Source organism: Cupressus sempervirens, chromosome 3 (assembly GCF_028749045.1).
Source record: "Cupressus sempervirens isolate cs-2001-9-10 chromosome 3, ASM2874904v1, whole genome shotgun sequence".
Taxonomy (NCBI): domain Eukaryota; kingdom Viridiplantae; phylum Streptophyta; class Pinopsida; order Cupressales; family Cupressaceae; genus Cupressus; species Cupressus sempervirens.
The window spans coordinates 89,842,425-89,914,513 of NC_143120.1; the positions used below are offsets into that span (position 1 = coordinate 89,842,425).

The 72,089-nt window shown below is 34.5% G+C and overlaps 1 protein-coding gene and 1 long non-coding RNA gene across 3 annotated transcripts; both read right to left on the reverse strand.

Annotated features, from left to right (window-relative positions):
* Positions 1 to 29,407: 29,407 nt before the first annotated feature.
* Positions 29,408 to 56,627, reverse strand: LOC149564916 (uncharacterized). 2 transcript variants are annotated; one of them, XR_016361975.1, is made up of 3 exons: positions 56,456 to 56,627; positions 31,078 to 31,240; positions 29,408 to 30,773 (listed from the first exon to the last, which is right to left on the reverse strand). It is a non-coding gene; the product is annotated as an uncharacterized LOC149564916 (long non-coding RNA). The 2 variants fall into 2 exon arrangements; XR_016361976.1 differs by having other exon boundaries at positions 56,409 to 56,627.
* Positions 29,688 to 30,723, reverse strand: LOC149564917 (RING/U-box superfamily protein). Its single transcript, XM_089818452.1, has one exon. It carries the CDS (start codon positions 30,581 to 30,583, stop codon positions 29,795 to 29,797), a length of 789 nt encoding a protein of 262 aa, XP_089674578.1. The 5' UTR covers positions 30,584 to 30,723; the 3' UTR covers positions 29,688 to 29,794.
* Positions 56,628 to 72,089: the final 15,462 nt, after the last annotated feature.

Genomic DNA, 72,089 nt, shown 5'->3' on the forward strand with positions numbered 1-72,089 from the left:
GTATAGATGTCTTAGCCATGCCACTCTAGGTATTACAGTCTAAACATATCTATAATCAGTATCCACAAGAAAGAATATGTGATCATAATATTGGTCCACAACTAACTTAGGGATTCTAAATATGTTCCACATCTTCTTTTTTAAACCCTGAAAGTAACCATCCATTATGGTCTCAAAAGTATCTCCTATCTAATTGATAAACTCATTTATCTTCTTGGTAATTGGCCTCTTTCTATCCCATACTATATCTCCAATAGTAGAAAACAAATTTTGTACATAGAAGAATATACATACAATAAGAGAACTGAACTTACATGAAGTGTTTTTTTTCCTTCCTTATTGCTCTTGGTTCTCTACCAGTTGATTTCGTTATATCTTGGCCAAATCATAACTATGATCTTTCTTAACAAGTTTATATCCCATATCAACAACAACACATGACATGTTGTTCAATCGACTCAACTAATAAAACTTGTGTGCAATAACTCGAATAGAAAACTCAGTCATAAATGATGTTGATCGACATGCCTTTTCCATTCTATTTTGCCTTCATGTTACTTTCAGTTGTATCCCTTACTTGACATCGAACACTCTTCACTTTGTCTAAAATAGGGTATCCAGTCACATGATGGATGACTAATATTTTGAATCTCACTAGTTCGTTCTCCAACCACAATTTTATGTCATGTATACTACTTAGGACAATATTTACCCATCCAATCTTAAATACCTTTGGAAACTCTAGGGAAAGCATTAACCCTTTCTCAACTACAATTTTATGTTCATCTTTCAATCTATCATTATCACAAAGCTTTTCATACGCACTTCTCATCTCAAAATCACCAATCTATCCAATTTCGCACATATAGCATGACCTAACATCGTGTACCATGATAAACCTAGGTGGAATCATAGAAAATGCCCCTAAAGAATCTCATGTCAACACAATATATGTGTATGCCTTAAACCTTGGTGGAGGACATGCATCATTTCAAATAATTTGTGCATTGATATCCTTTAATGACTCCTTTTCTCACTAGAAGATGTGGTGGATTTCATCTTCATAATCTAGGGTTTGAAAATCAAACAACTTCACAACTCAGCTCAAATACAACTTCATGCAACTTACTTGTTCAGCTAATGAAATGCACTTGAATCTTTAGAAACTTTCCACCAATTCTCTTTGTAATCACCTAAACAAATTCTTGAAAACCTAGTGAGTTGAAATGAGCTTCAAAATCCACTATATAGGTTCAAATGGTCGAATTGAGTCTTCATTAAATTCTTTGTATGATTATGAGGTGCATAAAAGTTGTCTCATCTTATTCAATAAAACTCAGCACATACACATCCTTCAACTTGACGTAGAGGGTAGGGTGATGACCCAAGTAACAACCCAAAATGAGCAAATTTGTAACAATGTGCCAAGTGACCCTTCTAGGTCCTAATGGTCAAATCCCACAAATGGTCAACTCTGGGAGGTTTTAAGGCTTGAAAGATTTATTTTGAAAATATTCACCATGTTCCAACCCTTACCCTTGAGTTTCAATACCTTTCAAGCCAAAATGCACAACATGCCAAAATGTTGTCAATGCAATTTTACAATTCTGTGACAGCAGCAAGACAAATAGGTGGATAACTTTTGTTTTTCCCAAAAGAATCCTTGAATAAATGGATTTTTAGATACCCTTTATCCTTATACAAAACATATGTAAAACTAAGATACACTTCCTTTGGCAAATATCAAAGTTTCTTCACAATGACCCTATCTTTAACAATGGAACAACTAGTGCATTTACAAAGAAACATATAGAAATACTTAATGTATGGACTTCAAACTTTGTATAGGATCATCAAATGCCTTCAATTAGATGATTACACAATCAATTTCATTCTATGGCTTCATTAGCCCCAAAAGCCCCAAATTTGCCCTCTTGAAACCCTTGTTCCTAGGGCTTTCTAGATCTCCCACGTGCCAAAACTTCCAGACCCAATTGGAAGTGCAAACATCATTCTTTAAATATTTCAAACATTTAACCATGCCCTCCTTAAGGCCAAACTCCTGCTGCTTGAGCCTACTAGGCCCTTTTTCACAAAATTTTCACCATGTTAGTGGATAGCTATCCTTCAAATCTTGTTAACTGCAAATGTTAGTGCATATCTGTAATGTACATGTTATATTTGAGCCATCCCATGAAAAATAACAGAAATATCTCATGGAATGACCATGATTATTATTAAAAATCCTCAAAATTGCTTGAAAATGTGAGTTTCCATCCAATCAGTGAATAATAGGTTAACAAAATGCAATGAAAAGTTAGTAGATCTTCATGGAACAATGTTAAAAATCAATGGAAATGATCATACCACTTACTCCTATCAGATTGGAACTCAAAAACACCAAGAAATCTTTAAAATGCACTAAAAAACAAGGCTTTTACATTCAATTTATGGAGCAGTCCGTACAATGATAAGGTACAGGCCATACCAACACATATTTATATGTTTGGGAGATAGTTATTAAACCCCTTAACTGACTCCAACTCATTTCACTTCTTATTCCTTCATAAAATTTAAACTTGGAGTTTCCCTCCAAAATGGCCATGTAGCTGTTACATTGAAGATTTGAATTTTCTAAAGCAATAAGCTAAGTTTTAAGCGACTTATTGAATGTTTAAACTTATGAAATGACTTGAGATTATTATGAGACTTTATTAGGACCTATATAATGACTCACTTACCCTATGCAAACCTAGACATTAGTATAATTCAAATCTCATGGTCCTTTACAACTTTTCAATATGAAAGTCTTTCAAAACATTATACAATATTATGACTCTTTATGCTTTCAAAGGCCATGATTTCTTGTAAAATGGACCAATTGATACCATGAGATCCTCCATGACCTCTGTGATGACCTAGATCTCCGAGGTAGCTATGATGAGCACATGATGCCCCTGCATCACAACTTCACTTGGTTAGTATCATGACTCAATCCATACTGATATTCAAAGATGACACTCAGTCTCTGCCAAATCTTGGTACCACAATTCATCTTAGCTCAAACATTAACTTTTTTCCGCATGCATTTTTCATTATGCTAATTTGGACTTTTATGCATATAGTATTATGAACTAGTGTATGATTTATCAATTTGAAACATAGTTCCATACATACCTCATCATCTAGTTTGAGGTGGGGGATCATCTAATCCATTGGATTTAGTGATCATAAATTCACCATTTGCACTATTGCTTCCATCTAACTTCTTTCTCCATATTTGGTTCATTTCATTCTTTACTTATTTAGCATTGACCTTTGTCTTTCCATTGTTCACTTCAACTTCGGGTGTTGGAGCTCATTCCATATAGTCCTTTCTTAGGTGGTCTTCCTTTGAGATGTATCCTAACACAATTTGTTGCAATGTTTCCATGCTTTCCACAATATTGGCAATTTACCCAAGTATTGCAATCCCAATTTATGGTGTTACCTAGCTTAGGTGCTTTTCCTTGACCCTTCAGAATCCAATTGTTCTTTGTTTTAGATCTGCAATCTTGTGCCTTATGACCATACTTTTGACATGTATAACAATAATATTCAAATCTAAAAGTATTTGGTGTCTTATTGACCTTTGATCTACACTCATGTGCTTGATGACTTTGTTTGTTTTATGTGAAGCAATAACCATTGAATTTGGGTCGAGGGTTTGACTTACCAATCTTTCTCCTACAAACATTTTTTGTATAGCTTGGTTTTCCATAGTGATAGCATGTGGACTTCTTGTTCTTTGACTTTTGTATTTGCATTCCTTTTTAATCCTTTCTTTGATGATTCTCCTTGCTCAGCACCTAATAAGAACTCAGCATAGCCTAGTCTAGAGGTGTCATGATGTCTCCTTGATGCATTCATATGTTCATTAAGAAATATCGAATCCTCTTTAGATTTTTTCAACCTCTCAAAAAATTCTTGTTCATCTTTCAACTCATTCACCTATCTGTCATTCTCAGATTTTAGATTTGCAATCTCATGATTTGCACTTAGTAATTGATTGATCATGTCAAACTCATTATGGGTCAGCTTTTGTACTTCATTGATCCTTTCATCAAGTCTTTTAACCAACTATCTTTTGTCTTCACCAATCATTTCCTTGTCATCTTCATCCTTTGTTTTATCTTCCTTATCCTTTTTCTTTTGTTCAATTACTTCACATAGCCTTATTGCTTGAATTTCATGTTCTCTTTTCAATGCTCTGACTTCCTCATTCAAGGTATTGTTCCTCTCCAATAGATCTACTATTTTTGAATCAGATTCACTGTAACTTCATTCATCAAATTTTTCTTCAGTGGTCTCTTCTTTATATTGGGTGTAATTTTATTGTATTGCCATCTCCTTCCTTTTTTTTAGGGATTACCTTAATATCTCTTTTGCAACCTTGACTTGTCCATATGCAAGTTGAACATCAATCTTATGGTTCTCAATGATCTTTTCCATTTTTTAGGCTTCCATCTTCAATATCTTTGACTGCCAAGTGATTAGACTTATGCCAAGAGTACACTTCTCTAATACCAATTTTTTGAAATCTAATAGGGAAAGTGAGATATTGAAAGGGGGGTTGAATCAGGATCTATAAAACTTCTCACACTTCAAACATGAAATATTTTTGATATCACCACATAAAATCTCATCTCAATATTACCATAAATCACATCAACATAATATCATATCTACCTACTAACTACATGAATGTAAACTCATAAACACATAACACATTAACACACAGATGTACCTTGTTAAAGGCTAAAATAACTTCTAGGTTCTACATTGGTTAAAGGATTTTACATCACAATTAAGTGAGTACCTTGTTAGGAGATTTACAAAAGCATGTTAAAGTTAATCTGTTAAGATGTTTAAACCCTAAAATACTTGTTAGAATGTTCAGTATTTGATCCTTTGGTTAGAACTTCAATGCTTGATAACAGATCTCCTCTATGCAATATAATATCACCATATTGTTAGATATATTCTCTATCTTTTCTTAATACTATTCACTTCACTACTCGATCTCTATTGTCTTAACACTTTGATTCACCTCCTAAACTTCACATAAAAATAAGCTCTTCATTCATACATACTCACATAGGCTTATCATTACGAACTAGGTCATAGAGCCTCCTTAAATATATGTTTGGATGAACCTTCTAGATCCAAATCAATGATCTAGAATTAATCATTTTGCCACATAGTCCTTGCATTTTTCTAATGAGTAGATTATGTCACATAGGGATTAATTATCTTCCCTTGAATGTGTAATCACCTTCTTGATAACCTCCTTGATCTTCAAAATACACTTCCATCTCAATAAGAATAGTTTACATAAGATTTAGTGTCATTACAAATAAAAATGTGAAACTATGTTACTCAACACTAACACCATACTAACACTTGGCATAAACTATTTCATCATGATGTCCCTCAACCTTAATCATTCTTGGCATGAACTAAATGACTCGACCTCTATATCACTCATCGTCAACTACCACTGTGACAAACTCAGCAATGCCTGGAGTACTCAGTGACCATTATCTCACTTGGTAGTAACTACTACTTGACACATAACTTGAAATATATACAAGTCTTCAATATTTTTCTTGGCCTATATAGGGTGGCTTGGTCACAATGATGACTGAATAACCATGCCTTGTGAGTGACTAAGTGTTTGATACTAATAGACAACATGACTTAGGGATCAATAGCTTGTAGGACTTAGGAATAATGTACCCATGAGGTATAAGAAACAAGATGCCAGCACCAACACCATTCTAAGTGTGGGATCCATCAAAGAACATTATCCAAGTCCTTTTAGTGAAATACATGATAGATGAATCCAAAAATCTATTTTCATAGGAACATTGTTTTGAAGTGGGAAATCAACAAGTTGGTCAATGATAGCTTCTCCTTTTATAGCCTCATGTTCAACATATTGAATGTCAAATTTAGAAAGAACCGTCATTCATTTAGCAATTTGACTGGTGAGTGCATCTTTACTTAGGTGGTACTTGAGAGGATCTATTTTGGAAGCCAAGTGTGTAGTATGATGGTATGTGTAGGATCATGTTGGGCCAAAAACTAGCAATGTCTAAAAAAACTAGTCTAAAAATGTCCAAAAGAGACTTAAATTTTTCTTTGACTTTTTACCCCTAATCCTAATAACAATGCAAAACAAAAACTACCAAGGATTATCGAGTATCGGATATATCAAGTACTTGATATATCGAGTATCTAAAATGTTTTTTAAAATTTGAACATTATTTTCCATATTCCTTTTCAAACCAATACCTCCACCATGAGGTATAGGAATTAATTTCAAATACACGATAACCCCAAGCCAAATTTCCACCCCATTTTGCATCCAACCATGAGTAAGTTAGATTTTTATTGTTTTCTAGTTGATTTAATTCATTTTATTTTTAAATTTAGATTTTTGTAATGATAATATATGTTTTTAAGTTTAATTTATAAATTGCTCATTCAAATTATATTGCTACATTTATTTGCATTATAAATAGGCATGGAAGACCCTAACCAACCTCCAAACAATCTCTTGCCAAACAATGATCCTCAAAATAATCCACAACCAACATTACCCCCTCAAAACCCTTCTTGAGTTCAAGATTTAATTCAATAAGATATAAATTAATTGAGGATTGTGCAATAGACATACAACACTATCCCTACCTTATCTCACATGCTAGACACCCTTAATACTATTGTGGCTAATATTGAGACCCTTATCAATTAGCATGATGCAGTGCTTTGTTGGTGTGATGAGATGCACTGCTAGTTTGATGATAACTTAGATTATGGTGGGGTTGGGACCCTTATTATTACTAAAAATGAATTATCGAACCTATTTTCCAACCCCAAAACTAGTATACTAGTTGACCCTAGAAAACCCAAATTGTTAATCAAATGGTGCACTAATGAGGCCATTAGAACTCATTTTTTGGATCGCTATTGGATAGTTTTTGACAAATCACTACACAAAAATTTGGAGGTGTCCTTCTATTTCCTGAGAAAATTAATGTTGATTTTGTCAAAGGGATTAAAGTTAATTATTGGAGCATGAGGCCTAACATGGGCCCAGTAGGTGGAGCTCTACATGATAGACCCAGGGCCAAGTGGAAGAAAGCCACCACATTTGTCTCTCCCTCCCTTATATCCCCCCTCCTCTAAAACAGCACCCTAATTTCATTACCAAAACTAGTACAAAGTCTATTTGATCCATTCATCATTTGAGTAGTCTACTAGTCACCTATACTACGTCATTGTTGCATCCTCATGTTGATGATGTTGGTGCTAGTACACATACCAGTTTCTCACATGTCTATGTATCGCATACTTGCATTATGTCCATGAATCTTTGTTTGGTTCCCATTACCAAAAATTTAGTTTCACTTTGTGGTTGGGGACGATGGTACAAAATACATGGTTACAAAGACATACACAACTCCTACAAGAGATAAGGAGGGTGGGAAGAGACATGGACTCCTTATACTATGGTAAGTCTATACATTTTAATTGTCACAAAATTATTAATTTAAAATCAAAATTTATATTTTAAAAAAATTGACAACTTCGTACTTATGTCCATTATGTGATTCATTTATGTCCAGCTGATGATAGAGGAGTAGATGAGAGATTTGGATGTTGTCACACTTTCACCCATTTCATTTGGCCTTGAGACCTCTATGGTGTGTATTTTTTATTACTCATTATTTTCCTATTTGATATTGTATTTTACAAGATTTCTTATCTTCTTTTTCTCTCACAAGTTTCACCTATCAATGGGGGACAGTGTGACAGGGTTGCACCAATGACCATTGACAAGGGAAAGGTAATTATATGTTTTAAAATTATTATATGTATATATAGATATATATACTTGTCACTTGTTCATACTAGTTATTGCATTATTTATTTTATAGGTAGTGACCACTGATGATGCATTGGCCTAGATTTGCCATCGCAAATCCTCAGGCATTTTTGTTAGCAGTGAAAGCCCTATAGTATGTATATTTATTGTTTATTTGTTACTTATCTTAACTTATTTATATTATAAATAAATAATTGTCATGATTGTACCAACTATTTTGTAACTCTCATAGGAAACACCTAATGCGATGGATGAGGAACGATTTGGCTTTGTATCTTTACTCACTCAGCCAAAATTTGTTGATGAGAGACCACCTGAGGCAAATTATAATTTGAATTATTGATTATGTTATTAATTTATTATGTTATCATTAATAACATAACACCTTAAGTAGTAGATCAATTGGACGACCATACAAACATGTTTAGGTCAAAGGTGGTGAGGTGTCTGCTATGTTGAGGACATGTGTGAGGACTCATGACCAGTAAAGGAAGGAAAGGAGAGATATAAATGAAGTTTCCTTTATTATTGATCAATATGCATTTGAATACATTTATATTTGAAATGTATAAATAATTTAAACTAACTAGTATAACTTTGATTATGTCTTTTTTGTTCATACAGGATCTGGCAAGTTTAAAAAGTGCATCGAAGAGGCTATATTTGACAATCCTCCAACAACCTAGGATATAGTAGCTTTTTAGGGATTCCTTAGGGTACATTTTGAGATGGCATATGCCCCATTTTATATATAAACTTTAATTTCATAGACATATTTTGATGGTATGCACCATATTTTGTAAATGGATGTACCTTTCGACATACATTTGCATCATATTTGTATATGATTATATATTTTAACATATTATACTATTGTAAATTGTTGTGCATGTGTATTTGTATGTTGTATAGCATCTTGTTTATTTTAATCATGTTTATTGGAATCTTGTTCATTAGAATCTTGTACATGGTTTATAAAATCTCATTCATTTTAATTGTGTTCATGGTTTATGAAATTGATGTCACAATAAGAGAAAGGAACTAAAATCCTCCAAATATTTAAGCAGCCCCAAAACCAAAATCCCTCCTTAAGAAAAATAGTCATAAGCGAAGACAAGCCCTTCGAATTTTTCAACATTCAACTGATCACGAGCACAATGAACAAACAAAACAATAAGGGTTCTAAGTTATGACCCTCAAAAGATTGTTGCTCAAATGTGCTTAGTGCACCTTGGGGACGCTTCTATGCATGGGGCTTGTGAATCTTATAATGACTTCATGGTCAAACCAAGGGTGCCACTAGGGTTCACCTGCCCATCTAGAGATAATGACACTAATGAATCGATGCCATAATGAATAGTTTCAAAGTTACGCAATGGTGCATAATCCACTAAGGAACACTACAAGATTTGTCATCAAGCAAGATCGATGTGCCAATTTCAAACTAAATTAATATTCCTAGAACTAAGATAGGTAATTATAGAAATTGATATTGCACTCTTGTAACATATGAAATTTCACTGATATCCCTCATGAGCTCTGAGTTATGACCCTCAAAATATTGCTTCTATAATGTTTTTAGTGCACCTTGGAGACATTGTAGTTCAGGATGGTTGAAAACATTCTAGGCTCTCTATAGATGAAATAGTGATGTTAGTAGGGTCCACTTGCCCATTCAGAGCTAACAACACTAACAAAATAATGCCATGATGAATGGTTTTAAATTTTCATAGTAGGGCACCAATTCACAGAGGACCATTGTAAGATTTGGCATCAATAGAGATTATTGTGCCAATTTCAAATGAAATTAAACCTCCCAACTGAGAGAGGTTATTGTAGAAATAAATATCATGGTCCTCTATCATCTTATAATTTTTTGATAGCCCTCATGAGCTCCAAGTTACAACCCTCAAAATATCACTTTCAAACATGCTTAGGGCACCTTGGAGACGTTTCGGTCTGGGGTGGTCATGATTTTCTATGCTCTCCATAGAAAAAATAGTGGTTTCACTAGGGTTCACCTTCTCATTCAAGGCTAACAGTGCTTACAAAATGATGTCATGACGAACAATTCAAAAGTTGTGCAGTGGTACACCAATTCACTGAGGAACACTACAAGATTTAGCATCAACCAAGATTGTTGTTCCAATTTAAAATGGCATCAATTATCCTATAACTAAGAGAGAAAATTGTAGACATCAATATCATGGTCCTATAGCATCTAACATTTTTTTGATAGCCCTCATGAGCTCTACATTATGACCCTCAGAATATAGCTTCCAAAATGTGCTTAGTTCACATTGGAGACGCTTTGGTTTGGGGTGGTCGCAAATGTTCTAGGCTCTCTGTGGATGAAATAAAGATATCACTTGGGTTCACCTACCCATAACAATACTGACAAAATGATGCCATGATAAATGGCTTGAAAGTTGTGCAATGGTGCACCAATTCACTAAGGAACACTACAAGATTTGGCATCAAGCAAGATCGTTGTGCCTATTTCAAACAAAATTAATTCTCAAAACTGAGAGAGGTAATAATGGACATCAATATTATATTCATGTAGCATGTAACAATTTTCCAATATCTATCATGAGATCTGAGTTATGACCCTCAAAAGATTGTTTCCAAAATGTGCTTAGTGCACCTTGGAGATGCTTTGGTTTGGGATGGTCATGAACATTCTAGGCTCTTTATGGATAATTTAGTAATGTAAATAAAGTTCACCTACCCTTCTATAGCTAATGACACTAATGAAATGATGCCATGACAAACGGTTTGAAATTTGTGTAGTGGTGCACCAATTCATTGAGTAACACTGCAAGATTTGGCATCAACCAAGATCATTGTGCCAATTTCAAATTAAATTGATTCTTCCCAAATTGAGAGAGGTCATCATAGATATTGATATCGTGGTCCTATAAAATCTCATAATTTTTTGATATCCCTCACGATCTCTATGTTATGACCCTCAGAAGATCATTTCCAAAACATACTTATGGCACCTTGAAGACACTTTGGTTCAAAGTCGTGGCAAATGTTCTAGGATATATGTAGATGAAATAGTGGTTTCACTATGGTTCACTCACACATCTAGGGTTCATAGCACTGACAAAATGATGCCATGATGAACGGTTCAAAAGTTGCACAGTTGACCACCAATTCACTGAGGATCGCCGCAAGATTTGGCATCAACCAAGATTGTTGTGCCAATTTCAAATGAAATTGAATCTCTTATAATTGATAAAGGCTATTGTAGAAATCAATATCACATTCATATAGCATGTCATAATTCATCAATAGCCCTCATGAGATTTGATTACGAAAATCAAAATATCGTTGCCCAAATGTGCGTATGGCACCTTAGAGATGCTTTTGTTTGGGGTGACTGCAAACCTTCTAGGCTCTTTGTAGATGAAATAGTGGTGTTACTAGTGGTCACCCACTCATTCTAAGGTAATGCCGCTAATGAAATGATGCAATGATGAACAGTTCAAAAGCTGTGTAGTGGTGCACCAATTCACTGAGGAACACTACAAGATTTGGCATCAGCCAAGATTGGTGTGCCAATTTCAAATGAGATTGATTTTTCCATAATTTAGAGAGGTTATTATAGACATCAATATCACAGTCCTATAATGTCTCATAATTTTTTGATAGCCCTCACAAGCTCTAAGTTTTAATCCTCGAAAGATCAGTTCCCAGACGTGCATAGGGCACCTTAGAGAGGCTTTGGTTTGAGGTGGTCGTGAATGTTCTAGGTTCTCCATGGATGATATAGTGGTGTCACTAAGATTTTCTTATCCATCTAGTGATAAAGGAACTGACGAAACAATACCATAGTGAATGGTTCAAAAGTTGCATTGTAACATCTCATGATTTGTCGATACCCTTCATGAGGTCTGAGTTATGACCCTTGGAAGATTGTTTCCCAAACGTACTTAGGGCACATTGGAGATGGTTTAGTTCAGGGTGGTCATGAATGTTCTAGGTCTTTCATGGATAAAGCAATGGTGTCACTAGGGTTCATCGACCCATTTGAAGCTAACGATGTTAATGAAATGATGTCATAACAATCCTTTAGGGTCAATTGAAAAAAAAATTACAATAATTGTGATTTGTGGCACTATTACATAAATTCCAATTTGAACATTGTTAACATGACCAATATTAATTATATGAACTAAACATATAATTGTTACACTCCCTCCATGTTATTTGATGACTTTGACTACTTTGACCACTTTGATCAACCTTTGACCAATATAAAATAATAGGCTAAATGGTTACATAGATGACCATAAGAATTTACAGTTGAAATCTATTATATGAAAACACAAATTAGAGAATCTTATGAAAAACTATAATAAATAAATGAGTTCATATTTACAAGATTTCAAGTGTTTCATCATAATTATAGCTGAATGATAGAAATATGAATATATCTTTACCATACAAAGTAATATGTATATGGAACAAAAGGTATGCAATGTATATCATTTTACATACTAAAGTCCTTGTGCATATCATTGATACAAGCATATTATATACACAACTATCAAAAATCTTAGAGTCTAAACAATCATAAAATTGTCTTTGTTCCACTCCTTAAAATGTTTCTGTCTTCATGCAATGTTACTGTTGAAGACACCTACAACTCAATATCATACTAAATGTTAGTATTATAGACATTTAATATTAAGTATGAGTGCAGGCATATAATGAACATATGAAACTAAATTTTAAGCATATAATGAACATATGAAACCTTTTTGTGAGTTAATATTACCTAGTGAAGTGTTCCTAAAGGATCATCTCTCTGCTTGAGGGTCTCTAATAGGGCTTCGTGGTCAGCGTTACCAACAATAAAAAAATTCTTTAATATTTGGTCTTTCTTGATGCTTCACCAACTTTACATTTTTTTTTATAATAAGGTGTGAATATATGAGAGTGGTTTTGTGCTCCTCGGTCTGTGAATGTGGAAATTTCATTATTTCTAAGCATGTATGGTCATAGCCATGTTCTAGCAACAACTGAACCAATAGGATATGTGAATCCATCATCGTCTATAATTGGTTGTGCAAGATTTTTTTTACCTCCTACACAATGTGCTAACCAATAATTTTATTTTTCATCATTCTCCTATGGTGCAACCAATGCAAAGATGTGTCTTGGTTGAAGAAGATCTAATAGATGGTAATACTCAATTGAACTTTCCATTTCATTATTTTTATAAAGGCCGGCATGAGGGACAATGGAGTAAGATAATGTGGATCCCATGTATCCACTCACTCCCTTTACTCAATGATCCCAAACACACTGAAAATAACTAGGATAAAAGCAAGCTAGTTATCATGTCCAAATGGTCCATGTACTATAATCAGAGCAGTGGAATGACTACATCTTTGAAGAATCTCTCACTATAGCACAATCCAATCTATCACCTAAGGAGCCCTCCTCAACCAACCAAAAGAACTTGTACAGTACTGAATCAAGATCCCCTCCCTATGATAATGTAGATGTATACCAATCAACTATGGTACAAGCATCAAGAATTTTTGTTGATGAAATCTTCATTTTCTCCTTGACTAGAACTCTCTTCACACATGCCCCCGCTCCATCATGCTCCCCTTTTCTATGCCTGGACTCAAAAAAAAAAACTCCAAATATGAGGTACACCTCTCTCTACATGCATTGTCACAACCAATAAAATATGGGAGCATTCTTGAATTAACATGCGTAATTATCTAACCAAATGATATGTCTATCCATAGCAATATCGTGTTCTCGCAAGAACTCAAAATAATTCTCGAAATGATATTGAGCAAACTCATGAGAGTGAGATCTATCATCGCTCATATAAAAGTAGTACTCTCTAATTATCTTCTAGTTATCTTTTGCACTATCAAGGGCATGTCTATATGTTATGTGGACAAAAATAGCAATCTCAATGGAGTTTTAATATTGAGATTGTGTCTCATTTTGGGGTTGTAATGTGTAGTTCTCTACAAAATCAACAACAGATATAATTGTATCATTATGGAAAGTGTCCTTACACATTCTAAATTGTTGATCCAACCACTAAGACCTATGACTGTGCCTTGCATACTTGTAAAAAAGATTTTCCTTAAAATTCGAAATAAAATCAGCCACACACATTTGTTTTGCATCCAACTCACATCTAGAACCTTCACCGCCACCCTTCAACATGTATTTCATTATTTCATAAATATTTTTTGAAACTGTTGTCTTTCCAAGATATTTTTCACACCCCTCATGGAAACATGTCAAAAAATTTGATAAACCACCACATTGTGAGCACTTCTCATTTAATTAATCATTTCTATAAAAGAAGCAACCATCATCTCTAGGACATAAGAAGTATTCTAGTAATGATCTTGATGATTTTGGAAGCCGAGTAGCACAAATCTCCAACATTTCATTAGTATGCAAAGTAGAACAGATGGAGTGTAATTCTTCATGTTGCATAGAAAGCTCCACATGATATTTGCAACATGTATTTTGAATCTTAAGTGACACAATAAAATGGCTTCAACCATTCAAAAGCCCTTTCTGATATATGCAATGTTGGATTAGTCTCACAAAATTGTTTGAACAACATACTTACCTCCAAATAATGTTTGGATGAGGGGTATGGTCTTTATTGCCAATTCTCAACTTCAAAACATCCTTTGCATTTGGTGACACTCTTGAGCTAGAGTGCAAATTAAAATTGTGCAATTTGTTCCTTCACATTATCAATTAGTTTCTTATCAAAATGTGGAAGTATTAGTTTGAAGTGGATCATCAAGCCTCTCTTCTTCCAAGTGCTCCACTCAATGTCATACGACTTATGTTCAAGTCAACACAAGTTTTACTAATAAATCTCACTTTTCTCAAATGATGACTTCCCAAGGAAGTTGTAATAACCCTACGAGAAATTGCCTTGTCCTTTTCCCATTAATTCAAAATTAAGAAGTCGAGTGAGTCAACTTAAGCATTAAATTATTATCTTAAAAAAGTACAGGTTGGGTTTTGATTTTAGAAAACCTAGTGGGTTTTTCTATATGAGGATTTTTGGGTTATATTTTCATTATGTCTTTCAAGTTGAAGAATTGTTTTGGATGCGGGAGACTTGTTAAAAGTTGGGATTTGAAAGTTTGTGTTTTTTGCCTTGGTGTGTTGATTAGCTCCATTGCAATTCACAAGTAGGGTTTGAAAACTCATGTTGATGTTTTGTTCAAAAAGATTGTTTACTTAGCTTCTGAATTTGGTTATTGAAAATTGTGTCACCTATTGGTTTGTGTTTTTGGTTGATTTAGTTTTTCATAGTTTACATGAAAATATTAGAAAATAAAACCTGTTAGAAAATCTTAAATTAAAATAAAAGATAGCAAAATTTGTATTATAGGTTAGTCCATAGGAAATCAAATATTTCTTTGCTTGTATTAAAATTTATTAATTAATTTTTTACTGGTTGACAAAATTCAAACTATCAAACTACAGGTTGAGATGGTTTTTTAAAAAATTAAAAATATATTATAAAACTTATATAATAAATGTATTGTTGAAATATGATTAAAAAGATCATTGTTAAGAGAAATTGTTGAAAGAGGGAGATTGTTGAAGAAGATTGTGTTTCAATCATTGTTTTGTCACTAATGTCAAACTTGTTATTTGCTGGTAAGACAATTTCTTATAAGATTCAAGTACTATCACTTACTTGATTGATGAAGAGGATTTAATCAATAAGAGGTAACAATAGCACCTAGAGGAAAGGTTGAGTTGTGATTATGTAATGAAGTACAAGGATCAGTTAAGACAGTGATGACATGATGTATTGATAATCTACTTACGGATACAAAATGCTGACTACACTTAGAAAGTTTAGAAGAACAAGTTACACAAAGTTTGTCTTCCAAGCTTGACCAAGTGGACAATAGGTGTTGAGCAAAGTCAATGCAAGACGAGCAAAAAGTCAATTGGAGCCGAGTGAAAGCAAATTCTAGTGAATACCGAGCAAGACAATTGATGCCAAGTAAAGTTTAGTTGATGTTGAGCATTAGTAAACTTTAGTTAATGCTGAGTGGTTTTACAATTGATGTTGAGCAATAAAGTATGTGTCAAACATCAAAAGATTGATAACGTTGAGCTGTTGCATTTGGTTAAAGGTCAAAGATTCACCAAATCTAAGCTGACAAGTTTATTTTCTTGAAACTTGTGAACCAGGAGGAAGATAAGGTTGATGAGTTGGTGGCACATAAATTGGTGTAAACCATTTTTAGGCGAATTCTAATAGATTCTAGGAGATGTTTCTAGAAAAGACAAGATATGGGGTAGATGCATTGTATCCTACCTAATCCATCCAAAACTCAAGATTGGACGATGGAAAATGAGTGAGAAAATATCCTAATTTCCTATTTATAGGAATGTTTGGTCATGAAGCAAAGTTTTCATGTGCGAGAACCTAAGGAGGAAAAAGAGTTAAGGGTTTTGTTTCATCAAGTGACCAAAGAGAAGAGTCTACAATGGCATGTTAAGCAAGAAGGCTTAAGGAGATGAATGCTTGAAGAGTGAACAAGCTTTCAAAACTGTAAAGTATAAAGGCTAAGAAAAATTAAGGACTAAACAAAGATCTGTAATCTGCAAGAGAAGTTGTAAGTTGTATCAAATCAAAGCTCTATTGTTACTCTCTAACAATTGTATCAGTCTAGGCTAAATCTTTTGGATTAAGGTTGACTTAAGAGTCATTTGTAAATCCTTTAACTAGGTGGCATTCCAAGTGAATGACGTAAAGTTCTCTAACAAGGTGATTGAAATCACTTAACCGGGTCACATTTAATAGTGTGTATTATAACCTTTAACAAGGTTGGCCTTTCACAAGGCATCACTTCAAAAGAGTGAAAAGGAGTAGCATGTTCCTAGTGTTTTTTCCCAAATTAGGTTTCCACGTAAATCATTGTGTCAAGTGTGTTGATGAATATGTTGTGCTTCATGTTGTACATTTATGCAAGTTGATTTGACAGTAACATACAAGTTTTAGTGATTGCATAATGGATGCATACATGGGTATGAATATTTTATGGGTTTACTAAGTCGTGAAAAGTTTTATTTCTAAATCTGGACCTTGGATAACTGATTCACCTCCCCCCCCCCCCTCCCCAGTTATTCTAAAGTATTCCAACATGTATATATTATGATTTTTTTTAATGTGGTTGGTGGGGTAGGGGTTTACACCTACCCCAAGATGCCTAGTGTTACTATTATGGTTGTAGTAGCAGTCGGCACCATCGTGCAATACATGGTTGCCAACAATATCCAACCTACTACAACAGGGAAATTATTGTTACAGCCAGCAACGTACAATGTTGTGTTGCCTTAAAAGTAGCTGAGATGGAGCTCAACCCTCCCCAAATATTTTTAAAAATAAATAATAAATAATATACTAAATTAAAAAAAAAGTTATAATTTATAAAATATAATTAATTTAATTTAATTAGTTTAATCTAGTCAAGTTAATCTATTTTACAAGTTTTTTTTGTAAGTTTTAAAAAAATCAAATTTCATTTAATTAATAAATATTAAAGTTAAGATATTTATTAATTTAATAAAATTAAGTTTTATTTATCAAGATTGACTTTAAATCAACCTAAAAAAACTTAGGTTAGATAAATAATTCTTTAAGTTTAGTATTTGTTTTAATAAGAATATAGAAGGATTTATACTAGGGAATTATTAATCAAATAATTAATATTTTCTATTAGTGCACTTTATCGTACAATGAAAATTTAGTAAAACATCACATTAGTAAACTTTTGAAAATTATGAAATATTTGTTGGGATAAGGTGACTCAGCGTTACCACAATTTATTATTTTATTTGTGCTTTCTTGGAAAGTTGTTAAATGAAGCTGGATTCTTCCACAAGAAAAAATTTGGAGTAGAAAAATAGAAAGGTTTTGGTTTTTGGCAATTTATTCTCTTATGCTTTATTTTTATGCAAGGGTTATGCATAAGGAAGTTTCTAAAATAATTTGTAGATGCTTTAGAAATTGTCCTCTTGAATGAAAACTCTATAAGTACAAAGCATTGTTGTAGAGAACTATGAAAGAGAGATATGAGAAGTTATTTGCACACGGTTATGCTGCTGGAGTTTCTCTAGAATGGAGCAAGATGTATATCTTCGTGTGAAGGCTAAAAATGTATTGTAACTTGTTGTTGAATAATACATTAGCTTGATGGTTTGGAGGGTGGGGTTTTTATTTGGAATATCTATGTTATCTATTCTATCTCATTCTTCTAGGTTTATGATTGTAGAATAATAATCTATATGTCATAATGTTGCTGAAATTAAGTTAGATTAGTAAATTACAATCACCTTCATGTAAGGTTTTAATTGTGAGAAATTAACTATGTATGTTTCTGCTTTTATAGCATAGAAGGCACTTGTACTTGCTTATTAAAAGTTGTTCAAGGAACTATTGGATACTAGATTTAATTGCAGCGGAATAACTTAGATGTGGATTATCTATATCCACTACATTTGATTCAGTGTTGGTACAAACTTGTTAGCTAGCATTATTTGTGGTCACTTGTGCATTTGTGTGGTTGCTTTGGGATGAGAGGGTGGAAGATAAGTGAGTACTTGGATCGTCAATTATGGGGTCATATAGCATGGTGAATTTCCTTATTCTGGAGATTTTGGTTTCACTTGGTGTGATGTGCAAGCCTACCTAATTTTTCAAATTTGGGAGATGGTGTGTCATATTCTTAGAGAGCTCAATATCATGTTTCAGTGGGAGCTTTAGGAGTGGTATTTTTCAATCATATGGTGATGGGTGATCTTCTTTAGTGTTGCAAATGTTGGAGGATGCCCTAGATCCTGTTGCTGCATAAGGGTCTTTCACATTTATTGGTTCACTAGTTGGAGATGGTATCTTCATGTGATTGGAGATGGTATCTTCATGTGATTGGAGATGTTGACATCTTTAGAATTCAAGGGGTCCTTGGTAGGGATGTTGTTTTCGCTTTATTTTGATATGTTATCATGGTGGCTTTTATTTCATGGGTTTCTCTTTGGTACTAGTTTAGAGTTGTGACATAATACAGTTATTTGATATGATCACATGGAGCATGTTATCTCTTTGGGGGAGATGGTTTAGATCATGATGTCATGTTTATGTTCCTGATTCCATGGTTGGAGCTTTGACATTGATCTTGGTTTAGTTTCTTGGTATTGAGTACTTTGATCATTTGCTTCACACTTCATGATAGTGTTATGTTGCAGTGGAGTTTTGCATGGATTGATTGATTATAGGTGCTTGTGGATACTTGGAGACTTAGGTGAGGCTAGAGTTCTCTTGAGATGAGAGACATGTTGTTGAGATGTATACTCTTGATGAGATTTCAACAAAAAGTTTGAGGAGCCTACACCTTTTTTGGACATGAGTTCAATAGAAACCTATGAGGAGATTGTTCTTGGATAAGTCACAGGGTGACTTGTATAACTTGTGGAGCATTCTCATTCCTTGCTCTTGGTCTACTCGACAGTTTATCACTTGAGATGTATTGCCCAATGTTACTTTCAAGTGCTTTATCTTGTCTTTCATATTCATGGATCTTGAGTTGTAGTTAGATAGTTCTCGAGGATTCGTTCTGAGAGATGGATAACATAGTTATCTCCTTTAGGTGTATTTTCATTTATGACGACAATAGGAGATGGTAGCAGGCCGATTTCCTGAAATGGGAAATGGAGTTGTTTGATCTTCTTTGAGAGGCCTACATCCATGTAGATTCATGATATCATGTTATGTTTGATCTCTTGAGGTTGAACAATTTGGATGTTGTTGTTTCTTTTCTCTTGGGGTTGTGAAGGAGATTATACTTGACACAATTGACTTTTAGAAGTGTTTGTAGAAGGACGTGCTACATGCTTATGATTTGCAATTTCTTTCTTTGGTCTTGGTTATCTTCTTGGATGTTTTGGTACACAACATTATTTTTGAGATCTATTGGAGCTATGTTGGTCACTCTTTTGTGGTCATTTGTTATCACTTGTACTTCATTGTTTTTTGTGATGACAAAGTGGTCTATTTATCATTTTTTTTTGTTGGATGTGGAGAACACGAGAGAGTTGTGGAGACTAGATGAGAGAGATGTTTCTTGTAGTGTTTTTGCTATAGGATTTGCATGTCTTTGTGGATGGCCATTGGTACTACATGGTTGCACTTTCTTTTGCGTTGTTATCAGTAGACTGAGTATCCTTTTGATTTTTTAGATTTGACATTACTCTTGTATTGGGAGTTCTTGTATGTGTTTGGTCTTCATCAACCGATTTGCACATAGAGCTTGAGGTTGCAATTTATGGGTTGGTTATGTTGCTGGCATGAGTTTTTTGATGTTGGATACCTTTGAGGTATGGGTGATTGGATGGGTTAGCATTTACTATGGATGTTATTTTCAATCTCATGGGTTTATCAGTTGCATTGGACCAATCAGTTTGGTTTTTGTGTTGGCTGATGTTTATCTTTTTTCAGGAGGATGACTTCACAATTTTGTTGCACTAAAAAGTTGATTTTTTTTTTGTACTTCTGTGTAGCTCATAAGTGTAGTGAAGTGGTGACAGTAGTGTGTAGCATTTGTTATCACATGGATCTTATGCTTGTGTTATTTGGACAGGTGTCTAGTTGGAGGACGAGAGCATATGTTATGATTTATATTGTTTCATGGATGGTTGTGATGATATAGTTTCATTAGTTTGAATCTTGCAAGGTCTTCGTCAAGTGGGAGATTGTTGGGATAAGATGACTCGACCTTACCATGATTTATTGTTTTATTTGTTCTTTCTTGGAAAGTTGCTAAATGAAGTTGGATTCTTCCATAAAAAAAGACTTGGAGTAGAAAAATAGAAAGGTTCTATTTTTTGGTGATTTATTCTCTTATGCTTTGTTTTTATGCAAGGGTTGTGCATAAGGAAGTTTCTAAAATAATTTGTAAACGCTTTAGAAACTGTTTCCTCTTGTATGAAAACTCCATAAGTACAAAGCATTATTGTAGAGAATTATGAAAGAGAGAGATGAGAAGTTATTTGCACACGGTTATGTTGTCGAATTTTCTCTAGAATGGAGCAAGATGTAAATCTCCATGTGAAGGCTGAAAATGTATTGTAACTTATTGAATAATACATTAGCTTGATGGTTGGGAGGGTGGGATTTTTACCTGGAAAGGTTTTCCCCACGTATATCTGTGTTCTCTACTATGTCTCATTCTTCTAGTTTTATGATTGTAGAATAATAATCTGTATGTCGTAATGTTGCTGAAATTAAGTTAAATCGGTAAATTGTGCTCACTTTCCTTTAAAGTTTTAATTGTGGAAAACCAACTATGTTTGTTTCCGCTTTTATGACATAATAGTATGCACTTGTATTTGCTTATTAGAAGTTGTTCAAGGAACTATTGTATACAGGATGTGCATACTGATCTCAAATGACTTTCTGGGGTGTTCTTATTTCCCTTCAATATTAAGCTTAACATTTTATGGTCAAATTAAATCTTAGAAAATAATTAAACTTCTATTCATAGGAGACTAATTTTATGTGATTGTATATATTATCATCTTTGTATCGCATGCGCCCCTACAACATGTGCAATGAATGTAGAATCTTTATGTATTTGGATATTGTATCGGATGGATTTGAGTCTCTCATATGTGATAATATTCTTTATGTAAGTTGTGTTTTATGATTGTACTTAGTAAATTTTAATATATACAACATTGCATTATAAAACCATTGAAATTTGTAATTAGTATTTTAGTTATATTGTATGCATGTGTTATATGATTGTCATGTGCTTCCACATTATTATTTGAAAATTCTTAAGAAAAAAAATTATTCAATTAACTTAATTGCATTATCTAGATTAATCTCTATTGCGTTCCCTGGTTGAACATTACAATCTATTTAATAAAAGCATACAAATGTAAAATAAGAGTAAACAAATAGATATGTTTTATGCAGCTGTATATAGCTCTAAAACACAGCTAAAAGTTGTGGAATATAGCTATCACTATTGTTTTTTCTCTCAAGGCCTGGCTTATGGAGGGCATATGACTGTGTTGCGCAGATGTCAAAATTGCTCTGAATTTTCAAAATCCTTACCATTTTAAACTATGGTAATTCCTTGAAAGCACCTCTCTTTAAGCATTAAAATGATTTCTTCTCCTCAATCTTTTTAAATACTTTTTCCTTTCAAATATCTTTGGCTCGTTCCTAGCTCCATCCAGCACTTTGTTTTTTGAAATATGGTTCCTAAGTCTCAAGTTATCAAAGGTTAATGAAGCATTCCAAAATACATGTTTCATTTTAAAATCTTAACCTCTTCATCAAAAAGGTTAAGATATACGCATTTTCAAATAAAAACGTTAAGATTCAAGGTTCGGAATACATGTTTTGAGCAAAAATCTTAAGCTCTCATTTGAAAATGAATTAAGATAAACCTTTTCAAAAACGTGTTTCGTACCATTAACCTTAACCTCTAAAATAAAGAGCTTAAGATTGGAATCCAAAACACATGTTTCAGGTTTAGTTATTAACCTCTCTGCCTAAATTGATGAAGGTTAGAAATCGAAAGGTGGCAATATGATCATGACTTTTAAGTTTTGAAGAAGACTATTGATGATCCAAACAATTGATATTTATCTTTGACTCTGAAAATAAAAGAAATGTAAAACCAAAATCTGGAGCCAGAGACAAGTATGTGAACTATTTGATGGAATGGCCCAATTCTAGTCATTTGTCGCATGGTATTTTTCAATGAAATACTAACTTCAATAGTGGAAAACATGGCATCCAAGATCAGAGCCTTGTCTTTAGCCAGAGTCAAATAATGTTCTAGTAGTAATAGTGCATAGTTTGGACGCATTTGTGGAGAGTTAAAAGTGTTGCCACGGAGAACACAATCATGGATTTTTCCAAAATATCAAGGTAACATGTTATATGTTTGCCAAAATGCCATCTACGATCCAGTGACAGGCAACGCATCAGAGGCCATATCTTCTCCCTTGTCACGTGATGGAATGGTCTACCGTGAATATGTTCAACACTATTATGCTTGATTAAAAGCTAATATGCATGTTGAGTATAGAAATGTGCAGGTTACGTGTGGATTTCCTAATCAAATTTCGTGATAGACAATGATCGCCTATGGAGTGCATGACCACAATAATTCTAGGAGTTCTTGTACGGTCTTGATGATGCAGATCATGGACTGAACTCAAACTGCAAATCACGTCCAGATGTTGAATAAAATGTCTGAGGCAAATATGTGAGGAAAAGAAGTGTCTCAAACAAAGTGCTCGTGATTTCCTTTTTGCCTGTGCATCAATGAAGTAAATGAAGTTGAGTCATTAATATTGTGATGATGATTGTCTTGATACCGAGCACGTGAACTGTTTGGCAGAATATCTCTATTCTCCAACCCGCAGCCTTGATGAGAGTATAGAACTAGCAGTGGTTGTTTGACACAATGTGTTGAGAGTAGTTGAGTGAAGAAAGTGTACAAATTGCCTGACAGAATGATCCAGCCTTCAACCCACGAATTTGGTCTTGGACACTCATCAAACAATGCACAGACAAGATATGTGAACTGAACAAGCATGTACAAAACACCAATTGTTTGACCAAATGCTTGACCCCCTCAGTTAGCAACATTCACTTGGCAAGGGTAATCAAGCATGATAAATAGTTAATATAACACTTGGGTTCCCAACCAACATGTTTAATCTGCAACAACATATAACCGACTCATGCATGATTCCCAATTCGCAATGATGAGAAGAAGTTGGTGATCTGTTTTTCGAATGATTATCATCAAGAGTGACGCCGCATGTTGAATTGTTTGACACAATGCGTTAAGCTTCAGTTTGTAGATATCATATATTGGCAATGATAGAACACTCCAAACCAGTCCACAGCCACATATCATGTTAGGAAGTTGGAAAATCACACTTGCTTGGCAAAACACGCCACATAAGTGCCATGAAAATGAATGAAAGTATTGTGATTGAGCGTGGTCATGAATCAATTCATGATAGCACAAAGATTTTCATCAAACCCCCTAAAATGATAATGGTCTCCTATGCACACCGCTACTTGCATGTAGTCACCCGACAAGAGAAAAGTATTGAATCAAATGTATCGCAAAGAGGTCGCCTCATTGAACCCAGTGATTCATTGAAAAGCTTCTAGAAACTTTCATTTGCAAACTTTTTGGATGAACAAACAAGACCACATCATGTTTGTCATAATGCCTCTACAAAGAATTGATCTAAAATGAGGAGAATGCCCAACAACAATGTCTTCTCTATATTTGATTTGCTCAAATGGGAAATTTGGATTTGAGTGCTTCAAAAACATTTTATAAAGGAATACATTAAACAAATAGTGAGATGCAATGAAATGAGTCCATTATTCAATTAAGTACATATAAGAGAAGAGATTTCTAGCGAATGACTATTTCTACATATCAATATTCAAGAGATTTAGCTCTGGTAGAGATCACAAGGAGACTCGGGCTCAAATGGTTCACTAAAATCAATGATTCAACCTTCTAAAGACAACTTCCAAGTCATCCATTGTAAATCATGCCCTTTATTATTTTGGGTTAATTTTTATAAAGTTAATTAACCTCTCCAAAATTATGTATTTTGGAGATAGTTAATAATCATGAAGGAGTAATTCTTAACCTTCATGTTTATATAAAGGATCATTTTGGCTTTGTAAAGGGACTTTTTGGACTTTAGAAAAAAAGAACACTATGCTAAAATTTGGATCAAAAATAATATTTGGAAAGTATGTACAAATTTTGTCTTTGTAATCAAAAATTCCTCTCAAGTTCTTGATGCAAGAAAATGAAAGAACCTGCAATTTAAGTTCTCTTCTTTCGAATCTAAATTGTTAGAAATATTGATTCTCTTTGCAGTGAGCATTTTAATGGTATTGTGTAAATGTTTATAAATCTTTGGATCAATATTGTGCTATTGATAATTTTCAAACGTAGATCTTGATTGTTGTAATTAGCAGTTCAAGTTAAGTCCAAAAAATTGAAGTTGTCTAGTGCATTCGTCATCAATAGCTTTCTATTGATCTTTTAAAGCTTGATTTCTTTTTTATTTGAAAAATTTTAAAATTATATCATACAAAAGAGCTGCCCCTCTAAACGCAGAGGAAGGCCGCATATCGAAGGCTTATCCAACTATTGTGAACAATTTGCCACATACATTATTTGTCTCATAGAGACACATGAGCATGAGGGATGTAAGACCCCATTGTTTGAAGGCTACTGGAAGATGGCAGTGTGGAATGAGGCAACGGGAAATGGTAAAGGTTATGGAGGTATAATGGTTCTAGTAAAAGAAAAAGAAGGTCGTGTCATTCAGCTGGAAAAGACTGATTCTAATAAACAATTTATATGGCTCAAAATCGTGGACAATAACACTCTTCTCAGGATTGCAACTTGTTACTTTGCTCCACAAGTATCTAAAATTTATAAAAAGTGTGGTTTAGATCACAATGACCCTTATGCTACGTTAAAGAAAGATGTTTTTTCACAACGTGGGGATGTCCTTCTTGTTGGAGATTTCAATGCTAGGACAGCAAATTGGCAAGCAAGTATTTTCAGCTCCGAAGTAAATGATAACCCTATTTGGCTCACAGAAGAGAGAAATCATCCATGGGATAGAATATCCGAAGATGCTAAAGGCTGCAATCATTTTGGGGAAGAATTGATCACTTTGTGTGGCACATTTGATCTAATAATCTGTAATGGTTTGGCTAGATGGGCAAAGTCGAGCAATTTCACTTGCAACACATACAACGGGGCAAGTGTGGTAGATTATGTAATTTGTTCGCAGCATTTGTATAACAATATTGAAGAAGTTGAAATTGGAGAGCACATTTGAGATCTCAAATCAGATTATAGACCACTGTACGTAAATTTCTATTGGGCAAAGGATAGACGGATTGGGGCAAAAATCCAAGGCCCTCAACACCCACCTTCTCAGGGCAGAATTTTGTTAACTTCAGAAAATAGTAACACTTTCAGGGCTACTCTTGAAGAACTTTGTATGGGACACCCTATGTATAAGCATGGTGTTAATAGTCATGATTTATCAAATATGATTCACAAGGCTCTTTCAAAATGCAAGAGAGCAAAAAATAGAAAATCTGAAACTAATTGTTTTCCAGCCAATGCATGGTTTGATAAGGAATGCAAGAGGGCTAGGAGAAATCTAAGGGAGTCAAATAAAACTAACCTTGACATTAAGACCTACAAACAGATCCTAAAGAAGAAAAAAATTGATTTTATGTCCACAAGGAGAGAGGAGCTAATTTTCTTGGGCAGAAATAACCCCAAACGTTTTTGGAAAGAACTCCAACCAAGGAGGAAGCAAACTGAAAATAATATTACTGTCACCCAATGGTTTGATTATGCTAAGAAACTTTATGAACAAGAGGGTGGAGTGGGACAGCCACCTTTGGTCAATGATACCACAAATATTTTTACTGTGCAAGAGATAGAGACAGGGATTAAGAAGTTGGGTGGAGGCAAAGCAAAAGACCTTGTTGCGCTTCAAGCTGAATATTTGAAGTGGGGTATGAAAACTCTTGCACCGCACATCACTGAAATCTTCAACAAAATCTGCCAAGAAGGGTTTCCGAAAGATTGGACAATCAGCCTTGCAATACCACTTTTTAAGAGTGGTGATGTTAACAATCCCTCCAATTATAGGACTATAATGATCAATCCCCTCTTTGCTAAACTTTTTGGCAGTATGATAGAAACTAGGATCAGCAAATGGGCAGAAGAAAATCATAAACGTGCTAAAGGGCAAGCTGGTTTTAGGCCAAAGCACTCGACAGTGGATCACTATGTCACTCTGAGACACATTATTGAAAAAGAGTGGGAGAAAAAGGAAGAGGTTTTTTGTTGCTTTGTTGACTTCAAAAAGGCTTTTGATACCGTTCCGAGAGACAAGCTTTGGTTGAGGATGGAAGAACTGGAGATTCCTAGGCATCTCAGAGCTGTTGCTCATAGGATGTACGAAGAGGTGAAAGTCAAAATCAGAACTTCAGATGGCATTTCAGAATGTTTTAGGAGCGATATCGAGGTCAAACAGGGCTGCCCTTTATCCCCTACTTTATTTGGTTTATATATTGACAAAGTGGAAGAGTGGTTAAACACGCAAGAGCGTGAAGGCATTCAGCTAGGAGAATTTGTTATAAAGCTACTCCTATATGCAGACGACCTCATTTTAATTGTCAAATCTACTTGTGGTTTGCAAGACCATCTATCTTCTCTTGAGCGCTTTTGTAAAATGGTGGAGATGCAGGTCAATATCAGCAAAACCAAGGTTATGATTTTCTCTAATAATAAAAAACAGCATCAACATGAATTTTATTACAATGGAAGTGTTCTCGAAGAAGTTGCGGAATATAAATACCTTGGCATCGATTTCAACAAAAAACTAAGCTGGTCTAGCTGCAGGTATAAAAGGACATTAGGTGGATGGAAGGCTTTCTACGCTCTTCAGAATAGGTGCCGTGAAACGAAGTTGTGGGATTGGAAAACTATTCAAACCTTGTTCGGTCTTCTTGTGCTGCCAGTTGTTCTTTATGGGTGTGAATTATGGGCCAGCAACACTACTATAGCACAATGGAAACAAATCGAAAGAATCCAAAAGCGCTTGATTACAAGCAAGTTTAAAATTAAAAGCACTGTTCCATATGACATCATGCTAAGTGAAATGGGGGCTGCGCCTATCGAGGCACTTGCTATGGTTCGCCTTTTAAGCTATCTAAAAAGAATCGAAAAAATGGAAGAGGATAGATGGCCGAAAGTTGTCTTTAGGGACACACTATGTAAGCGAAAAAGGACATGGATGCAACAAAACATCAAGTGGATGAGTAAATGAAATATTCATTTCAATATGTGCCCCACAAATAATAAAAAAATAAAAGTCTTTGTTATGGAGAAATTCTACAAGAGAAATTGGGGAAGCGAGATTGGGAGGAAGAAACTATATTATATAAATGAGTTCAACTCCACTTGTGATCAACTCGAAAAAGTGTACATATGAGCCAACATTTCTTGGAGAGCTAAAATTCTTATTGCTCAGCTAAGAACCAACTCTCACCAACTTCGTTGTGAGACCGGGCGTTGGAAGAGGCCAAAGGAGGCTTGGGAAGAGAGAATTTGCAGATTTTGCAATTCTGAAAAAGTGGAAACTGAACAGCACTTTATTCTAGAATGTGAGGCCTACAAGGATAGCAGGGATAAGTTTGCGGATACTATATGTGACAGTTCTTGGCATAACCTGTTCAACGAAGAGTACATTGAGCAATTGGGGGGGCTCATCATTAGTCTACACAAGAGGCGAACAGCGCTACTTAAGTCTGCTTGAGTTGTCTTGCTGTCCCATAGGCTATTTTTGGCCTCATGGACGTTAAAATTTTATCTATCTATCTATCTACACTCCGTTGGGCCATTTTTACAATGACAAATCTGTTTACCAACAGACTGCATAATTGTTACATATGTGGTGTATAAAGTAAATTGGGATCACTTATTAATTGTTATTTATTAATAATATTTTCACAATGATTCATAAATTACAAATGCATATGAAGTATTGGGAATGAAAGCCAATCCCCATCCCAAAAACCTGGGGGTGACCTTGGAAAAATACTTAAAAACATAACGAGCCAAACAACAACAGTAACAGTTTAAATATACGTACCAGTCAACAAAAGAGTACAGTACGGTTTAAAAGATATATATAAACAAGTTAAGATACAGTACTCCAACAAAGAATACTCCGGTTCAATATACGTATCCAAAAATACATACAGAGCAACTAACTCGAAAGAAATGAATACAACTTCAGCTTCATCCATAAATGGCGAGAAGTGATAACACACACAAAGGAAATGATGTCATACTAAAATTGGGTTCTAACTCCCATTCGAGTACAACACACCCACAACATAATATTACATGCAGTGAGCACCAACCGCATTTAAATAAAACCACAATGTGCCTCGATTATGAAAGATAAATTCGAGTTCTAAAAGAATTACATACATTCTTATCATAATAAATGAAATACAATCCTAAAAAGAACAATATATCTTGAATTAAGAAAAATAAATTATAAAAGAATAATATATCATCATATACCAAATAAAATCATAAATCTTTTCATGACTTGAGTTTATGTATGTTACTTTGACATTCATCGTAAAGAATATCGATCACTTCATAATAGAACTAGGATATGATCTCTTTATGGATGACTGACTTTTACTCTCAACGAGCAATTCATTCTAGCATTTTCAACACAACAGATATTTCTCTTTAATAAATGTCTTCTTAATAAAATTGCATATAACAGCATTGATGGTGTGCAAAAAGAATCTTGTCCAGAAACTCTTGAAAAGCAGCAGCTCACAAGGAATATTGATTTTAACAAAATTCGTCAGTGCTAAGGTCTCTATGCACAAAGCTTAATTAATACACAGGATATGTAATCAGCTGCACATTATCAACCAACAAAATGCACGGCTTCCATAGCGTCAAGCTTGTATGTCTATAAAATGTTCCAACACTTAAGTCATGGACCTTCAGTGATCTAATGTTTATAATAACAAAAAATATATATGATACATATTCTAACAAACACAATATTGTCTTGAAGATTGACTAGAAGAGACATCCTGGATTAGCAGGTCATCCAGAATGATTTGTGCATTCCAACTGCAAAAGTTTACCCCATTCAGAAGTTGCCGATGTCAACTGTTCACCTTTAGGTTACTATCTCTCGTACAAGCCAATCAAGACTAGGGTAGGAAAAGTACAGTATAAGGAAGGATGGCAGGGCAAATAAAATAGTGATTAAACAGTACAGAGCCAGAATTGCCGCACTAGCTGGTATGATATACAAGACAATCAAAAGAAATACAATGACTAGAGGGAATTTCGCTGTCATCTGCACAAAGATAAGGAATGACTTACGGAATGAAGCATGCAGCATGTTACTGTTAAGATAATTGCGCGTGACCTCTACAACACCTCTTGGCCTTTGAGAAGAATGTTCTGCATGTGAACAGGAGTGTCTTCCAGAGCAATCAGATATAATAGATGCACTTCCAGAACCTATACCTCCATTTGTAGGCAACACTCCATGCTCCCCTTCAATTGAACCATGCAATCTTCTGTCACCATTCATGCTTTCTACCATCCAGAGTAAAAAGAAATTTTTCCTTGGAAACTTTAGGGTACCTTTCCAAACCAACCTAAAGGATAAGAGTTGGCACCATGGACAAGAAATGAATAAGGGTAACTGAACAGGTAGTGTTGGAAATTTCACAGTTGCCCACTGAAGACCAAGAACACAATTTTTGCAGAGTGTGTGACCACACCACAGGACGTATGGTACATTCTCTACAATATTGAAGGATTCCCAGCAGATAGGACATTCTAATCCTTCTTCTGTGCTTCGCCTTGAAGAAACTTCATCGTCAGAGCATTCAAAATTTGTTTTGTCCTTAAAGCCCATTGTTCCAGTTATCGCATTTGATGCAAAGCTCCACATGTTTGGTTCCCTTGGAACTTTCAAAGAGATTCAAATCTTATAAAAGAAATGATAGCATAATGATCTTTTAGATGTTCAAAATTCAAATCACTGTGTCAAAACTGGTACAGCCTTCACCACCAAATAGAGTGTTTTCCAATAAATCTTCAAATTAAGATTACCTCAGTTGCATTAATAAACTGTGTCAGGCCTGCATCTTAAACAAGAAACCTTTAGAGACTACAAACCTAGAATGCACTGATGTGAACCATGTTGCTGAAAGAAAGAACAATTGACATCTTATCCTATCCTTGAGCAGACTACGTATCAATCAAATGATTTTATCCAATGAAATATTAAATATTATAAAATATAGAAGTCAGTGTACAATAGGAAGTAAAAAGTGTGAAGGTTGAATAATGCAGCAGAAAATTGTAAAGCATATCAAAGTTAGCTCCACAATGTTAGTAATGTATGTAAATATTGTTGTTATTAAACTTTATATTCCTATTTACCTGGGTGGGAAAGGATTCAAGAACTTCACCACTCTTTTTAGAATAGAAATATTAATCAGGGAGTGAGATTGTTTATAGCTTTAGCTTTTACCCTTCCGTACCTCCAACCTCTTAGTAGTTAAAAGTACTGAGTAAAACAAGAGAAGCAGACCCAAAATCATGCCTGCAGCAGAGAGGCAAATGCATATATTATGTTTTAATTAAACACTCGGGATACAGGCAGTATTAGAAAGACAAGTGCTTCTGGCATGTTATCTTTCAAGAAGACTGTTCATAAGATATTTCCATGAATATATTTCCTAAACTGATTAACTGCTCTTAGCCTGAAATGTATATATAGTGAAAAATTAAAATCAGTTTTCAATATGTGTATATCTCGAATTGTTGCACAATGGATTGACACTCAAGAGTGGACAATAATATCAGTGGATTCCACTATATATTTTATGTCTTCTTTTGACCAATGTGGTTTGCTCCATGCATGAAAATATCTACAATTTTTTTAAAAGTCATGAGTTATCGCGAGTCCCACGCCACCACAAGTTTATCACAGTTAAAATTTCAAATATAAAAGTGCTGAAAATCGCAATTAAAATCACAGAACAACACCCACATAACAATATAAAAGTTTTAAGCTTTAAAACCCCTAAAATTCATCCCTGTTTTAAGCATCTAAAGCCATGACAGGAAACATTATTTTCAGTGCGGAAAAGGTTTTATTTGTCTGTCTAAGAACCCTGTGATAGGGAAAAACCACACTAAACTTACAAAATTTACAGCCAGTTTCAACCTCAGGAACTCAGGTACATGTGTCACCATTTATTCATACTAGTCAATAATAAGCATTTGCAAATCATTATTTACATCTGCCCAAGCCAAAGACACAATAAATTGTTTTGATCAGCCTAATATTTAATAAATTCATTAAAATTAACTTTATTTATGTTAATTTTCTATATATTTTTTATGAGTTGTTCAACAAATTCCTCTTGAATTTTTCTTTTACAAAGTCTTTCACTTTATTAAATTTTATTATCTTTAATTAAATATAGGAGTATTTTTAAAAGTTCAGATTTTTTTTGTGTTTAAATAAGCATATAATTTATAATTTTCATTTATACCTTTTTTTTAAAATTTGATTTTTCATGGAATTATATATGTGTGAATAGATGGAAGACTCGCCGGTTACTCAGCAAGTTTTAAACACTCGCCGAGTATTCTGGGACGCCGAGTAAATGGGCCAAAAACTTGCTTGGCCAAAAACTCGGCAAGTGTTTTTTAAAAACTTGCAGTTCTAAGAACCCGCGGCCAGTGACGCCTAAATAAGTCAAAATGCATTGTTTTTTGCATTGTTTCTTTCATTTGTGTAGAGCAAAGAAGGTTTTAGCTGATTGCAAGTGATTCAAGGCAAATTGGAGTGGATTTTGGAGGATTCTAACGGGATTTAGAAGAGAAATTTCTTTCCAAGTATGTTCATCTTATCATTGTTTGAAAACTTCTTTTAGTTTTAACTTTTAAGCAAAGTTTATGTTGTTTTTGTTGTTGTTTGTAAATGATTTCAAATCATTTGAAAGTTGAAACCCTAGTTGTTGTAAACTTCTAGCTTCTAAGTTCTAACTTTGTTTATTCATTTTTCTATAAATTTATGTGTAGGGCAGCGGTCAAGCATTAAAAAAACATGACAAATCCGCAAGAAGAATGGCCACAAACACCATGCCCATTTGAATATATAGGCACTCGGCCTAAAAATGCAAGAGATAAGAAATGGCAGTTTGCCTATGAAGATCCAAATGATGTTGGGAAAGTGATATGCATTCCATGTGAGGGAATTATTTCTAGAGGCATAAACCGCCTCAAATACCACCTTGCAGGCATAAAGAAACATGATTCAAATTCTTGTCTCAAGGTAACTGATGAAGAAAAAAGATTCATCAATGCCCTATTTGCAGTTGCTGAAGAGAAAAAATTGAATAGGGGGAGGGCAAAATTAGCTATGAGAGCAGCCATAGCTGAATCTAAAGGAGCTCCTTTTGATATGCAAAAGGAAGAAGAAGCACTTGAGAACATACCAGGATCTCTTCGTGGCCCACGGATCCGCAAACAAAATTTCTCTTTTACCGGTTCCACTTCTTCTACATCTCCTACTTCTTCATCACCATCCGGATCCCCATCAAGGATAGGGGGTTATTTTGTGCCCAGGAACACACCTAGAGCACAGCCATCATTAGAGGGCACTGCATGGTTTAAGGAGGTGCATGAGCAAACTGATATTGCAGCAGCTGATTTTTTGTTTTTCAACAATATCTCAATGAATGCCACTGATAGTCCCTATTGGGTCAATATAGTGAATGCAATAACAATATCAGGCAAAGGGTACAAGCCGCCTAATCGCAAGGACATGAGTGGAAGGTTAGTATTTTACTATTTAAATTTTAGTAATTGTAAATAATTGTGATTCACTTTAGTGCATTGTTATATTTTAAATCTTAATTGTTATAACTTATTTTCTATTTTTTACTAACACTAACACTTTATTTAATATTACACCTAAATTTTGTAGGTTGCTTGACAAAGCGGTTGGTAGGGCAACATTATTGATAGAAGATCAAAAGAAAGAGTGTAAGAAGTATGGCTGCACCATTTTATCTGATGGGTGGACAGATGGAAGAAGTAGAACCATTATTACTTTCTTGGTTGCTTGCAAAGATGATGTGGTGTTTTGGATATCTTTCAATGCCTCCAACAAAGTGAAAAATGCAGTCACATTGGCTTTAATGTTGGAGAATGTTGTCATGGAGGTGGGAATAGAGAATGTGGTGCAAATAATCACGGATAATGCAGCAGCATATGTGGCAGCAGGTAAATTTAATTTTTTATATTGGAATCAATATGAATCATGAATGTAATGCTATGGTATTATTCAATTTATATTTGTTATAATTTGTAAATACTAAATATGGAAAGTTTGTTACTGATTATTGATTTTTTGCTAATCTTTTAGGTAGAATCCTCCAAGAGAGGCATCCCACACTTTTTTGGTCACCTTGTGCAGCACATGTCCTTGACCTTCTTTTGGAGGACATAAGAAAACTTGATTGGGTGAGTCCAGTTGTGGAAGATGCTAGGCGAGTCACGAAATATATCTCTAATCACCCATGGGTTCTCAATTTGATGAGAAAAGCCATTAAAGGCAAAGATTTGATGAGACCTACTATGACAAGGTTTGCAACGGTCTTCTTGACATTGCAAAGTATTCTTGACCACATATTGGCTTTGAAGCAAATGTTTGTGTGTGTTGATTGGGTTGCTTCACCTTACTCAAAGAAGCCCGAAGGAGAGGCTATGGCACGGATAGTCTTTGATGAAAGCTTTTTTGCAAAGGCTAAGGAGACTGTGGAGGTAACTTCAAAAATCAAAACATTATATTTTTAGTTTATCCAAGTTTCATTATCAATTCATAACTTACTATGTTATTAACTAATTTGTATGTTTCAAATTTCAAATGTAGATGTCTCTGTCCCTAGTTCTAGTCTTGTGCGTATGTGATGGGCAGCAATCCCCAATGGGAGGTCTTTATGAGGCCATGGATAGGGCGAAAGAGGCTGTTAGAATTTACTATCATGGGGACAGTCTCAGATTTGACCCCATTTGGGAAATAATTGATAGGAGGTGGAACAATATACTCCACCAACCTATTCATGCAACGGGCTACTTCCTCAATCCCAAATTCAGGTACTATGATAATTGATTGTCCTTGAAGTTGGGATTTTACTAAGACTTTATTTTACTTTGCTTTTTAAGGTTGTGTAGTAAGACTTGATATCATTTTCTATTTGTTTTAGGGCTGATGATTCCTACTCAAATCCTAATGGAGAGGTCATGGAAGGTCCCTCTAAATGCATTGAGCGAATGATATCAAGTGAAGAGGAGAGAGACCTTATTGTGACCGAACAACAAATCTATGTGGAATCGAGGGGTCCTCTGTTCTCTTCTATGCTAGCAAAGAGAGCAAGATCTACTCAAGCACCAGATAAAGTGTCAAACTTTAAAACTTTTGCTAAGTTAAGTTGTGCTTTTGATTTTTTTTTTATTGCTTCATAATTTTTTTTATTTTGTTTTGCAGATGCTTGGTGGGCAAGTTGGGGTGGCAATACCCCCAATTTAAGGAAATTTGCTCTCAGAGTCCTATCCCAACCTTGTAGCTCATCCCATTGCGAGCACAATTGGAGCTTATTTGAGTCCATCCACACAAAGAAAAGAAACAGAATGACTCAAAAACGGCTTAATGACCTTGTTTATGTGCACTATAATCTTAAGTTGTGCATAAAAAAGGCATAGCTTTTAGAACTACCTGGTCCACTTGATCTAGATGAGATAGATCCTTATTCTAATTGGACAGCACAGGAGCCAAGTCCATTGTTTGCACCAAATGAGATCACTGATTTGGAGAGGCAAGTCATGGAGGGGGAGGTTAACGCTGATTTTCAGTTCACTATGGATGACATTGAGGATGAGGACGAAGACGAGGACGATGATGATTCAGGCGAAGATCAAGCATTACCATTAGGAGGAGATGCATCCTCTTCTAGGACGCCGAGCCAGTCAGTAGGGACGTCGAGCGAGGGGGCACAGCCACAGAGTTCACATTGACATTGTATTGATGTATTTAGACTTTCAGTATTTACTTCTAGTTTGACAGATTGAAACTATTTACTATTTTGCTTCCTACCATGAGCATTATGCATGAGAATGCAATTTTTTATGCACTATGCATTTATATATATCTAAACTCTGTTTGTTTCTTTTGTATTGTCTTTAATTAACTTATTAGATGCATCTTCTCATTAAATTTTGCAAAATAAATGTATTTTTAATTAAATTTCAGCGGTTTTTTAGGTTCTCGAGTTTTTTAAAAAAATCGCGGAGTATTTTTTAAGAATCTGAGTATGTCTTCACTCTTCTAAATCACACAGAACATATGTTAACATCATTGACAAAACCTGACATAAATACAACATGATAACCATCTCAACAATCTCCCATTACCACTGTATAGACTTTCTGCTCATCCTATTTAAGCTTTAGCACACAATTCCTGTAGCTGGTGTATTCACGTTTGACTGTTTTACAGAAGAAAAGATATGTATACATTGAATAAAATTCAAGCATTCTGACTGAAGGAAATGTCTTTTTTGTACACCAACTTATTTTATGTTTGCTGATAAATTTCCGTAAAGGTTTACAAGGAAGAAAGGGCTTCTGTTTTTTCTACAAGCTTATATATTTGCGGAGTTTCTGGTGTGATTTCCAATTGTAGCATGTTGGAAATTGCTGTATTAATCTGTTGATAGGAATAGAATCGAGCAACCTTCTGTTCACTATTGGAATGTCTCGTATTTTATAAATCAGGTTCTGAGCATTCTCATAATGCATTGGGCCCTCGTTCAGACTCCTTCCCTATGTTTGGCATAAACAACCATTCAAATACCTGTAGCAGATGATCAATTCCAAAATTCTCAGTGCATGGATCTGTTGTGGCTTTGATTTTGAGTTGATAATGTTCAGGTCATAACAGTAGCAGCTAAATTGATAAAAGATTAGATGTTGATGCATTTGAAGACAAATCTGTAAATATGCATTCATCGAAACTTTTTAATGAAATTACACGAGTGAAAGATGAAAGTTTAGCTCAACTCCATTTAGGGATATCACAATGTCTGAAAAATGACTCAGTGTTGATGCATTTGAACAAAAATCTGTAAATATGCATTCATCCTAACTTTTTAATGAAATTACAAGAGCAAAAAGGTGAAAGTTTAGCTCAAATCCATTAAGGGCTATCACAGTGTCTGAAAACCCTCAATCAGATTGTACATGTTATGTTTCATACAATGTCTAATCTGTGAAAGAGAAGAAACCTTGGCTCAGATTTGTGCAGGTGTTTGAAAATAATTAAAAGTGCCAACCCATACAAAAGTTACTAGCTCAGTTTTGTAGATCAATGGAGTTCTAAACATGCCCTAGTATTACAAGATTAGCGGCAGCATTGGAGACTTGTGGTGTTCCTTCAGGAGCTGTACAGGGGTGCCATGAATAAGCCAGCACGTGGATTGTGAGGAAGATTACACAATAATGAGATTAGTATTTCATAGCCTTGAATAATGATCATGAGTCTTTTACCAAGTTATCAATTCATACATTAGACTAGTGAATCATGTACACTTCTAGCATTGGTATTTCTCCTCATGAAAAGTTGACTCTATGACATTATGAACTATTAGTAATCTCTCTAAAAAGCTACTAGGATGGATCGAGGAGCATAAGCATGATAAGAGATCGTATTCAAGTGACCAGTAACTTGATGCAACACGTGAAAGTCACAGACTGAAGAATCGAGACACGGCCTTGTCTTCTAATCAGTTTCAGATTGTCATGTGAACAATTTCTTCCAAAAGGGGGAAATAACATTCAGGGAGAGCTAAATTCCAAGAATTGAAGGCAAGAGTTGAGAGCATAAAGATTCTAACACCAATAGAGGGGAATTCACTTCCAAAGTAAATTCTTTACAAGGATCAAGAGGGAGTTCTATGAAGAAGTGAGGATGTCACCTAAGTGGATAGCAGTGCTGCAAGGCCAAGTGCTAGAGTCCTTGGAAAATCTCTTCAGTTGCAGAGAACAGAATTGTACAGTCAATATGGATTTGACATTGGTAGCTCTAAAAACTTATTCACAGTAGGACAATCTAGGATAAGGTCAAAGAAGACAATCCTAGACTCTAGCACATCAGAAGTTTCAGAGGTGTGTGTTCAAAACAGTTCCTCTTAGGCAAGAATTGTTGGCAATCTGCACAGGTCAGGTGGCTAATGCAAGTGCTTGAAGATTCAGAGGGAGCTTGAGTGGCAGGTTACAAAGGAAAAACAAGCTCAAGAAGCAGTGTGCCTTTGAAAGCTCCTTGTTTGGTCAAACATTGGAGCCGACTATAATATTTTGTGATAAACAGAGCTGTGAGAATGTTGCCCTTGCTGAGAGAGGGAGTCACAATGTCAAAGTGTTCTTATTATATGTTGTAATGTATTTTTCTCTGAGACAACGAAATTTGAGGTGAAAGCACTTGTAATGCATTTATCGTTGAGGAGAAGAAATTTGAAGTGAAAGCCCTTGTAATCTGTTTTTCTTTGAGACAGAAATTTGAGGTGAAAGTTCTTGTAATGCATTTTTCTAAAAGACTAAAATTTGAGATGAAAGCCCTTGTAATGCATTTTTCGACTATAATTTATTGTGATAATCAGAGCTGTGAGAATGTTGCCCTTGCTGAGAGGGAGTCACAACGTTAAGGTGTTCTTATTATATGTTGTAATGTACTTTTCTCTAAGACAAAGAAATTTGAGGTAGAAGCCCTTGTAATGCATTTTTCTTTGAGATGAAGAAAAATGAGATGAAAGCCCTTGCAATCCGTTTTTCTTTGAGACAGAAATTTGAGGTGGAAGCTCTTGTAATGCATTTTTCTAAAAGACTGAAATTTGAGATGAAAGCCCTTGTAATGTATTTTTCTCTATCATAGAAATTTGAGGTGAGAACCCATGCAATGCATTTTTTGTAAGACAGAGAAATTTGAGGTGAAAACCCTTGTCTCTAAGACATAGGCATTGTTCTTTCTACTCCTGGGAGTATCTGTAGTAGAGGTCATGTTGAGAGACTCCATGACAACATCACGCTGAGTTACTCTGTGGTGTGAGCTTCTGTTTATTTCACACATGGGAGTAACCATGGTCAACATCACGTTAACTAACTTCATGATGCTATCAAGTTAAGAACTCTGTGAAAACGTTTGGTTTTCTCACAAATGGGCACAGCCATTGTGAATCATGTTGAAAGACTCCATGATGTGTGAATCTGGAAAAGATATCTCATATCTCCTTTGCTAAGAGGGAGTGTTGATGTTTAGTAGCTATAGGAGATATCTTCTTATTTGCTATGATTGTCTCTATCTGATTTTGTAATCTCCATCTGGTTTGGATGTCTCATATGCTCATTGTCTCAAAGTATTCATTCAATCAGTCTTGTTATTTTATAGAGACCTTGTATGATCGAATGGTCATAGAAACTTATTTTTGGGCATCGTCAATTATCATATTGTATTGTGCATGCATGTCTTCTAGGCTTCAAAGGGAATCTTCTTATGTGGCTTTTGGTAAGCCAAGAGCCTCACAATTCATTATTGTTGGTCATTGCAAAGCCAAAGCGATTGTAACTGTCGACAACTTGTGTGCCATGTTTCCAAGTGTCTACATTCATGTAGGTTGGCAATCAAAATTTAAACGGCATGATTCTAACATAGACATTGGAAATTCAAGTCATTAGTATTCTCTACATTGTGGCCAAGACAATGAGGCATCATCGTTCTGAAGTTGAACAATCTCATCAAATTGACAGTCTTTTGGTTTTACCGTGACATGTACACTTGGTTAGGAATGAAAAAGTCGTTGTTGGCCATTCTTCTTGGGGTGACAATGGTATTATCGTGCTCCTCTGCTAGAACAATTAATGTTGAGACAATTATTTTCTCAGGGTGTGGTTGTAGGAGTGCATCGAGACATTGTGTTGTTGATCAATATGTGTCATTTTCAGAATTTGTTTGCAAGAGATTGAGGGTTTGTTGTTTGTTATTATTTTTGTATGCAGCATTCATTCAATGTGCATGTTTTTTCAATTGCAAGTTTATTATTTTGTAAAGGGAGTTATGTGGATTATTTTGTTGTGTGAAGGCTCAAGAGTTTGTGAATTGTGCACATAAATTCTATTATTATTATCTAATAAAGGAGTACTTTTTTTGGTGTGGTTGGATTTTTCGCTCCAAGAGGATTTTCTCCAAGGTGTCTCTAGTGTTCTCATGTGTTTAGATATATGTTATTTGTTTTCTATGCTATTTTGATTCTAAATTTAGCACAAAAGACCAATGTCAATATTACAAAATGTAATTGGTAAAATACTTGCTTTGCTATTAACGATGATCAATAGATCAATATATACAAATGAATAAACAATGTTTCCTTGGGAAACGATTTTAAAAAATAGAAACATTCTATTCTAATTATTAGTTAACTAACAACTAACTAAATATTGAAAACATTCTAATATTTACAATAAATTACAAATAAATAACCATTAGATAATAATAGAAGCTATTTATTATTGTAATACCCTCCCTTAATGGTTAATCTATCCACGACACCAAGTTGTGTTCTGAATTTGCTAACTTATCAAGACCAAGAGGCTTGGTGAGAATGTCTACAGTTTGATCCAATAGGAACATAGTGCAAGTCTATTGTCTCATCTTCAACCAATTGTTGTATTAGTGACAGTGAACATCCACATGCTTGGTTCATTCAAGGAAGACTAGATTCCGTGCTAATTTGATAACGCCTTTGTTATCAACAAACAAAGTGGTCAGTCCTGTTGGTGACATCTGCATATACCCAAGCATATGACGAAGCAAAACAGCTTCACAACATACCTTAATTGTTCCTCTCTATTCAACCCCTACAAAGGAGAGAGAAATTGCATGTTGCTTCTTACTAGTCCATGTGATGGCCCAAAGTGAACACATATCCGGAAGTTGACTTTTTATCGTCAACAGAACCTGCCCAATTTGAATGTGTGAACCCACTAAATCTAGGATTAGAACTCTGCGAGTAAAAATGACCATAATCTGTAGTGCCCTTCACATTACAAAGCAAATGCTTTGCTTCCATCCAATGATCAGCCTTAGAAGTTGTCATAAAACGTGAGACATAGCTAACTGCAAAGCTAACATCAAGTATAGTTGCAGAGAGGTAGATGAGATTGCCTACAAGTTGCGTCTATGTAGTAATCATCAATTGGAGGAGAATCAGACTTGGCTAATAACATCAAACCTTTCTCCATGGGCGTATATGTACACTTGCAATCATGCATACGAAACTTGTCTAACAAAGCCCCAGTATATTTGGACTGAGAAATGAATATACCAGAAGATTGCTTGCAAACCTCAATACCTAGGCAATAATGCATGAGCCCAAGGTTAGTCATATCAAAAGACTAGCAAAAACTCTGTCTGTTTCCCTAAATCAAAAATGTTGAACTACCATTGATGATCAAATCATCCACATAAATGACCAAAAGGATGATGTCACTATCAGTAGTCTTGATGTACAAATTTGAGTCTGAAGAACTCCTCTAAAAGCCTTGATCACTGAGGTACTTATCAATTTTCATGTACCATGCCCTAGGGGCCTGCTTCAAGCCATAGAGAGAGAGCTTTCACTGTAATGATCCCATCTTTTAGCAGTTGACCAAGTGTGTGTGCGTTAGCCTTGTTCTACATGGTCCCGAAGGCTAACGAAGGGTTTAATGGGATCCTGGAGTGTTTTGGCCTAGTCATTTCCAGTTTGGGCCAAAACGAAGTTGATTTACAAAGTTTCAGGTATACTTACTATTTTTAGTAAGTCGGCAGGACACAGTGCAGGTCAATTTTGGTGATTGGATTCAATACTCCTCGGTGAGAGCTTTCCGATGAGCTATCACTCGCATTATTCGGAGTCCGATTGCTAATACATTTTAATGCCTTAAGTTTTATTAAAGTAACGTCTAATTTAATTGTAAAATATTAAAGTGTTACTTTAATATTTATTTTATGGTGATGTGTACCCAAGGGAGACAAGGGATATTTTAATATATGTTTTATATATTACACATCTTTTATCCCACATTGCCCATATGAGTTGAACGGACCCTTGGAAATAGAATAAAAGGAAGCATTTGTGGCTTCATTAGAGAAGGTTGAATATGAGAAGAAATTGGTGTGTGAGTTGCAGCTTTGTTCTTGGCATTTGAGGACGTCTATCCTCTCTTGTAACATTCTAGACGTCATTCCCTTGGGGTTTGGCCTTTGGAATTTTTTCTTATTGGCTTCATTATCAGGCAGTTTAGTTGCATTTCCGGCTACAGGCAGATCTGATATTTTGCTCATATCTTCTTCACTACTTGTCCGACGCTTATGCCGCTTGGAGGGAATGGTATTATGAAGGTAGTGGACTGATTGGAGGACAAAGTATTGTAGCAGCAAGTTCGTAAGCATGGGCTGGAGTATTATGACAATATTGCTGAAATAATTAGTGAGTTGATAAATCTGCCATGTATTTGGTTTTATGAATTCTGAAAATAACATTTTATTAGCAGCAGTTCATTTCCACTTTGCATATTATTGTAGTTTCTTTCTTGTTTATGTTGTATGATACCAATTCCATGCACGAAACACAACAAACAAATAAACGTTTGATTTCCGGAGTTATAAGGGGTTTTAAGAAGTTGAATGCAAACTGTTTGACATAATTCCTTTCAGCAATTTGGTTTAGTTTTTTGGGACATCCAGGGGTGCCCATTACAGAAAATTTGTAATGATCCCATCTTTTGGCCTTCACGTTCTCCAAAGTCTAAGTGGAGGATAAGAAAAAATTAAATTAATTTCTTATAAAGTCATTCAATTTAAAGCTGACTTTGTATTTAATTAATTTAATTATTACAAGGGAGTAGCTTCTAAGGTATGTATTAATTATTGGAAGGACGAAAGCCTCTCGATTTAATTAATTATTTCCAAGGAGGAGTTTTTAGGGTATGCATTAATTATTGGAAGGAGGAAGCTTCTAGCCCTTGCAATTAATTAATGTTTTAGTTCCTTCCAGAAGGATGAAGAAAAGGATAAATAGGGCTGAAAGTCTCATTGTTGAGCATGGGATTATTGTATCGGATGATTGTGAATTGCATTTGATAAGAGTTTGGATGTGTGAATCACATATCTTTCTTGGCATTAGAGGATGTTCATCCTCTCTTGTAACATTCTAGACGTCATTCCCTTAGGGTTTGGCCTTTGGAATACATCTCTTTGTACTTGATTGCGGCATTTTTAGAATTAATATAATTCGAGCTTTGGTTCAGCTTTTGGGCATTCTTGGGTGTCCATTACATTGGTATCTTTGTAATGATCCCATCTTTTGGCCTTCACGTTCTCCAAAGTCTAAGTGGAGGATAAGAAAAAATTAAATTAATTTCTTATAAAGTCATTCAATTTAAAGCTGACTTTGTATTTAATTAATTTAATTATTAATTACAAGGGAGTAGCTTCTAGGGTATGTATTAATTATTGTGTTAGGAACCTGTGTGTTCCTTCTGTTTATTTTGTTAGAGTAGAGTTGTTGGACGCATATGCTTTGTAAGTCGTCCCGTGAGTTTATTTTATTATCCCACATGCATAGGTAGTATTACTTTTCTAGATCGTACCCAGTATATAAGAATAGGTTGAGGCCCTTGATGGGCACGGACGAATTTATTGTATTGAGCTTGCTCAAAGGAGGTTACCCCCTCGAAGTGGCCTGCGATCAGTAGATTTATTCTGAGTTCTGCTATCACTTTGTATTCTGTTATTTCGAGCATTCTCACGATATTGCTATAAGGAGGTTCTTCTCATCTGGTATCAGAGCACTCTCTTGGGCTCGCTGGGTGGAAATTACATCAAATTTTTTTCTGTCGTGGCCTTCAGGTTCCTCTCACTTCTAATATCTCTTGTTATTGCAATAACTCTTTTCAGTTGTTCTGTCTGTGAGTGAATTTTTCTAAGTCGACTGTTCAGAAAAAAAAAAAAAAAAAAAGAGTAAAAATTTTTCTGTTTTTTAGTCGTAGCTTCCTTGTTTGCTTTCTGTTTCTGCTCATACTTCCGCAGAACGTCTGCAATATCATTTCGCATACTTCCTTCCTTGGCGACCCAACCCCAAATTTTACATATCAAAGCCCTAAATCCCTCATTTATCTAATTTTAGGGTTTGCCCTATCTTTTTCACCTCTCATCCAATCGCCACCAAACTGAGCCACATTACTCTTGGGATGGTGCTTCTCTTCGATATAAGGGTCGGCTAGTGCTTCCTCAGAACCCAGCTCTACATCAGGCTATTTTTTATGAACTCCATGCTTCTCCTTCAGCAGGGCACTCAGGCTTCCTCAAAACTTATGAGCGAGCAAGGAGAAACTTCTTTTGGAAAGGAATGAAATAGACGATTCAACAGATGGTGGCTGAATGTGATACTTGCCAACGCCACAAGGGTGAAACGACCCTCCTTCCTGGCTTGCTCGAACCATTGCCCATCCCTACACGGATTTGGACTGATATTTCTATGGATTTCATTGAAGGGCTTCCTAAATCCGGTGGCAAGACAGTGATCTTGGTTGTGGTTGATCGTCTCTCGAAATATAGTCATTTTTGTGCCCTCAGCCACCCCTATACTGCCTCCTCTGTTGCACAAATCTTCATGGACCAGATATTTCGTCTTCATGGACTCCCTTCTTCCATTGTCTCTGATCGTGATGCAACTTTTACCAGTCATTTTTGGACTGAACTGTTTCAGAAAACTGGCACCAAACTGAAGATGAGTTCGGGCTATCACCCACAAACTGATGGTCAAACGGAAATTGTCAATAAATGCTTGGAAACTTATCTTCGTTGCTTCACTTCCGAACAGCAACATCAGTGGGCCAAGTGGCTCCCTTTAGCTGAATGGTGGTACAATACCTCTTACCACACTGCCTCTAAAATGACTCCATATGAAGCAGTCTATGGTCAGGCACCTCCAGTGCTCCTTCCCTACACTCCCAACAGCTCACCAGTCCAGGCAGTTGACATAGTTCTCCGCAGCAGGGATCAGATTCTTCGTACCTTACAGGATAATCTTCACATGGCCCGTAATCGGATGAAACAGCAAGCAGATCAACACCGTTCTGAGCGCTCATTTCAAGTTGGGGATATGGTTTTTCTTCGTCTACAGCCATACAAACAATCCTCCCTAAAGCTGAAAGGGCGTCATAAGCTGGCCCCAAAATTTTATGGGCCTTATCAGGTTCTGCAGAAGATTGGTTCAGTTGCTTATAAACTGGAACTTCCTCCTTCTTCCCGCATTCATCCAGTTTTTCATGTTTCTTGTCTAAAGAAAGTTCTGGGTACCACTGTCAGAGCACAAACTACTCTCCCTGAAATGGATACGGAAGGATCCATTATCCTGGAGCCGGTGGCAATCATTGACCAGCGCACTCGCCAGCTTCGCTCTCGCTCCATCTCTGAGGTCTTGATTCAGTGGCATGGCATGCAACCAGAGGATGCTACCTGGGAACCCCTTCTTCAGATTCAACAACAATTTCCACACCTTAAGCTTTGAGGACAAAGCTTTTTTCTAAGAGAGAGGGGATGTTAGGAACCTGTGTGTTCCTTATGTTTATTTTGTTAGAGTAGAGTTGTTGGACGCATATGCTTTGTAAGTCGTCCCGTGAGTTTATTTTATTATCCCACATGCATAGGTAGTATTACTTTTCTAGATCGTACCCAGTATATAAGAATAGGTTGAGGCCCTTGATGGGCACGGACGAATTTATTGTATTGAGCTTGCTCAAAGGAGGTTACCCCCTCGAAGTGGCCTGCGATCAGTAGATTTATTCTGAGTTCTGCTATCACTTTGTATTCTGTTATTTCGAGCATTCTCACGATATTGCTATAAGGAGGTTCTTCTCATATTGGAAGGACGAAAGCCTCTCGATTTAATTAATTATTTCCAAGGAGGAGTTTTTAGGGTATGCATTAATTATTGGAAGGAGGAAGCTTCTAGCCCTTGCAATTAATTAATGTTTTAGTTCCTTCCAGAAGGATGAAGAAAAGGATAAATAGGGTTGAAAGTCTCATTGTTGAGCATGGGATTATTGTATCGGATGATTGTGAATTGCATTTGATAATAGTTTGGATGTGTGAATCACATATCTTTCTTGGCATTAGAGGATGTTCATCCTCTCTTGTAACATTCTAGACGTCATTCCCTTAGGGTTTGGCCTTTGGAATACATCTCTTTGTACTTGATTGCAGCATTTTTAGAATTAATATAATTCCAGCTTTGGTTCAGCTTTTGGGCATTCTTGGGTGTCCATTACAGTGGTATCAGAGCTATAAGTCCTGCCATCCTGTGGAGATCATATTGATAGCCGGATAAAGATGTATATTAGTCCAGATCAAGATGTGATACTCAGACAGTTATTGGGTACATTAGAGAAGAAGCAACATATGCAACAGGAGCAGAATAGGCAAATGGATATGATGTTGCAACTTATGGCTAAACAGATGGGCATCAACATTGATGATTTGTATGTTACTCCAGAGCAGAAGGTAGTCGATTTCTTAGGTGGGATCGAGACACGTATAGAGGCAGCCAACTATGATGTGGGCATTTCGACAGAGTTAGTAGAGACATGTGTGCAAAGTCAGGAGACCACATATGAAGCCTTGTTAGGGGATGATGATGTAGCAATAGTGGAATTAGGAGAATGCGAGGATACTATCATATCAGCAACCACTTCTATGTCAGTTGAAGCATCCAATGAGGAGTTTAATGGTATAAATGCAGTGGTTGATGTATTTTCTAAAGAAGCCACACATGTTAATGATTATGAGTTTTCATCAACTACAAATTTAGTTCAGTTTTCTGTTGCAGCAGTTAATGTTGTTCCTATGTCCATATATTTCGATGCGGCAACACCTATTGTTGATACAGTTAGCATGAGTACATATGGTTCACCTACAACTACATCTTTTTCAATGCATGATGGTGATAATATGCATTCCAGTCCAATATATATTATGTGGATGGATAAAGGGAAGAAGACGTTTCATAGATCTTCTATGGAATTGCCTTATGGTGACATTCTGACTTCATCAGCACAAGTTTTGAATGCTAGGCTACAGGGGTTGGTCCTGATGATGCGGGTTTGCAGTTGGTTTAACTTCCATATGGATATCACATATTGGGATCCAGGTGGAGGTTGGAGTCCATTATGTTACTTAATTGCTTGAGGACAAGCAATTTCAATGAGGGCGGATTTGTAATGATCCCATCTTTTGGCCTTCACGTTCTCCAAAGTCTAAGTGGAGGATAAGAAAAAATTAAATTAATTTCTTATAAAGTCATTCAATTTAAAGCTGACTTTGTATTTAATTAATTTAATTATTAATTACAAGGGAGTAGCTTCTAGGGTATGTATTAATTATTGGAAGGACGAAAGCCTCTCGATTTAATTAATTATTTCCAAGGAGGAGTTTTTAGGGTATGCATTAATTATTGGAAGGAGGAAGCTTCTAGCCCTTGCAATTAATTAATGTTTTAGTTCCTTCCAGAAGGATGAAGAAAAGGATAAATAGGGCTGAAAGTCTCATTGTTGAGCATGGGATTATTGTATCGGATGATTGTGAATTGCATTTGATAAGAGTTTGGATGTGTGAATCACATATCTTTCTTGGCATTAGAGGATGTTCATCCTCTCTTGTAACATTCTAGACGTCATTCCCTTAGGGTTTGGCCTTTGGAATAATACATCTCTTTGTACTTGATTGCAGCATTTTTAGAATTAATATAATTCCAGCTTTGGTTCAACTTTTGGGCATTCTTGGGTGTCCATTACATTCACTAACCTAAGAACTTGATGTTCTTTATCAACAACTTTGAAACCAAGAGGTTGCTTCATGTAGACCTCTTCGGATAGGTCACCATTTAGGAAAGCGCTCTTGATGTCCAGCTGATGGACCTTCAAACCAAACTGAGCTACCATGGCTAGGACTAATCTAATAGTGCTCATCTTTGTTATAGGAGCAAAGGTCTCCACATAATCAATGCCCTGACGTTGAGAAAAGCCCTTTGCAACTAAACGAGCTTTGTACTTATCCAAAGTACCATCAAACTTGTAATTTGTTTTGTAAACCCATTTACAACTGATGGGTTTCTTCCTTGGTGGAAGATCAGAAAGGAGCCAAGTGTGATTCATTAGCAAACTTTGGTGTTCTAATGTCATGACATGTCCTAACTTTGGAAATCCTTTAGCCTATGACTATGTTTGAGGTTCAAACACTGTGAATGTTGGCCATAAGAGCAAAATTAACTTTGTAGATATGTTTATTGTCCCCTACTAGAACATTAAATTATTTGTTATAGGATTTGCCTTTCAAATTTTTACAGACTAAAAAATTATATTTCTTCTTATTATTATATATATATATAGATACACTCTTCATTTTAAGAGTCATATTTTTATTAATAATTTAATTATATCAATTATATTAGTTATATATTATATTGCTAACATAATATATTATATTAATAATAATATAAATTATATTTCTTATTAGTATATTATTATTAATACTAATAATACTGCATATTATATTTACTTTATATATAAATAATAATATTTAAATCTCATATTTAATATATATTATGCAATGAATATAACAAATTTAACATTATTAATATTTTATTTATTTATTATTTAATAATATGGATTTATTTAGACAAGGATATCACAGTCCTTCCTTCTTAGATTTTGCTTGTCCTCAAAGCCAAAATGACTTTTTTGAAGAACCATCATGGGAAGCATACAATTGGATGCAAGAACATTCTAGTATACACATGAATGCACGAAAACACAAAGCAGACACATAAAAACACAAAGCAAACACATGAATGCATGAAAACACAAAGAAGACACAATGTAGACAAATAATACATGCATTCTTGATTAATGTCTTACACTCCACAAGAGTCGAGAACAACCATTTAGGATGTAAGCAGATGTCTTAGGCACCAAACTCAACAGTCTTCCTCAAGGTTTCTATGGATCCAAGCCACACGATCACATCTTGGAATGACCTCAAGGCAACTTGATCCCATCTTGGTCAAGCCTCAAGGCAACTATAGGTGTGCTGATCCTACCCGTCTCAGAATAACCAATTGATTGGGTTTACACTAGATTTACACCTTTGTTCTCTCTCCTAAGCCAACATCAATAGTCTTCCTCAAGGTTTCTGTGGATCCATGCCCTCAATCCCATCATGGAATGACCTCAAGGCAACTTGATCCCATCTTGGTCAACCCTGACGGCAACTAACAAAAATGCTGATCCTTACCCATCTCGGAATGACCTATCAACTGGATTAAACAAACCTTCGCTATACCTTGTTCCTCTGATTCAGTATTCTAATGTTTATGATAATATACACCAAATTAATAACAAAAGGTATGGAACACTTAGAAAATTTCCAATGAACATCTGCTGTGCAAATTATGTTTACACTCTTAAGTTGTCTGTTTATATCAGGCAATGAAACTCAAGTTAGTTTGGGATTTTACCGTCAATTGCAGACTTTATGTTTCTGCTTCACTGTAATATTGCTTTGGGCTCTGGTTGATTCTGTTTCAGCACAGAGTGATATTTATGGGGGAATATTATCCTTTTCTATATCCACTTCAGAAATTTTCAATTAAGAACACTTGCAATTGGAAATTCCTTGCAACAAGAATCTTTCCTGTCAGTATAACTAATCCTGTCTAAACTGCAAGCTCGGTCACCTTTGTTTGCCTTTAGACAGAATTGCAACCATAAAATGCCCATTTCAAAGTCTATCTCTTCATTTCCATTGTAGACTTGCTGCAGCTAGGACCACCCATGTAGCTTACAACACAATGTCTTCCACACTCCTCCCCGTAGTGCATCTCCTGGTATTGGAAATCTGTGCTCTGGATTTTAATAGTGATTTTGTCATGGCTCAGTCTAGGTACTATGATGGTCTCCTTCAAACTCAAAATCCTTTCTTGAATAATGATGACAAATAAATTTAAGCATTCCCTGTGTTGCCGAGGGCTTGTCTTCCACACTCCTCCAGATAGTGCATCTCCTGGTATTGGAAATCTGTGTTCTGGATTTTAATAGTGATTTTGTCATGGCTCAGTCTAGGTACCATGATGGTCTCCTTCAAACTCAAAATCCTTTCTTGAATAATGATGACAAATAAATTTAAGGCATTCCCTATGTTGCCGAGGGCATGCTGACATTAATGCAACGTCTGTCACAATTTTCCGATGGCCCACCAATCAACGGCTCAGTGACCATATCTACTGGCAATGAAATTGTTCTCTATCTGTTGTTGGTTACCTCAGAGGTGCTTCAGTACTATCTGTATTCTGCCATGTTCAACCATGGATTCTAATCGCTCTTTTTCTTGTCCTACACACCCCAAGAGCATTACTTTGTGATTCTTCCACCGTTTCACAACTCCATGGCTCTTGTTTGGAGGAAAAAGCTACAATCGCCTACTATGCCAAATCCCATCTTGCCTTCGACACTCACCCTTAGTATTCACAACCGCTCCAGCCAATACCATGACAGAATTAGACTCATGGTAAATATGAACACTCTTCTTTGTTATTATTTATTTTTATTTTTATTTCTTTTTTGGCCAAAACTATGCAAGTATTGCAGGTGTATAATAAAGAAGAAAACAAGGCGCCAAATATTTGAAAATAAAAAACCTTAGATTTCCACAGTGATAACATAACTAAATCGAATTCAAGCAGGCCCCAAATCAGATCCAAGGTTGATAATTTAAATGTAATTCCACACAGCAAAAAAAATATATTCTCCAATGCTTGGCCAAACTAAAGATCTCCCAATAAATAAACTGGAAATGTAACTTTAGAGTCTAGACTTTGAATATAATTGCCCAGCTTTGCTGAAAAGCAACTGCATATCTGGCACTAATAATAAATCTTCAGTGCCAAATTATAAATCACTTCATAATTCCACTATAACCGTCTCTATCCTTTGTGGCTCTCCAAAGTTTAGTTGATAGAATTACTTGTTTCTATTTGGAAATTAAATATATGGAAATGTGTGTTAATCACTAATGCTCAGGGAGTGAGGAATGAACAAACCCTTAATAAGGAAGAATATCTAACTGGTTCAATGCAATCACAAGCTTGCAATAATGTAATTTTTCAGCACTCTTTAAGGAAATAAATAATCTGGGCCGTACAAATCCCAACACTACAAAATATGTCAGTAGATATATATGGATATGTAGGCAATTGTAATATTGAATTACTCACCATAATGTTGTTTGATAATTAAAGGATTTGCTCAAGGTTATCATTGAGTATGGTTTCCCAAGTGCATGTAGTTGTAGATGTTAGAAAGAGTATAATAAAAGGACTTTTTTTCTTGCAGTCTTTTTCTTCCCACCGGATGGCAAGATCATGCTCAGATACCTTTTGTAATGTCCCTCCTAGAACATTAAATTATTTGTTATAGGATTTGCCTTTCAGATTTTTACAGACTAAAAATTTATATTTCTTCTTATCTATTTTATGATCTCTCAGAATTATTGTATATTATTTATCTATATATATATATATAATATATATATATATAATATATATATATATATATTTGCCTTTCAGATTTTTACAGACTAAAAACTTATATTTCTTCTTATCTATTTTATGATCTCTCAGAATTATTGTATTTTATATATATATATTGTTAGTGTAAATAATTAATTATTATTACACTTTACTTAAGTTTACTTAGTATAATGCATTTTTATATTAGTTGTCATGTAGACACATAGGAATATGCATAGAGATATGAGTTGTTTTGTTGACAACACAGGAGTTAGCAACTTATTTGAGCGCATGGTGTATACAACATCTCTTTATAAGATACACCTATGTAAACTTATCCTCTCATCATCGCACAAACTCCTATGCTCAATGGAGGATAATCCACTCTTGGTGGACGTGCTTAATTGTGATGTTTAACTCTTTGCTGACTCCTAGTCATTCTAGTTGCCTTTATATACAGGCACCCTCTATGATGTATTCACCCAATTATCTAATATCCAATCATCTGATATCCATTATTATTTTTTATCATTATTGAGATTCTCATTTAATCATCATTAGTCTCTCTTGTGCTATCTATTGAGCTTCTTGATCTTGGTGTTGAATTATTGCCTTAGCCAAATTCTTACATGGTATCAGAGCTATACCAAATTCTTACATATATTACTAACACAATATATATTACATTAATAATAATACAAATTATATTTCTTATTAATATATTAGTATTAATACTAATAATATTGCATTATTTATTTACTTTATATATAAATAATAGTAGTTAAGTCTCATATTTAATTATGTTATGCAATGAATATAACAAATTTAACGTTATTAATATTTTATTTTTATTATTTAATAATATGGATTTATTTAGACAGGGATATCAAAGTTTGTTCTTTTTCCGGGCAGTTCTCCCATCAATGAGCTCGTCATCTCAAATATGAAAAAGTGTCTTAGCCCACCATTTAGGATGAAGAGGAGAAGGACCAACATCAACATCAGGTGATGCTCTATAATCAAGTTCCTCATCAAAAGAATCTGGATCAAACTCGGATTAAAATAATCCATGGGCATCAAACATAATAAAAGGAGGAACATATTAATAATATCAACCTATATTAAGAATAGAATTAAATCCTTATGTTATTAATTTGAGAATGGAATCAATGATATCTGTTATATGTAATGTCTAATATTATTATCATTATTTTGAATAACTATTTGTTTCCAATATCATTATTTCCTTGTATTTAAGGAGGGGAGTCTAGTGGGTGATCAAGGAGTAAATTCCAACCAATTAGATGTTCCCAAAATAGGGTGGGGATCAACGAACTCAAATGCCTTGAGGCATTGCACAAAGAAATGCTTAAGGGCTTGGATCTATAAAGTTCACGGGAATGCCGAATGAGGATTGGGGTCTAAGCAACTTGATTACACCCAAAGCCTCCTTAAACTCAAAAGTAATGATCACGATTACACCAGCATAATAATCATAGATGATATGATTTCTATTTGTAGGAATAGATTTCTAACTCATAAATTTAATGCATCCTAAACTTGAACAAATCATTAGGAGTCTGATGTTACCAAGGAGGGGCTTGTATAAATCCAGGCTAATGGATCTCATCCTAATAGAGGGTAGGGGCTAGTGATTCATAGGCCTTCAGGATATGGACTTGGACTTGTAACTCTGAGGGAATCCATAGCTGGTGTTTAGGCAACTTGGATATCATCTATACCCTCCATTCATAAAGCAAGTAATAATATGATCAGGAATTTGCATTATTGTTATGGATATATTCTTAAGACTTATATACATTACAATTGATTGAATAAGTATTAATCCTGACTAGCCCTAAAAGGGAACATTACAAAGCCATTTGCAAGTAGTGCAACAGCATCAAATTGTTTAAATAGTAACAGCCTGCAAGACAATTGCTATCTTGACCTATTTCCTGGTGGTTTTCTTCAGGGCACAGCATGTAAGTTCCCATACCTTTTGTGCCTCATTCCAAATCTCCACTTCCTAACAAGTTGTCATTGCCCTCACATGTCTCAATTCTACCAATATATTGCTAAACCATGTTAGTACCAAGAAAGAGGAAGTTGTTATAAGGAGCCTAAACAGCCTTGGAGGTTAAAGTTTCCCCACATTTATCGGTGCAGTTTCCTCCCAAATTATTCAAAGGGGGATGTGAGCAACACCCCGAAGATGGGGTCAAGGAACAACACCATTGGCACACACCCTGCGGTACAAGGTGAGGTCAAGTAGCAGTGCCCCTGAAAGCTCAACCAACTTTTATTATTGTACAAAGGCGTTGGGAGTTATTTTTCTATTGCTGATATACTCTAGCCCTAATTTTGTAACCAACATTAACCTTGATAATCACTTAGAGTTAGGGTTTTCATATGAAAAAACTTGGTAGCATTTTGAAGCAGTATTGAATTGCAAGGTATTGCTGATTGTGTAATTGTTTGAAATTACTTGACGAAAAGATTGGACTCACTGTTTGGTGGGTGTAGCCCAAGATTGGAATAACCACACTAAGTTCGTGGCTCCTTGTTCCATTTTCATGCGTTTTATTCCTATGTTTTATGGATCAAATCTGCATGTAACTGTAGATATATGTCTACCGATCAACTAACAGAAGTTACTACCAGAACAACCTAAGGGTCTCCACCAAAATGCTTGCTCTCAAACAGAGAGCATTTTTTGCATTAAGTGCTACATGAACATTACTTGACCCACATTTATTATTAATAAGAATTATTACTGCTGACCTCTCTGCAATTTGGCATCTTGAATCAAATGCAGGTCTACAACTCAAGGAAAACTAACCCTCTGTCTGTCAGACTGCAAATCTACAGTATGTTTAAGTGATAACGCCCCTGTAGATTTAAATCCCAGGGAGCATGCTCTTCATTAAGCTTGAGCATTGTCATGCAGCAAGTGAGAATGCTTATGTCCACCATGACCCAGTTTCAAATTGCAATGGCATCTCCTTAGTGTTCTTCAGTTATAATCAAGACTTGTGCATGGTGGGGTTGAATAATCTCTTTAATGTTCACGTGTTTACCTTGCTTTCAAAAAATGAAATATGAATAGTGTATTAGTCTTAGCTCTTTCAACACCACAAGCTCCAAACAATATTTAATTGGTAAACTACACCTGTTGAAATACAAAAATATACCTTTGGCTTATCAAAAACAAAAACAACCAAGGGGCATCCAGGCCATCAAATTCACCCAAAACCTTCTCCTAGCCTTGTTGGCTGAGGAGTGCTACACCCAGAATCCAATCTGGTTTGCTACTTAAACATTGTGAGAATGTTTTATTTCCAAAAAATGCCAACCTCTGTTTCCCCGCTCAGTTGCCAGATATAAGATATGTGAAATGCGACAGTAATGGTAACATGATGAAGAATAAGAGTTAAATGAGTTTGTGGAAGAAATAAATTATAAATGGTTTCCATATTCATACATATATCTGTAATTACATATTTACATTTTTTAGCCGTCAAATCTATGGAAAATGATATTTATTATATAAGATCCTAACAGCAAAATAATATATTTAAAAGTATATTTATTATTCTATAAAAGTGAGAGTATATTTATTATTCTATAAAAGTGAGCAAGTGCATGTTTAATAAATTCTCCAAATGGGATGGACATATTTATATGTTTATATTAAATAATCAAAAGATTTCAGACCCTTCTTTTTTTCTGAAAATTTTGATTTGCGTAATTTTAATCATTGTGAGGACTTTGCATATTTTTTATTGTCGTAAGGCAATCTTCTTAATTATCATAACGCTACTATTAGTAATATTTTCCACATTTATTGATTGTAAATTATAATTATAAAATAAAAAATTTTATTCAGTTTACCAGAAACATTTTGAACATGTATTACTATAATCTATGTTAGAGGATCTGCCAGGTGACTGACCAGATCTGGATCTGGTTCATACCAAGTCTCTGGAACAATCCACTCCCCTACAGAATCTAGCAGGTTGCGTCCATGAAGCCTTGCCAACGCTCAACCCTGCTCGAGGTACTGCCCCCAGATCCCCACAAAGTTCTGGCATGTAGAGCTACACAATGTATGCTCCCACTTCCCGACATGCCGCACTTGAGAATTCAGCAAGTATTTAAATTTTGCTACATCATCTACTGTCAATATTGATGATTATGACTTTCAAAACCCGTAAAACACTGAGAGCTAATTTGTGCCCACGGCTGTTAACAACACAAGCACTAAAACGCATACCCCAGGCACCTACCGAAGAGTCAGGTGAGTCCCCTTATACTCAAACGAGGCTCAAAACACTAAATATTCTACCTGTAAAGATATTCATCAGCCCAAACATCGAATCGCATTAGAAATATAAGGAATTAACAATAAACAAGTTATTAGTAAACATTGTATAGTAGCATCCAACATTCCTCGGAGCTGGGTGGAGAGGTAAGTTGGGAATCTCACTCAAAGCAGTGGGCAGACATCAGTTATGTGTAAGTGATTGTAAGCGGCCAAAACAGATCGGACTATTACTAAGAGAAACTCAAGTTCCAATGTGTTAAAGTGGATAGGTGTCATAACAAACCCGCTCTCCAAACTGTAATTTCTTATCTCGATCTAATTATTAGAAAGAAATTCGAAGCCTCTTTTAAAAACCATTAATTAAGCTTTCTACTGTATAGTCTTCCATCCCACATCCCACGAATAACAAATATTTCCTCGATCCATTCCAGACAAAAGCAATATACAGGAAAGAAAAGGGCACGGCCTCCCCAATCAAGGGTTTCTTCAGCAATTATATACCCTAGGCTAACTCAATTGCGCCAAATAAAACTTAAACATACAACCATACGGATAATTACATCACGCATACATCATATTAACAAGACATAAACTCCTAAGCAACCGAAACTGTGACTGCATATTACCAAATGAATATAATTTCTTCCAAGAATCAGACAAAGGCATTTGTCCATCAAAATTGGAGCCGTAAAAAATACAGTTGTGAAAGAACATACGATTTAATGAGATTGAAGGATGGATTAAAGAGAGCAAGGTTCATTACGCCTGAAACTTTTGCTGCATCGTCAAACCCTCGATCGGTGTAGAAGCCGAACAAACAGAATAACGGCATTCATCCTGTGTACAGTTGGTCTCACTCCTATATGCGCGTAGGAAAATGATAATAATTAGAAAAGTTTTCATTTTCCCATCCTCTCTAAAATTTATGTGGAGATATTTTCCCCTGCGGTAGGAATGGAAAAAAATATATAAGCTTGAATTAAGTGAATATAATAATATTTCTCAATCAAACATTACAAATGAGATTTAATACGTATGGATGAGAGGAGGACTTGATAAGGGATGGGGATTATTTTGTTTGTTTGTGGATGAATCTTACTCCCTACCTCTTCCTTCCACGTCTAAGATTCTCTTTTTAAATGAAGAAGAATTTCTATACTTTGTAAATGATAGTATATATTATATATTTTTAAGTGGATACGTAGATTTATAATGATAATATAAATTAGCTTGCTAAGATAGGTGTTTACTAATATTCTTAAATTATATTTTTTAAACTGTAATTTAATTTAATGTGCATAAATTAAATTAAAATTGATTTTTAATTTAAGTAAAATTTAATTTAATTCTTTTAATAAATTAAATAAATTTTATTTATTTATTTAATTTTTTCATATATTAATAAATTATCATTATGTATAAAAAGTAAACTAAAATAATTATAAAAATTAAAATCTAAACTAATTTAAAGTCTATCAGCTTAAATATAGAAATTAATAATCATTTTTTAAAACACTCCATCAAAAAATTATTATGAGAAATATAAAAAGATATTAAAAAACAACAACTCTCCCGTAAACATCATATTAGTTAAAATAATTATAAAAATAAATTAAATTAATTTAAAAACTAAAACTAAATCAATTCTAAAAATCAAAAGTTAAAAGTGGAGATAACAAGTAAATAAGTTTCTCAATAAATCAAATTATAAATAATTTTTAATTAAAATAAAATAATATTTATTTTTAAAAAATAAACAACTAATAGTAACTAATTAAGTTAAGTAATAAATTAAAAAATAAGAGTTAACAATAGAGATAATAGCTAATTAAGCTAAATAAATAGAAATATTTAATGTATGACATATTTATTATTTTATAGTTATAATTTTTAAGTTCAATAAATAAGAAAAAAAGCAACATAGCTGATAACTAATTAAATTATATAAATATAAAAAATAAGAGTTAAAAGTGGAGTCAAATGAAAATCTATCGGAAAATTATTAACGGCTACAATTTTCTGACGAAAAAAATAATTATATGAAACAAAGCATATAGCTTATTGGCTAAACAAGAGCTCTCTCCTAACCTAATAGAATTTTTGGAGTAAATTTTTATTGAATATTTGTAGATATTTAATTTAATTGATTTTTGATAACTTTGATCTTTTTATCATTATGAGTGTTGGTGATCAAGATATGTGATTCTCTTATGTGATTGCACATTTAGGGCTTTTGGAGTCGAATACATATTTTGCCCATATTTGCTTGTTTTATTGGGACAAATGATACAATCCATTTTATTCCATGTTATTAAACTTTTTAAATTTAACTTTATAAAACTTGTAAAATGTTTTTAATAAATATTTAATAAAAAAATTACTAAAATTTATTAAATCATCTCAATTTTCCATAAAATAGAAGAAGAAAAAATATTATTTATTTATTTATTTTTGAAATATTTACTTCTCCTTTATTTATATTTAATACACATTTTAAGTGGACTATTCATAAAGCACCATAATCTTTAGTAACAATATCAACATTTCAATCATATTTAAATGCAATCTTCATGTATTCATTATATCATGTTTTGAATTGTAAGACTTAACTGAATATAAAAACATGTCTAAATTTATTTAAAAACTAGCACACCTATATATTTTTATCAAATCTATGTATCAATTTTTAAAAATTAGATATATATTTTTATTCAGATTAAATTCTTCAAAATATATTTAAATATGAATTTTAAAAATAAACTCTAATATAAGACAAACAACATGGCTCATTACAACATCAAATTATATAGAACCCAATAATGTTGATCATTTCCAATGCTAATGTTTGAAGATAGCGCGTAGATGACTAAACGAAGGGCTCAAAATATGGAATATGCAACTTATTACACTATCCTATGTTGTACAATAATAATAGCATATCAATGTAATGTAAAATATAGCTACTAGAACATCTTTTTTTATTGGGAAAAAATTAACACCATCAAGCTAACAAGTGCAATATATTGAAGTTGTGAGAGAGTGAACAATGTTTCATGTCCTTGGAAACTCATGTCATTGTCTCATCAGTACTATGGGAAACAAAGGTGGCTTTGTGCAAACAACTTAAACATCATGCACTAAGCTTCATTCCAACACTAAAGTGTTAAATAGTCAAAGTTGACTTTTTTTTCCAAGCTTAGTTTTCTCGTTAGTGTATGATGTTTAAGGGTGGTCATCCTTGTGATTTGAGGTGTAAGGGCATACAAAGGAATATGGGAAGGGATTTCTAATATTACAATAGAGGCCCTTGTTTTCACTCATAAATCTACTTTGGCTTGCCATTTTTTTGGGTGAAGAAGCTTATATTAGCACTTCTGGATATTAGTGTTCTTGATGTAGTTATTTTTGTGTGTAAGAATGCATTCAAGATTGTAAATCATGTGGCTTCTAATATTTTAAAGCTTTATATTACTTGGGTAGTCTTTGCACCTGCATTGAATTATAAGATATCTACACTCAATTAATGGGTGGAGGTGATTAGTGTAATTTGTAGAAGCTTGAAAACCAAGCATATATCTGCAATAAAAAGCTATCAATTGAAAGTAACTTTTGAGGTTCCTTTCTTAGAGTATATTGGGAAAAGCCATGTTTTCAATAAAATGTCTTTATTTTTATAGGAAGGTTAGTGCTTGAATGTGTTTTTGATTAATAAGTAGTAATTTTACTAAATTTTAATCTCTAGTATGTTTGTATTTTTGTGCTCTAAATTATTAAAAAATGTAAATTCTTGATGTTTTTTATTATTTTTTCTAAAACAATTGATGCTTAACTTCTGGATGCAATTTTTATTAATATGTATGGTGGTATTATTATCAACTTTGTGCAGTCTTTGGGAATGGAAGGTGACAAATAAGCTTCTCCTCCTATTCTCACCTCAACACACTGGTAGGACCTGATGGTGCAAATAGAATTCCAAAAGGCTGAGAGGAGTTTGATATTTAGCAACACTTTGGTTAAGGGTTTGAAGGTTCAAGGCTCTGAGCTACTGGCAAATGAAGTTGGTAAAAAGATGTAGAAATTTCCATAAGTTTCTTTATTTGCTAAAGAGATCTACAAAATTCTACAAAAAAAATTTCTTCAAAGTTTAAAAAATATTTTAGGGTCTACGAAAATTGGTTCTAGCCAATAGAAATTTAGAAATAAGTTTGCAAAAATACATTTTAAAATTAAAGATTCTTAAACTTTAGAATATAGAATTGTTTTTGCTGAAAAAAATAATTGATAAGAGCAAATGCTCCTTGCCTATTATAATAGGCAGGGACTAATAAAGATTTATTTTTAAAAAATAAAGAGAAAGAAGATTAAGAATGAAAGAGTTTTGGATCTTTATTCTATATTTTTTTTGTTAGATGTTTCAAAATATACTTTCTTGATGAACCACTAGGTGTGTTTTGAAATGTGGAACAAAAAAAACATATTTACAAATCAAAAGGTTGTGCATCTTCATTTAATGGATTGTAACACCCCACCCACAAGTCCTTAAAATAAGTACAAAACAGTCAATAAAAGATGCAAAATAGTTTAATTAAAACAACACACTGTAATCCTACTTGGTATTTTGTATAACTAGAACCCAATAAGATAAAGGCTATGAGTAGAATGGGAGTTTTCTACCATGTTCAAATAATAAAAACTTATCATTGCATAAGTATATTTCACTTTCTTATTTCTCCTTTATGCCTAATGTAGGGAATTGCACACTTGTCTACACGACTAGGTGCATGAGAATTAGATACATGATCATGAATATAACCTTTGTCAATATCTTATTATGTGAATCATTGAGATGGAGTAAAATCATTTTATTTACATTACATTTTTGGACTTCCTAATATCATTAATTCCTACCTATCCTTTTATCCTAGTTCTTCTTATAAAAATTATCCAAAACAAAGGCCTTAATTGATTTTCTATTTGTGGGACACATATTGAAATGAATGTTCCATCTACGCATCCAATTGATATTTTTCGCATTTACGTCCTCTTCCTTTTGCACAAAACATGGTTAAAGACAATCTTAGGCCATCTATTATTTTTCATTTGTTGGATTATTTTAAGATAGATTATGCGTCAGATCATTGTGATAGCCTCAATGAGGGTAGCTCTGGTTTCACTTAGCATGATATCATACAAGACCGTGCACTTGATTTTGAACTTGCTACTGATCAAATGCTTTTGAATACCCTCGAATTTCTTCCACTACAAAATGGAGGTGTTGCTAGCCACACCTCACAACCATATAGGACAAGCAACACTACCAAAAGCCTAAAAAGGGTTCTAGTAGTCTTCCAATCCCAAACCTTAACCTCTCTACACCTATTTTGAAGAGCAAAAAAGGCCTTCCAGCCACCCAAAATTATTTTTTCCTATAGCTTTCCCATCTTAGGTGCTTGTTAAAGTCCATGCCTAAGTATTTGTACTCCATAACCTTCTCAAGAGTGTTGCCATTAAAATATAACTGATGTTGATTTTGCTTTTGGTTGGTGGAGAACACCACAATTTTAATTTTGTTGATGTTGACTTGCATTCCCACCATAGTACAAAAATGCTCAAGGGTATTTAGATGCTCTTGCCAAGCATAATCAAAATAAGATCATTCATGTAAAGGAGCAACCTAATAACAAATTCACCCAAATGTGCACCCTTGTAACCCTACCTGTTTAGCCACTCTTCCAACTTGTCAATATAAACATCAAATAAAGTAGGTGTTAAGGGACAACTTTGTTTGACCCCAATATAACTCCTAAAGTATGTAGAAGTACTAAAAGAAGTCCTAATTTTTACGTTGACCTTGTCATACAACCTACAAATAGCAACTTTGAGGTGTGGGGGAACCCCAAGCTCTTCCACCTTGAGCCACCTATGTAGAATAGCTTACTTTTGCATTTGAACCATCATGTAGAGGGCAAGATCTTCTTGGTATCGAATTGCTACCCTTCAAGAAATTTATCAAATATTAGCATTTCGAACTTTGCAACTTCCTCAGGATATTTATTTTCATAATCTACATTTATCATCCATTCGAGGCCTTGGAATCCTATTGAATTTGAGCCTCCATGCATTTTCCATGCCTATCTGGTGGTTATCGCTCTCAACCTAACTAGCATGTAGAAAAACCTTGTTTCTCTCTCCCAAAAGATCTACCATGGAAGATTAAGCACTATGTCTGAAAAATGAAAATAAGTATGAAGAAAAAAGCTTGAAAGAAGCTTTGCATTAAGCTTCATTGGTCTTTGATTTATTGAAACCTTGGTAATTTTAAGAATGAAACATTGGATATATGTTATTTAGGAAGTAATTATTTGACAAATTGTATTGAAATTTAGATGTGTTGAAATTAAAAATATTTTGCAACTATAGAAATTTTATTTGTACATACTTTTATTGGCTAACCTTAAATTGTTACTACCTATTGTTTGAGAAATCATGGTGGCATTAAAGCAACATGATTATAATTGAGTGGACAATATTTTAATTGCATATCTTGTGAGGTTAAAAATGAATTATAATTCAAGAACCAATGCAAACTCTTATATATTGTTGGTGGAAGGATCTTTTAGTTCCAAATATAGAACCAATGCAAATTCCTATTGTTTTAGAAGCATATGGGAGAATGCACATTATTTTTATATCTTTACTTGTAGATGAGCTTGTTGGAATATATAGTCTTCAAATGCTTTTGAATACCCTCGATTTTCTTCCACTAGGAATTGGAGGTGTTGATATATCACACCTCACAGCCGTATAGGACAACCGACACCACTAAAAGACTAAAATGGGTTCGAGTAGTCTTCCAATCCCAAACCTTAGCCTCTCTACGCAAGTTTTGAAGAGAAAAAAAGGCTTTCCAACCACCCAAATTTCTTTTTTACTGTAGTTTTCCCATCTTAGATCCTTGTTAAAGTCCATGTCTAAGTATTTGTACTCCATAACCTTCTCAAGAGTGTTTCCATTAAAATAGAACTAGTGTTGATTCTACTTTTGGCTAGTGGAGAACACCATGATTTCAGTTTCACTGATGTTGACTTGCATTACCACCATAGTACAAAAATGCTTAAGGGTATTTAGATGTTCTTGCAAACCTCGAGCAGAATCAAAATAAGGTCATTCATGTAAAGGAGCAACCTAATAACAAATTAACCCAAACATGCACCCTTGTCACCCTACATGATTAGCCACTCTTCCAACTTGTCAATATAAAAATCAAACAAAGTAGGTGACTAGGGAGAACCCTATTTAACCCTGATATAAATCCTAAAGCATGTAGAAGTACTAGTAGAAATCGTAATTTTTACTTTGACCTCATCATACAACCTATGAATAGCAACTTTGATGTGTGGGGGAATGCCAAGCTCTTCCACCTTGATCCACCTGGTGTAGAATAGCTTACTTTTGCATTTGAACCATCATCTAGAGGGAAACATCTTCTTGGTCTTAAATTGCTACCCTTCAAGAAATTTATCAGATATTAGCATTTTGAACTCTACAACATCCTTAGGGTATTTATTTTCATAATTGTAACTATCATCCATTTGAGACCTTGGAATCCTAATGAATTTAAGCCTCTATGCATTTTCCATGCCTATCTGATGGTTATCACTCTCAACCTGACTAGCCTATAGAAAAACCTTGTTTCTCTCCCCCAAATGATCTGCCATAGAAGATTAAGCACTATGTCTGAAAAATGAAAATAAGTATGAAGAACAAAATCTTGAAAGAAGCCTTCACATCAAGATTCATTAGTCTTTGATTTATTGAAACCTTGGTAATTTTAAGGATGAAACATTGGATAAATGTTATTTAGGCAGTAATTATCTAGCAAATTATATTGAAATTTGGATGTGTTGTAATTTAAAAAATTTATACAACTATAGAAATTTATTTGTACATACTTTTATTCGCTAACCTTAAATTGTTACTACCTATTGTTTAAGAAATCATGGTGGCATTAAAGCAACGTGATTATAATTGAGTAGATAATATTTTAATTGCATGTCTTATGAGGTTAAAAATAAATTCTAATTCAAGAACCAACGCAAATTCTTCTATAGTGTTGGTGGAAGGATCTTTTAGTTCCAAATATAGAACCAATATAAATTCCTATTGTTTTAGAAGCATATGGGAGAATGCACACTATTTTTATTTCTTTACTTGTCGATGAGGTTGTTCAAATATATAGTCTTCAAATGCTTTTGAATACCCTCAATTTTCTTCCATTGGAAATGGAGGTGTTGCTAGCCCACACCTCACAACCATATAGGACAATGAACACCACTAAAAGACTAAAAAGGGTTCAAGTAGTCTTCCAATCCCAAACCTTAGCCTCTCTACACATGTTTTGAAGAGCAAAAAAGGCTTTCCAACCACCCAAAATTCCTCTTTCCTGCAATTTTCCCATCTTAGATACTTGTTAAAGTCCATGCCTAAGTATTTTTACTCCATAACCTTCTCAAGAGTGTTTCCATTAAAATGGAATTGATATTGATTATGCTTTTGGCTTATGGAGAACCCCATGAGTTCAATTTTGCTAATGTTGACTTGCACTCCCACCATAGTACAAAAATGCTCAAGGGTATTTAGATGCTCTTGCAAACCCTAAGCAAAATCAAAATAAGGTCATTAACATAAAGGGGCAACCCAATAAAAAATTCACCCAAATGTCCACCCTCGTCACCCCGCATGTTTAGCCACTCTACCAACTCATCAATATAAACACCAAACAAAGGAGGTGACAAGGGACAACCTTGTTTGGCCCTGATATAACTCCTAGAGCATGTAGAAGTACTAGCAAAAGTCTTATTTTTTACTTTGGCCTTGTCATACAACCTATGAATAGTAGCTCTAAGGTGTGGGGGAACCCCGAGATCTTCCACCTTGAGCCACCCGTGTAGAATAGCTTACTTTTTTATTTGAACCATCATGTAGAAGGCAAGATCTTCTTGGTCCCAAATTGCTACCCTTCAAGAAATTTATCAAATATTAGCATTTTGAATCTTGCAACTTCCTCATGGTATTTATTTTCATAATTTGAAACTATCATCCACTCAAAGCCTTAGAATCCTATTGACTTTGAGCCTTTGTGTATTTTCCATGTCTATTTGGTGGTTATTGCTCTCAACTTGACTAGCCTATAGAAAAACCTTGTTTCTCCCCCCCAAACCATCTACTATGGAAGATTAAGCACTATGTCTGAAAAATGAAAATAAGTATGAAGAACAAAAGTTTGAAAGAAGCCTTTGCATCGAGATTCACATGTCTTTGATTTATTGAAACCTTGGTAATTTTAAAGATGAAACATTAGATATATGCTATTTAGTTAGTAATTATCTAGCAAATTGTATTAAAATTTTAATGTGTTGTAATGTAAATTTTTTTGCAACTATAGAAATTTTATTTGTACATACTTTTATTGGATAACCTTAATTTGTTGCTACCTATTGTTTGAGAAATCGTGATGGCATTAAAGAAACGTGATTATAATTGAGTGGACAATATTCTAATTGCATATCTTACGAGGTTAGAAATAAATTCTAATTCAAGAACCAATGCAAATTCTTCTGTAGCGTTGGTGGAAGGATATTTTAGTTCCAAATATAGAGCCATTGCAAATTCCTATTGTTTTAGAAGCATATGGGAGAATGCACACTATTTTTATTTCTCTACTTGTAGAAGAGGTTGTTAGAATATATAGTCCACCAATATAACTGGAGGGGGGGGGGGGGGGGGGGGGTGGTTGGCGATGGTGGAGGGTGAATCGGTTATCCAACTATCATTATAATTATCAACCTTTTTTTTTCATCGGTGAATGGTTGAAGCCTTAGATTATATTAGATTAAAAAGATTACATAGTTTTCTGTTCAAACATGCATTGTAGAAAGAACAGAGAAAGAAAACCTCTAGTCTAGCCTAGGACCAAAGTCTAATATTATACATATTTAAAAGGGGAATACCCCAGTAAAATATAAATTATTCTTATAATAGATATAAATATTATGAAAGGGACAACAAGCTCGAAGGGAGACAAAAGAGTTGAATGTCTTGTTTGAAGGTGGAGATCTATCATGCATATGTAAGATAACATACAACAATCTTCCAGAAGGGTATTAGAAGTTGGAGTTAAGGAAGATAATAAAATCAAGGGAGGAGGAAATGAAACCAATCTAATACATAAGGGCAACTTTGCAACACAACCCCCCTTTATATTTGTTGCCCTTTCCTTCCTTTGTTGCCACTTTTCCAAACTCCACATTAGTAGTAAGTGCAAAGATTAATTTTCAATTTATTATAGTTTGTCTAAAATTAGGTTTAAGAGATACAAGAAATAATAAACCTACTCTATTCTGATGAGATGTGTTAAATATGGTAATTATTATGCACATAAGTTTATCCTTGTCTATAATCAGTTAGTTAATTTTGTTAACATTGTGTCCTCCTGCCAATTTATGAGGCTATTTGTTTATTGGATTAAATTATAGTAGTTCTTAGGTTGTTGATGATTACACTACAATGATTGATTTCCCTTAAGATCCTTTATGATCCTATGTTAAGCTAAAAATTGCGAATACAATAAGTAGGATAAGAAAGAACAAAAAGTCTAGCCATGCAGCCAAAGTTTTAAGGTTAATGTTTAAACATCTCTGAAAAATTTTAACTGCTATGTCAATTTTCCATTATCTTGCTGAGCCTCTGTCAACTGCGAAAAATGTGATACAACTAGCTACTATACCAACCACATACCAAGGATACATTGGGTATTAGCCTTGTGAACCAAGAGCTAAAAACAAAAATGAATCCAAGAGACAAACACCAAGAGGGGCCAAGCCCAAGAACATAGATGGAAAAAAGAAGGCAACAAAAGGGTTGAGTTAAATATATTGATTATATTCATAGTATGCTATATTTATAGTAGAGATATATACAATAATCCAACGGGCATAGAATTAGCCCATAGCAACAAAAGTGTCAAAAAATAGCCCTAGATGGATTGTAGAAAAGCCACAAAAAACTGAGAATATACAGAGTCAGGGCTCCACTATCCAATCAAGAAGCCCTTGCTAGATTTAGTATGGGAAGCTACTAGAAAAAAACCACCCAAAAACCCCACAAAGAGAGGGAGAGAGAACTACCACGGCCACGAGGACAACAACAACACCAAAAGTCCACCAAAACCAGAGTCTAGCTCCAAGCTACACACCACTATCCTCCTTCCAAGAGACCATAATGATTTCAGAAGCTTTCCTAATGCCTTTGGTCCTAGACCCTAGAGGAAACTCATAAGTGCTTCTAGCTCTAGTAGACTTGTCTAAATTAGGAAGGTAGAATTCCATGGCTTCTAAGTCTACAAGATTCACACCTAGATGAATGTATGCATCAAAGGCATTCAGGTACTTCAAGAGTCACTCATTAGTTGGATCTTTAATAATACCTCTCCAACATAGCAAAAACTAAATGTTGGTTTCCATCCTAGGCCATTCTTGGAAGAAGGAGATGTTATCTTGGATAACTAGTGTAGGGCATCTACAAACAATTGCTAGCTCAAAACTCCCCAGTGGATGAGCCATATAAGCTTCCAACAAGGGGATTTTGAGCTTCTCATCAATACTAAAGACCATCTCCTCTAGACCTACCAACCAAATAGGGTCAAAATTATTATAGCAAAGCTAGATAATATCCCATTTCCCAAATTTAGCCCTAGCTAGGCAACCAATCCAAGAACCTATAATGTCACTATTAGTGTGCCAAGTGAAGTCATAATTGAAGACACCTTCCCCTAAAACCCTACTAATGGAAACCTTGCTCATATCATCTATAGGTTTGAGCAAGCGAGACCATCTCTCAAGCTTCACATTACCATGGAATGTCATAGTTCAGACTTTAACAACATGACATAGGCAAATATTAGTATCCATGATAGCACGTACTTAGGATAGAGACTAGACCCTAAAGAAAAAATGTAGATATATAAGGACTCAAAAACAAATGTATAGAAGCTTCAACAAAATTGGGAAAGATCTAGAAGGAAGCCAATGATGACGCCATTACATTACAATTGGGTAATGATTAATATGACACTGGGGATATTAAAAATGTGTGCCAAAGATCATGAGTACTCAAAGTGATGATACCACATTAATTGAAAAAATGTGTTGAATTTGCACTTAATGGGATAATCATTTGACCAAGTGTCAAAGGGAGATACAAGATAAGACTAAAATACTTAAATACCTTGGCCAACTAACTTTGGTTAAACAATTGAATATTTTCTCCATCTATTTCTTTGTTGGCTAATTGGTCTGCTTCTATATTACCTTCTCTATAAATGTGTGTAAACTTTATTTCTTATAATTATCAACTTTATTAATCCTTAACCATATGAGAAATATAATTAGCAACCATAACAAGATACGTATGCACAATAACATCGGATATGTTAACTAGGGAAACCCTTAATTAGAGGGAAAACCCCAATGGGGATGGTACTCACAAAATGATGTACTGATATAAATATTCCTTGTTAGAGGATGGACCCTTTTAAGAGTCTATGAAATACATTTAGTACATATCAATTCCTATTAGGATACTTTGAATTCCTGTTAAGAGATTCCAACCCTGGAGTTGTGCCAACCCTATTAGGAGTTGTAGAAGGTAGATAGACCCACTATCCAAACAACTTTAGGTGCAAGACCAATAAACCCATTTTCCAAATGATCTTTATACTAGTCCTTTCAAAATAATAGAATTGAATTATATATGTACTTCCTCTTTCTCTGTCTTGTCAACCATACTTCTGCAACTTCTAATCTTGATACTAGATCACCAACTTTGCATCCAATAATCCCTTGGATTTCTTACTTACATTTACCAAACAATTCACATCCAACACACAATCCACACTTCTCAATCAAGGAAAATACTTTCCTTTATACCAACTCCTCAAAATAAGTCCTTGAGTCGGCCTAGAGGCTTTCTCAATTAATTATAATAGGACAATATTAAGATAATTAATTATTTTGCAATCACATAATAATTTCCACTCACAGTCTTTACAACTTCTCACATGTGTGACTCTAGAACTTGCGCACTCATTGGCATCATCATCTAATTGTCCTCTATCACTGTCTAACCTTGCATAACTTGTTTCTATCTCAGTGGGGAGATACAATCCAATCAATAGAAACTTCTTATCAGATACTATGTCATTGTATTGATCTTTGTAAATTAGACATAACTTTTGTGCATATCCTCAAATTTCTGTATGCACACTTAGCCTCGACATGAGGACACCATGTAGAATCCTTGATCGTTCTTTACCTAAACATCAACTCTTTGTCCATACGACCATGATCTATGTCTACTACTTTACCAATCTTTATAGAAACCATACTATATTATCATCAATGATAAGCACAGTCATGAATGCAACATGTCAATCATACCACATGCTCACCAATGCTTAGGACACTCCCCCGAAGGAATACCATCAACATTCATTCTAACAATCTCCCCCTTTGGTATTGATGACAACACACATGAAAACATCTAAGTTCCAAGAATACTATAACAACTGATGTTGTTCTCTTCTTTTCAAATCCTCTTCATCAATCAAATATGAAAACCTCTGCAACATGACTCTATTCTACATCTCGTAGGATCAGCATTAGTTATTTACACACTAAAAAACTCATAGCTTTTGCCCCATTCACTATCACTCCTCACTTATCTTTCTTTATGGCATTAATAACTCTTCATGCAATGTGTCCCCCATAGAGATATTCCTTCTTTTTTACACGAATCTTTGTAAATATACCTAATAAAGATATGCTCATCTCTTCCATTAGGAATTCTTTTATGCATCTCCCCCATTGGTATACATAGAGATGTTTTTCATGTACACATTTTTGGTAGTGGGCCAGTGTCCCTTGCAGGATTCAAAACATGGCTTAAATGCCTCTTGTGGTTCTATAAGACTATTGGTTGTATCAAGCATTGTAAGGTCAATCTTTTGGTGCAATGACAACTCTAGCCTTTCTAACAATTGGTATCAGAGCTTGGTCACAAATTTGAATCACACAAGCCACAATGAGTGATGTTGGGAGGGGGATTGTTGGTAGTTGGCCATCGTCCCTCACATGATTCACAACATGGCTTAACCACCTCCTATGATTCTATAAGACTATTGGTTGTATCGAGCATTGACAAGTCGATCTTTTGAGTAACGACAACTCTGGCCTTTCTAACACACATCTCCCCCATTGAGATCAATGACAAAGGCCTCATTATGTCAATCATCTTCTCTAAGTCTTCAACCAAGTCAAGTGTCCAAAGACATTGTTCAAGACCAATTACCAAGAATCCTTGATGACTTCGCTCATCTCAGATACTCCCCCATACAGGAAGCATCGACATTCAATATAATCCAACAATAGTTCTATGTACCACCAAACTATTGCAATCTATGCATCATCTACTATAAAGTAGGTAGGGGAATAACTGCAAGCATACCTCTTAGGTAATCAAATGCATTTTTAGGCAAGGGCTTCATAAAGATATTTGTAGTCTGATCTTTAGTACCAAGATACTCTAATCTGATTTCTTTCTCTGCAACCTTCTCTCTCAAGACATGATACTTAATAGAAATATGCTTAGTCTTAGAATGCAATACTAGATTCTTAGATATGCTCATTGTACATGTGTTATCACAATATGTGATAACAAGTTATGAAAATTCTATCCCAATATCCTTCAACATCTACTTCATCCACATGACCTGATTACAATTATTTGTTTCTGCTACATACTCTATTTTAGTTGCACTCTGTGAAATACAATATTGTTTCTTTCTTAGCCAAGAAACCAATATTCCTCCTAAGGAAAATGCTCCGCAACTAGTGCTTTTTCTGTTATCCACATTATTTGCCTAATTCACATCAGTATAAGCACATTAAGTGAAATCGCTTGATCTGTCATACCATATCCCATAATTAGATGTTCCCTTCAAATATTTGAATATCCTCTTTACCAGTGCATAATGATACTCCTTAGGATAAACTTGAAATCTAGCCAGAATCCTAACAACATTTGTTATACCTAGTCTGATGTGAGTCAGTTATCGCAAACCTCCAATCATTGATCAATACATCTTCTGCTCAATTGCAGGTGTCTCATCTTTGCTAGATAACTTGTGACCAATTATCATCGATGTACCAATAGGCTTACAACTTTCTAGGCCAAATATTTTCGACAAGTCTTTCAAATACTTAGCTTGTGATATGAAAATTCCATCATTGTTTATCATAATTTGCAAACCTAGAAAGAACTTCATCTCACCAATCATACTCATTTCAAACTCATTCTTCATTTCTTCAAAAAAATTATTACTCACTTCATCATTGCCTCCAAAAATTATGTCATCAAAAAATATTGCTATTATGAGAAAACTATTCTTAGTTTGTTTCAAATAAAAGTTACTAGTTATCGTACATTTAGCATATCCAAGCTTTTCCAAATACTTGTCCAACCTTGCATACTAGGTTTTAGGTGCTTGCATTAGACCATATAGAGATTTATTTAATTTGCATTCCATATCCTTGTCTCATGTTAAAGGAAATCCTTTAGGCTTCTCAATGTAAACCTCTTCTTCAAGTTCTTCATTTAGAAAGGCTAATTTGACATCCATTTGATACACTTTGAATTTCTTATTTCCTGCATAGGCCCAAAACATTCTCACTACTTCCATTCTAGCAATAGGGGCATATGTTTCCTCATAATATATTCCTTCTTATTTTGAATAAATTTTTAATACCATTCTAAATTTGTTTCTCACAACTTCACCTTGTTCATTCATCTTGTTTCTAAAAACCCATTTAGCTCCTATAACATTCTTGTCTTTAGGCCTAGGAAACAATTCCCATGTATCATTCTTCATAATTTGATATAGTTCTTCCTTCATTGCTTGAATCTAATAATCATCTTTGCATGCCTCATCTATACTCTTAGTTTCAACTTGAGAAATTAGATATAATTCCTCATTCACTATGTTTCTTGTCATTACTTATTTGTCTTTACTTCCAATAATTTATTCTTTAGGTTAGTTCTTTATTAGGTTCATGTTAGGTGTGGGAGTTGCTATCTCAACTCTTATATCTTCTCTTGGTTCATATCTATGTTCTCCTCTTTGTCCAATATTCTGTACATCATTCTGGTAAGTCATTGTTAGTCTCAAAGAAAACTTATGTATTTTCTCTATTAATTCTAGGATTTTCTTCTTCATCATCAGAATTGTAATCTATCATCTTCTCCTCAATTTCAAAATTTTCATCAACTTTTACATTTTCACA

Coding starts and splice junctions, on each gene's coding strand:
- LOC149564917 (XM_089818452.1), bottom strand. CDS start 30,583: ATGTGGAGCTTTGCATCAAATGCGATAACTGGAACAATGGGCTTTAAG.